General features: G+C 33.0%; 4 protein-coding genes and 1 long non-coding RNA gene across 9 annotated transcripts; 2 read left to right on the top strand and 3 right to left on the bottom strand.

The window, feature by feature from the left end:
* The first annotated feature begins 7487 nt into the window (after nt 1–7487).
* LOC120081140 (sec-independent protein translocase protein TATB, chloroplastic) lies at nt 7488–12415 on the top strand. 3 transcript variants are annotated; one of them, XM_039035834.1, is made up of 6 exons: nt 7488–7824; nt 7940–8064; nt 10886–10945; nt 11035–11194; nt 11524–11687; nt 11911–12415. In XM_039035834.1, the coding sequence occupies exons 1-5, from the start codon at nt 7506–7508 to the stop codon at nt 11670–11672; spliced, it is 813 nt and encodes a 270-aa protein (XP_038891762.1). In that variant the 5' UTR covers nt 7488–7505; the 3' UTR covers nt 11673–11687; nt 11911–12415. The 3 variants fall into 3 exon arrangements, with proteins under 3 accessions (XP_038891762.1, XP_038891753.1, XP_038891745.1); XM_039035825.1 differs by having other exon boundaries at nt 11527–11664; nt 11911–12346; XM_039035817.1 differs by having other exon boundaries at nt 11524–11664; nt 11911–12346.
* A 1171-nt stretch (nt 12416–13586) lies between these two features.
* On the bottom strand, nt 13587–16582 carry LOC120081130 (BAHD acyltransferase DCR). Its single transcript, XM_039035807.1, has 2 exons — nt 16029–16582; nt 13587–14791 (listed from the first exon to the last, which is right to left on the bottom strand). Exons 1-2 carry the CDS (start codon nt 16500–16502, stop codon nt 13907–13909), a joined length of 1359 nt encoding a protein of 452 aa, XP_038891735.1. The 5' UTR covers nt 16503–16582; the 3' UTR covers nt 13587–13906.
* Nucleotides 16583–41122: 24540 nt separating this feature from the next.
* On the bottom strand, nt 41123–44408 carry LOC120081343 (F-box/kelch-repeat protein At3g23880-like). 3 transcript variants are annotated; one of them, XM_039036130.1, is made up of 2 exons: nt 41753–44408; nt 41123–41665 (listed from the first exon to the last, which is right to left on the bottom strand). In XM_039036130.1, exons 1-2 carry the CDS (start codon nt 42441–42443, stop codon nt 41328–41330), a joined length of 1029 nt encoding a protein of 342 aa, XP_038892058.1. In that variant the 5' UTR covers nt 42444–44408; the 3' UTR covers nt 41123–41327. The 3 variants fall into 3 exon arrangements, with proteins under 3 accessions (XP_038892058.1, XP_038892039.1, XP_038892048.1); XM_039036111.1 differs by having other exon boundaries at nt 41123–42622; nt 42732–44408; XM_039036120.1 differs by having other exon boundaries at nt 41123–42568; nt 42732–44408.
* Nucleotides 44409–44583: 175 nt separating this feature from the next.
* LOC120081350 (protein SRC2 homolog) lies at nt 44584–45790 on the bottom strand. Its single transcript, XM_039036143.1, has one exon. The coding sequence runs from the start codon at nt 45698–45700 to the stop codon at nt 44822–44824; it is 879 nt and encodes a 292-aa protein (XP_038892071.1). The 5' UTR covers nt 45701–45790; the 3' UTR covers nt 44584–44821.
* Nucleotides 45791–46779: 989 nt separating this feature from the next.
* Nucleotides 46780–49536, top strand: LOC120069330. Its single transcript, XR_005479507.1, has 5 exons — nt 46780–47843; nt 47922–48071; nt 48180–48749; nt 48834–49108; nt 49190–49536. It is a non-coding gene; the product is annotated as an uncharacterized LOC120069330 (long non-coding RNA).
* Nucleotides 49537–68045: the final 18509 nt, after the last annotated feature.

Below are 68045 nucleotides of genomic sequence, written 5' to 3'. Positions count from 1 at the left end.
TATATCATAAACTCCATTTATATCACAATATAAATCATAAATTCTATGAAATCCCATAATTTTCAAATGAACAAAGGTATCAACCACAATATATAAATCACAAAAATATAAGCATGTATATCATAAAATGTGAAGTCTATTTTTTTTTTCTCACCTCATTATATCAAATAAACAAATACATATATCATAGTATATATCAAAATTCCTATATAAGCATCAAAAGAAATAAGAGAAGATGCTAATATACCACGGTATAAATCGAAAAAAAATAAAAGAGGAAAAATGTTCCTTTTGGTTTGCATGCACAATAACTCTTCTCATCTTCATCTCTTCTTTTTCTTTGTTAAGCTATTGCCATTGCGGCCCATCCCAATCTATTCTTTGTGAAGCCTGACACTCTTATCCACCATCGTCATGCCTTCCATCGCAGCCACCTTGCTCGTCGTCGTCACCCTACCTATCGCCATTGACGGTCGAGTCCGTGCACTTTCACAAAACAATTTTACCCAAACAATTTTCCTATAATTGTACGTAAATTACATGTTACACAATTTATCCTACCGCACAATTAATATTGTACAATAGTACATGATTGACATTTCATTGATATCATAAAGACTAAAAGTATAAATTCGTTATACCATAATACATATTAGTTATATCATATTCTATAGAATTTCTCATAACGCTAATGGTTTTCAATGATCTATTAAATTTCAGTATATACAATAAACGTAAATATCAAGTATTCTTAAATACATATATAAGTTATTCAGTTGAAATTGCGAAAATATATATCGAGTATTTCGTTGTACATAAATATCATCTTACACAATTTTTCCTCTCACATGATATATTCTATATTTGAATTGTAAAGAAAATATGCTTAGAGTATATTTCATACAACCTCCTTGAAATTTTTCAAAGCCTAAATTTGAATGCCTAAATCCCAACAATAATTTGGAATACTTAGTGGTTTGAATAAGATATTCTACAATATATTGCATAAAAACATCCCCTTCTAGTATATAGAGAAAACCATTATTTACATCAAAGTATATATAATAGTATATATGATAGCAACCCCATTGGTAATATGGTCGATAGTAGAAAGTAATCCCTAAACTTTAAACCCTAAATTGAATGCCAAAATCCCAATAGGAATTCGAGATTATATGTAGTTGGACATCGAATAATGCCTACAATATATATCACAAAACAGAACGAAGAGATGAAAGTGAGATTGAAACACGATAATAAGAATAAAATAACAGTTATGAAAGTAAACCCTTCATATACATCAATAAATCCACCAAGAATCAAGCTCGATTACACAATTTCTCCCATCACATAATTCAAATGATATAATCTAAATTTGAATTATAAAGAAAATATACTAGAGTATACATCATAAAACTATCTATAAAATATGCTAGAGTATCCATTATGTTGGGGTTAATGCCCTAAATCTCGTAAGGTCCTATAATTTGTAATTGTATTGTACAAACATTTTATTTATTTAATGAAATATGAGATGTTTTATTTAACATTTAGTAACATTGAACCCACAAACCAATAAACTAACATACAAAGTTATCATCTGTAGCTTAAACATATATGTAAAGACATATAGGTGGATCATGTTTAAATGATAACTAAATGGTCTGTACTAGATGGGTAAGGTTGGATACCTTATCCTGGTGACACTACGAATACGTCCCTCTTTGTAGATATTACAATTGTTGTAATGTGGAGACATGTGAGTGGGAGTATTCTATACAAAAGAGTTTGTATAAGTTTGGACCACGAAATAATTAGTCTCATTATATAACATCGTTCATAATAGAGACTTACATTTCACAAAGATGACCATAGGTAACATGACCTGAATCCTGAGTGAGTTGTGAACTCCTATATATGAAGGCAGTCTTTTGATTTGTATGGGTGAGAGTGGCCAGATCGCCGACTCAATAAACCTACCATTTTGGAGTTTTGTCTAATGGAGGAGCTGTGAACACAACTACACAAGAAGGAATTCACTCATTCCCCAACGACGGGGTAAGTTGATAAATTGCTCCCTTAAGGGTTGATTTTGAGGTTTGAGTAATGTAATGTCACACCCTTTCCTGACTCAAGTGGGGTTTAGGTATAGTTGGACTATGACTTATTGTTTACAACAGGGATCAATGGTATTTAAGGAGTTAGATGTAACTACAGGGGCAAAACGATAATTTTTGGCCTAGCTATACTTACGAGTAATTTGTGAAGGGTCATCGCATTATTGACTGGTTATATCCATTAGACACAAAAATATATCTGTAGTGCGAAAAGTGCAGCTGTCAGTCTTTAGTAAAGTACCCGACGGTTAATGGATATTGGATAATTTAATTAAAGAGTTCAATTGATTATTTGAGTACCATTAGAACTTCAAACTACAAGTCCATAAAGTCCTCTCGGTAGCTCAACCGGGGTTATTGAAAATCAAATTAATTTTAGATTAATTTGAATTGTTCAAATTAATTGAAGAAATTAATTATATGTGATATAATTAGTGTAATGTTTTTGATACATTATAACATAAAGTTTATTGAGAGGAAATAAATATTTGAATATGATTCAAATATAAATTTTATGGATTAGATTCATATAATTAATTTTAATATAAATTTGATTTATATTAAATACCACAAATTATTGAGAGAATAACAAACTATATATTATATTATATTTGATATAATATAAATTATAGGTTATGTATTATATTTGATATAACATATAGTTATATAATATATAATAAATTAGTTATTATATCATTAACATTTAAATTAAAATTGTTTTAACTTAAATTTAAATTAAAGGGAGGGAGTTGTTAAAATAACTTCACTCCCCTATTTTCTCTTGATGGATAGTGGAGTGTGGGTGATTTGACAAAGGAATTGTCTTCTTCCAAAACTCACCGAGGGTTTGAGAGAGATGGATGGTTGATTTGCTCTTCCCAAAAAGAAATCTTTCTGCCTAACAGTCTTCTCTCTAATTTGTTTTCTTCCTTTTCCAAAAAATTGACATAGAGCTCACAACTCTTGTGGTTTTTCAACTATGAGAAGAATACCTTGGTAATCTTGTGGTGGTGTCTGACGGATTGGATTTATTGATTGTTGTATTTCAGGTTTCATGATCCAAAGGAGTTTGGAATGTTTGTGTTTTTAGAGAAGAAATTCGTAAAGGTTGATTTCTTCAAAGGTTAGTAATCTGAAACCTATTTTCATCTCCGTTATTTTTTTACGCATGTTGTAAATTACTGAAATTGCATAATTTTGTATTATGTGAAAATAAGAATTGGGATCGATCCCCATGTTATCGCTCATGGCCTTGTTCCTTCACATTTGGTGAATATCATATATGTTCCCCTTCATATATATCAGAATATATTAAAAACCCATAATTTATTATAGTAAACCAGTATATATAAAAAAACCATAATTTATATATGAAAGCAAAACCATTGCCTAAATCCCAACAACAATCCAATATTTGATTTACTGAGGAATCCAAGAATCCCAACAATACATTTAATTGGTGATATGTTCCAAACAATAACACATATGAAATATGTCGAAATCACTAGGAAAATTGAAAACATACTAGAAGTCATCATTAGAATCGCTAAGGTTGATCACTGTTAGAATAGATTTCAATGTTGTAATTGAAGGGAAGTCACCGTCGGAATCAAAAGGAAATTGTTCGAATCATTCTTGCTTGGTCTTCTTGTCGTCAGAATCAAAAGGTTGTTGAGATCGGAGGGCTTCGTCTTCTTATTGTCGGAACTTCGTTTTCTTGCCGCCATATTCGGGATCGAGAGGGATGTGTTCTTTCTCTCAGACGATTTCCTCCAAGGGCCGACTTTGTTTGAAAATCTTTTTCATTAATTAAGAATGACTAGAGATGTACGGGACGGCACGGGGACGGGAAAGCCCTCCCTGTCCCCGTCCTCGCCCCCTATTCCATTCCCCGTCCCCACGAATTTTGCCACGGGGATTTTGTGTGGATTAAGTTCTCCGCGGAAAAATTTCTCCTCCATCATCTTTTTCTAACAATTTTTTTTTTATTTCAATTAAATATATACTTTTAACAATTCCTTAAACATGTCCAATACAACTTTCATTTAAATAAAATATTGTCAATTTTGGTAATAAAAAAAATACACATTCAATTTAAAAAGGATATAATTAAAATGCTAAATACTCATAAATTAAAATTCAAAATTAGAATATCCTATCTTAAATATTACGATATCTAAGGAATTAAAGTAATAAAGTCTTAAACTTAAATAATTAAAACCTCCATAATTATCCTAACCAAGTCTACAATATTAATATTAATATAAATATATATTATAAATTTATAATTTATATACAAAAGTCGGGAGGGGGCAGATTCGGGGTCGGGGTCAGGAATATATTCCCATCCCCGGCCCCAAATTGCAAATGAAAAAAAATAATTCCACACTCCTTCCCCTATTATCCGACCCCATTGGTTTTGTTGGACATCTCTAAGAATGACCCTTGAGTTTCCTTAAAAATCTTTTTTAAAATCTGTAAAATAATTATTTTTTCTTAAAAAAACTTGTGTGACTGTTGAGTTTCCAATTTTAAAAAATGTTATAATTAATTGTTGGTCGTGGACTAAATAGTAATTTTATCCTAATATTTTTTGTAATTTTTAAGGAAAGTTAGACATTGTTGTAAATAAGGAACAACTTAAACATTAATGAAATATAGATCCTTTATTAGGATTACCCTATTTACAAATAAAGAGAAATTACATAGGTTGGCTAAAACCAGATACCCAATTAGAAAAATGGTCGTTTTTTGAATAGTATGATTTATGGCTAAACTGTAATGTGTAGGCCTCAATGCACTTAATTTTCCAATTCCGCCCCACGAATCTAACATTTACATCAAATATGGTTGAGTATATTTTCCCACCAATCCATGACAATTTTTAAATTTGAGAGATTTTTGTTGGGGTTTGGTTTCCAAGTACCAAAAAAAATAAAATGTAGCAACTGAATTGTTTGTTATTTTAGTATAAATATTCTTGACTATTATGGAAGTAGTAACCTTAGGTCAGCAGTAATTAACATGCACCGTCTCTTTTGAAGTTGAGATTCAATCCTTCATTTTTATAATTATTTAATTAATAAAACACATTAAAGATTAAATAAATAAATAATATGTCGTCTTGATAGAATGATAGTTTATTTAATGTTGATTAAATTGCACTAATCACTTAATTGCATGTGTTTAATTTTATATTGTATTGAAATTAACTTTTGGTTTGTAACTTATACCACTTTTATTTTGTTATGTTTTGTAATCGATTAATGTTAGATGATATGATATTAAATTTATCTTTATCCATCAGTTTAAATTATTAGATCAATCGATAATTTAAGATTTTATCAAAGCTAGTTGTTTTGGAGCTAACTTTTTGGGTCAATCCACATTTAAGATTTTATGCATAATACAATACAAATCAAAATCTTTTTTATTCCACATTCAAGATCAATCATATTCTTTCCTATTCTATATGAAAGCTTACTAAAGTAAGGAAAAACACTATGCTTTGGGCCAAAGGGCAATCCAACTAGGGTTGGCAAAAATTCCTGTAGAATCGGATCTCCGTTCTGATCGAGGCAGAAAATTCTCAGTTTGATCGGGGATGGGGTCAGATCAGGGATTATAACCGGGTCCTTGGTCAGGGACAGGGTGAGGGAGTTCCAGACCCCGACCCCAACCCCGATTAGCTTTTTTTATTCGTTATATATATATATATATATATATATATTACAAATAAATATATAAAATATATAATTATATATATACCATATAAATATATATTAATTTTACAAATATCTATATAATTATATATATATTACCAAAAAAAAATTGGGATGGGGAAATATCCCGCGGAGACGGGGATGGAAAATCTCCGCCCCATTCCAACCTTATTGCCCACCTTTGATCCAACAATAGACTAGACAGAAAATGTCCTCATCATTATGAATTTGTGACTCTAAAAAGAAAAATAGAAACACGAAATATGGCTTAAAAATATCGATTTTTAACATCAAATTTTTAGTACATGAGATGAGAGTATTTTTTTTTTCCCTTTTCGTTTATAAACAGTATATATGGATAAATATACGTACTGTCATTTCCCCATGGAAAGTTGATTCTAAGAAGATCTTATGATAAACTTTTAATTAAATTTGAAAATTAATAAATATTAAATATAAATATAAATATATATATATAATTACAACATTCACTATCATTCCCTGGATTCAATAATTAACTATTCTTAATTGGATAAAATCTCTATCTTTAGGAATCGCAACTTATTTTTTAAGATTAAACATATCTGTATAAAGTATAGACCATAATATAATGGTTAAGCCTCCATTTGTTAACCATTTAATTTTGGTTTTTGTTTTTGAAAATTAAATCTATTTCATCCACATTTTTTATAATGATTTGCATCTTTAATGGTTGAATTATTAACTAAATTTTAAAAACAAAAATAACTTTTTGAAAACTATTTTTTAGTTTTCAAAATTTAGGTTGGTTTTTTAAAATCATTGGTAAAAAGTAAACACAAAAAGAAATTTGGAGGTGAAAATAGTGTCCATAGGCTTAAATTTAAAAAAGAAAAACAAAAAACAAAATTGTTATCAAATAGAGCCTAAATGAATGTATTTTGTTTTTCAGTAATTAGTTCATATATTCCAAATAGACAAAAGTGACATTTCTCTCAAAGAGAAAAATACTTTTTTGGTCCCTTAGGTTTGGATTCAAAATGTTACACATTTAATCCTTAAGTTGTCATTTTGGTTAATTTAATCAAGTTTCAAAATGCTACAATTAATATTTGAATTTTGCTTCAATTTGGTCCATATTTTTCAATATTTGTATTTTTAAACTCTATTTTTCACTAAATACTCATTTTTCGTATTTAGAGTTAATTTATGTTAATAAATTAAAAATCGTTAAAAGAATTATAATTAATTAAGTTTCACTATTGTTTATCACTTTTAAATTTAAAATTTCACTTCATAATTATTTTTAATTAATTAATAGAAATTGATGAAAACAAATATTAATGAAAAATTGAAGTTAAACAAAAAATCTTGAAATTCAATGATCAAATTGAAATAAAAAATTTAAATATCGAAGATAAAATTATAACATTTATAAATTTAATGATTAAATTGAAACAAAAAAATGAAAAAAATTTAAAGCCAAACCTAGGTAAAAAAAAAAAAAAAAGAAGGTATTATTCTTATCTCAAATTTAAACGAAAGCCATTTTGGATAGGGAATAAAAATTTCAAGAAAGTCGCGATTGATAATTTGTTAATAAATTTCGAAACGAATATATATTTATAGTAAAATTTACAAGTTGAAAAAATAAAATTACAATTTACAATTAAAAAAAATAAAAAAAATGCAAGGCTATGGCGAATCAGAAGGGACTGAAGCAGTGTCCAAATTAGCGACTATCTGTTTGCTGGGTCTCCCCCAGTTCATGGTTGTTCTCATAATCATGGCTTCCAAATTTTCAGTTTCCACATTCCCATTTTCCCCATCTTCCTCTTCTGCTTGCTCAAGACCTGCACCTTCCACTTCACCTTCCTCTTCCATCTTATACCCCAGAACCCCCAAATTTCGTCTCTCCTTGTGTAATTTCCCACTGGGTCTCGGCCTTTTCTCTCCATGGAATGGTTTAAAGCATTTGGGTATCTCTAACGGAGGAAAGTTTCCCGGTATGGATATTCGTTTTGATGATCAAAGGTTCAAATACTTTATCATATTTGTTTGAATTATGTGTTTATTGATCTTTTTCCTTTTTTCATTTGCTCTAAAATGGTGTTGTCGCAGAGAGAAGGAAAAGAATTCCTAAGGGGAAAGCAGTTTTTGCATCTTTGTTTGGGGTTGGAGCTCCCGAGGCACTGGTTATTGGGGTAGTGGCTCTGTTAGTCTTTGGTCCCAAGGGTCTTGCTGAGGTTAGTTATATAAATCATGTAGATGACTGAAATTTTGGAGATATTTGGCTGCTTCAGATGTGTTTCTTTTGTTTAAACGTTTTAACTCGGTGCTGAATCTGAACATTGGTTGAAGTATTCTGCCAACGTTTTACTGGATGAATAATCGTCAAGAACCTTGTCTATTTTCTTGTTGGATGTTTTCTTGACGGCGGCAAAAGGTGCGCCGTTGTCAGAATGATAGAATTATGTTCAGAAATTAGATGTCATCTCGTTTAAGGTATTCTGTTAGGTTTTGGAATTGGTGGCTGTTGATCAAAGTTTGAAATAGCAACATGAAACTTCACTTACCTTAATACTCTAGTCTTTATTGTCTTGAGCCACTGTGGAGGAATAAGTAGTGTTGATGCCAAAATTAACATTTTCTTTCTTGGTCGAAGTCAACTCTTCTGTTCAGGTCCACTCCGGCCTTGGGTACCGATGCTAGCCCTGATTCTATTATTTTCTTAGTTTTGTTTTCTCCGTTCTTGTGACGATTATACCTTTTAGTCTAAAATCACCCATAACAAGTATGTTGTATTCTTGTTGATGACAAGAAGGGTAGTTTCCTAATTTTTTTAATAGGCTTTCAATCATTGGTGTGTATATGTTAAAGTGTTTTAGGGGAAATCCCATGTATTGGATGCACTCTTATCACTTGGTTTGTTGGTAACTTAAGGAGGCTTAACGCGTAATCAACATGGGTTAGCCTAGTGACACAAGAGCTATCGTAAATAGTAAATGGCTTAGAGGTAATGAGTTCTCATCTGCCTTTTAGATACAGAGGTCGTTTTTTGTGGTTTGTCTGGGTGTGTGCTTTTTTGTGGGATCTTCGCGGGAGAGAAAATCAAGGGAGTGTTTAGAGGTGTGGAAAGGGTCCCTAATGAGATTTGGTCCTTAGTGAGATTTCATGCTTCTCTTTTGGATTCAGTTTCAAATATTTTTTGTAATTACTCTCTAGGCAAACTTCTACTCAGCTAGACCCCCTTTCTTTAGTGGGGTTTCATAGGGATTTTTTTAAAATGCCCCTGTATTCTTTCATTTTTTCCTCAATGAAGTCATAGTGATCACTTATACCTAAGATTTAATATCCTATGAGTTATCTTGACAACCAAATGCAGCAAAGTTAAACAATTGTCTTGTGAGAATAATTGAGGTGTATCTCTTGTCTGAACACTCGTAGATATTTAAAAAAGAAAGAAAGAAAGAAAGAAAGAGTAACTTAAGGGGGCATGTACCTAAGTATATAGAAACTCCTTGGGAAGAAAAGACTTGAGCTCATGTTTTAGTAACTTCAAAATCAGGGAGTGATAAGGAACTCTTCTCTGAAAGGATTCTATCAGTTATTACTTATATCACGATGTCATATTTGAAGTGCTGAGAAATGAGATAACTGTCTTTGTCTTTTATGTGGTAAAAGTTTTATAAAGAATTTTGTGCGACGCTGATATATAAAAAGGTCAGAGTAACTTTAAATTTTGAGACTGAAACCATTTGAAATGTGGAGATTAATATTTTAACGATATTAAAAAATTTGTTGTTATAAATATAAATGTGCAGTCTTAAAAGAATGCATGTTAGTGAGGATTAAGGGTACCCTTGGGCCCTTAACCCCGTCTCATTGTAAAAAGATTATAATCCAGTTATATATCCATGGTATTGGGTCCATCCTACTACTAGCCCTGTGCACCCAATGTAACCTTCAGGAGATTGAGCTTTCCACTTGGATGCTGGAACTCAAGAACTTAAGAAACTTCCCCAAAACATCCCATAGCTTCAGCAGGGCTGCTCCTTGGCGGCTAAGGTAATGATTTGAGAATGCAATTATATAAGACAATACTTTTGGAACTTCCCCTGATTCCTCTATCTCCAAGTCTAAGATGAAGCTGCACAGATTATGGGTGAAAGGCTGATGGAAAATCCTTTTTCTTTGGTGTTTCATACTTCTTGATTTTAATATTCTGAGCTTTGACCTCTGTGGCAATCAAATATGTTTATGGCAGGTTCATGTTACAAAAAAACCTCGCTGTCGGTTTCCTAGGTCGCCTACAATATTCTTAACTTTGGATGGAGAATGCTTGCGGTTTCATAGTTTAGGTTTGTTAGACTGGAATGATTTTGATTTGCTCTTCTGACTGTTAAGATCAAAGGAATGTTGTTGCTCATCTGGAAGTCGGCAGCATTATGTACTTGAAGATCTATGGACTATGGATGGTGAATGATCAAATTTAACGAATCTTATTTGCTGGCTTTGTAGTCCAAACAGGTTGTCTGTCACTTTCTTTTCTCATTTTCAACCCATTAGGATCTCTTTTTGTAAACTTCCAAGGTATTGGCTGGGGAAGACGACAAGTCCTGGAAATCTTGCCATTTAATCCAAACATGTATTGCGTTCTGCCTGAGTGGAAATTCTAAAAATCTTCTTTTTAATCAAAACATGTATAGCGTTAGGCCTCCAGGAACTTGAAGCTTTAGGAAGAAAAAATCTTGTTCAAGTAAGGTTATCCATTGAACTTGGAACTGGATTCCAAAATAGATCAACCTCAAGTTTTGTTTTGAAAATTTAACTATCCTAACCATCAAACAAAAGGGAATTTGTTTTTTATTGAGAGCATCTAGGACTTCGCATCATTAAAAAAAAAAATAAAAAATCTTGAAATGATAGTGATTACCAAGTCTAACAAAAGACCGGAAACCATTTGGACAGGTTTTTGTTAAATTTTTTAGAAGATTTAACGTAAAAGATATTAGCAAGTATTTTCATTGGACTTGAATTTAGTTGACTTAACTTATTTATATGCAGGTTGCTCGAAATTTGGGGAAGACCTTACGTGCATTTCAACCCACTATAAGAGAACTTCAGGTAGTTATACTTCAGTTTTTGAGATTTTCCAGTATAACTTCTTAGAAACCTTCTTATTGTAATTTTTTGTTCTTGATTTATGTCTATAGGACGTTTCTAGAGAATTCAAGACCTCGCTTGAGCGAGAAATTGGTCTCGATGAAATCTCGAGTTCAGTCAACAGCTCATACAACTCAAGCAAATTGAATACCTACTCAGACCCACCACCTGTTCCTAAAGCCGAAGAGTCTGTTGCAGTAGCTGAACCAAGTGAGTGATTAATTTGTTTATCATCCATATTCTTATCTGTTACCGGTACTTGTATTATAGAAAATATTTTAAAGCTACATAGAAAAGTAGAATGACAAATGGGGAAAAATATTCGTAAGCAGCCTTATCTTTTGAAAACAGAAAACAAAAACAACGTTATTGTCAAACCAAGCCAGATCGAGAGCGTGAAATAGAATTGGTTACCTGTTGGGCATCGTGTCTACAAATGTTATGAACGAGACAATCAGTTGGGTTATAGAATCATCATTCTGTCAGCCTGAATTATGATACGATTATGAAAGAGATTGTTTTCTTATGTATTTAAACAGCAGATGATTCTTCATCGGCAAGCAAAGCTTATACCTCTGAAGAGTACCTAAAGGTTACAGAAGAGCAGCTGAACGCTCAAGATCAGCTCCAAACCAATTTTGCAGCAGAAAGCCAGAGTGGATCCCAAGTACAGCCTGAAGGTTGCTAAAATCAAATCTCTAAGGTTCCATTTGATAACCATTTGGTTTTTGGTCTTAATCATAATTTTCATTTTTCCTAACTAAACATTTGAATTCATAGTCAAATTCTAAAAACAAACATAAAAACCAATAGGTAAAAGTAGTTTTTATAAACTTAATTTTTAAAAAATAAAAAACCAAATGGTTCTAGCGTGATCTTCATTTTCTCTCCCGCCCATCACTTTGACATATATGAACTTGTAACAGGAACCATCGAAGAACCTACCACGGCAGCTCCTGAACTCCAAAATCTTGGAACTGGTAAGGCTGAGGAATCACCTGCCTCAGTTCCCCGACCCCCTGGTACTGAGTCATAAAGTTATTAGAGATTTTGGATGAAGGGGCATTTGTTGTTTCATCAATTGATTGGATGGTGATACAACATGTTCTTTAGGTGGCCAATTTAGAAAATATGTGTTTAGTGTTTGAACCTCATGTGAGAGAAGTGATTTTATTGGAACTTAACTAGTTTCTAGGCATTGGGTAAGATGATTTTTGTTGGATTACTAATTAGAATTCCTTCCTCTTTTCATATAGTTTCTTCCATGGATTTTAATTCCTTTATATCCAAGGTGGTTATCAATCTAAACATAATTCGATGATTGAAACATTTTACCTTGTCTAATAGATCATGAGTTGGACTTCTACTTGTATTCGCCCTCTTCAAAAGGAGGGGGGAATTTTTTATTAGAATTATAATACAATTTCTTTATACTATTTTGAGAAAGCACTCAAAATACTGTATATTGAATCTTTAGAGGATGAGCCTAATGAATTAACTAAGATGGTGATTACATTCAAATTCCTACATTCCTATTACACTCAATCCTCAATCTCTCTACCCCAGAAAAAAAATACAAAAACTTAAACAACAAAATCTTCATCGTTCGATGCAATTTTGTATACAGGCATACATAACTCATCAATTAAGAATTCTTGCAAATAGGAAGGTCTATATTTGGGATTTGAAGTGAAATTAGTTATCTTACATGACAGTTAACTAGTGTTTTTAAAAATTAAAAATAAACTAAGAAAATGAAGAAAATGAAGAAGAAGCTATATGAAAATAACTTTTAAAACAAAACTAATTCAACAACTCTTTAAAATAAATTTCCAAAGTTTTAAATTTGCAAATAGGAAGGTCTATGTTTGTCCTTTTTGGTTTTTCAGTTTTTATTCATAGTTACTTTTAATCTTTTTTTTTTAATAAAAAAAAGTAATATAACAAAAAAAAAAAAAACTTAAATTATAAAAATTAAAAATCACTTTTAGTCCCTACAGTTTCATATAAGAAACAATTTAGTCTTTGAACTTTGGATTGTAACGATTTAGTCCTCGTACTATCAATTTTGTAACAATTAAGTCCCTAAACTTTACTATATAAGAATCTAATTCTTGAACTTTAAAACTTGTATTTTGAAAGTAAAAATCTAGCCCTTAAACTTTGAACTTTAAAGTTTAATCCCTAAATTTTACTATGTAAGAACTTAATCCTTGAATTTTGAAAGTATAAAGATTAAATATCGTTATAAACTATAATCCAAGGACTAAATTAGTACTTTTATGAAAGTTCAAGCAACAAAAGTGTTTTTAACCAATTATAAATTTGGTTCTTATGATTTGAAGAATGTCAGATTTTGGTCTCTATAATATAATAAAAACCTTCACAAATTGTTCTTACATTAGGACTATTTATGAGAACTTTTATCAAATTATAGGAACTATTTATGAGAACTTTTATCAAATTATAGGAACTATTTATGAGAACTTTTATCAAATTATAGGAACTATTTATGAGAACTTTTATCAAAGGATAGATACTAAAGTTTAAATTATAGGGACTATTGATGAAGTTTTAAAATCATAAGGACTAAATTATACAATTTTTCTAAATTATAGAGATTAAATTTATAATTAAAAAAAAGGAAAAAGAAAAAAGATAATTAGTTTCATTTCATCCCGGCGATATATCTATCCACCACTTGCTTCGGCTTGGCTGTCTTGTAACTTATAAAGTTCCAATTTCATTCTTAAAATAAAAATGGAATGCCTTTCCCCAATTTAAAAAAGTGACATAAATATTATAATAACAATATATATATATATATAAAAAAAAAGCAATTTCCCCGAGAAATTCAAAATCCCATCATCATCATCATTTCCAACTCCCTCCTCTTCCACTTTATTCAACCACTGCGAAACCCTAAATCTCTGTAACAAACTCCTTATCCTTCTCCAGCCTCGCCATTGCTTCTTCCTCCAAGCTTATCTCCACATCAATGCTCCTCCCTCCGCTCTTCCCTTGATACAGATACATCATCCCATCGAATCTGTTATTACATCCACTCCTCACGCTCTCCGGTTTTCCCCATCCGAAATCCACCTCGTACACTTTAAATCTCGGCGAACTCCCCACTGCCACGCAGTTCATTCCGGCGTCCTTGAACTCGAAGATCTTCGGCGCGCTCTCCCATTCTTTGTTCCTTTGATCGATCGCCGCTGCGTCGTGTGAAACGATTGCCTTTTGGATCACTCCAGCGCCGAATTCCGGCGGATTCATCAGTAGTAGTCCTGCGGCGGTGCCGGTGAATATAGCTTGGATTAGGTTTCCGAAGTAGCTCTCTGGCATTGGCGGATCGACGCGTTTGCGGCAGTCTGCGAAGACGGTGAAGACGGTGATGTCCTCTGGTTTTAGGTTTCGAGCTTGGGTGACGTGGCGCCATATGTGGACGGACAGTGATTGGAAAGTGGAGAATGGATTTGAGCCGTTCGATGGTGGATTTGCTGAGTTCACTTTTGATTTGATCTTTTCAATGGCCGCTTCTGTAAATTTGAAGACCTTCTCCTTTAGCGGTTTCGCCGCCGCTGCATTGCCATTAGCGGCGGCGGGTTCCGGTGGAAGGGATATGTCGAGTTTCACTCGTGTGTTACGCGCTTTGGTACGCTCGAGAAATGGAGGGACGGATATGTCCTGGGCCCCGCGGCAGATCTCAGCCCATGAACTCATAAAATGCCACGTGGCGGTTCCATCAAGTACGGCGTGATTGAACGCGCACCCCATCGCGACTCCGTCTTTAAGCTTGGTTATCTAGACGGAAAAAAGAAACAGCATATGGTGTTAGTGGGCCGTCTAAGGCTGATCCATGGGTCAATTACAACTATTTTGTTATGAGCTTGGACCGTTGAACGAGTGGGCCCAGGCCCACTTTCGTGATGATACTATATTGCCTCAGGGATCAGCAACTCTTGGAAGCCAGAATAACAAAGGTATTCAAAATTCAGTTTATTAATAAAAGAAAAGATAAAACACATGTCAATTTATATGGTATCTTAAAAAGAGCTTAGTAAAAATAAAAGGAAAAAAAAAAAAGAATTTATTATCTGCATGGAAGTGATTTTCTTTCCTTCTTTTTTTTTTTTGGTAAAATATGTTTTTTTAGTTCAATTTTAGTCTTTTACTTTCATTTATCCCATTTTAGTCCCTATACTTAAATATAGTGTTAGTTGCTAATTTATTGTTGATTTTTGAAAAAAAAAAACTTTCTGTTATATTTTAACATTTTTATTATAACTTTTGAAAACATATTCACATATTGTATTTATCAGTATGAAAATTATTATTATTATTTAATCAATTTCAGTAAGAATTAACTTTGAAAACTAAATTTAAGATTTATTGAAGTACAACAATTACGAGTGATAGTGTCAATATGGTTTTTTCCGTTTTAAGGCCAATTAAAAACCAAACTAAACCCATTAGTTATAAGAAGAGATACAAACTTATGTCCAATAAAGAACAAAATCAATGGTTTGGTTTAGTTTATTATTAGTTTAGTTCTCAATTTTTTGCATTTTCATTTTTGTCTTCCATTTTTTTTTTATTTCCACCTTTCTTTTGAATGTGTCATTTTCACCACTTTCAAATTAAAATTGGGTTTATTTTTTTTTCTTCTATAAACTGAAATTGGACATTTTGTTTTCTTGGTACGTTTCTAAATAACAAACATATATGGTTCATAATAATTGATCTTTTTTCTAAACAACAAATTTACATGCTTCTTAATAATTAAAATATTAAAAGATACCAAAATGATAAACATATATGCTCCATTATATATATTATATACCTTCAGTTTGGTTTTGATTGATTTTTCTAATAAAAAATCGATCCAAATCATTTTTTATTTTTCAAATACAAATCAATATGTCTAATTTTATACTAAAAATCCAAACCAAACCAGTAAATCGGTTTGATTTTTCAGATTTTCAATTTTTTTTTTTGCACTCCAAATATCAACCAAAATAGTATTTAATTTCTATTTTACCTGAACAGCCAGCAATGGCCTCTGTAGTCCTTCCAAGTTCAGGATCCCATTGTAAGGAATCAACTCCTTAAGGGTGGCTGTACCTTCCTCTGCCACCAAATCAGCTATGGCAACATCATGGGCGACAGCTTCGGCCACCTCGACGCCTTCCATATCATCGTCATACTGAACTGTAAAAATGCCATCCTCATCCTTGCCCAACCTCCCAGCAAGTTGATGAAACGGCTCGAGAACCGTCTCGAGACCATCCTTCAGCTTCTCTACGGTCTCAGGGAACTTCACCTCGCCGCCATTGTCACCATAGAGGAGGAGCTTTTGGTTGTAGTAGAAGGCAAGATAGGGGAGGTCAAATGTGACCAATTGACAGTGTTTTTTACCAAGTTTCTTGTTGGGTTTGACATGGCTTTTGCCTATGATTTTCACCTTCAAACCTGCCTCCTCTTTCTTCACAGCTTCATTGAGATCACCTGCCATGGAAATTATGTTGAACAAAAACAAAAATGCAGCAAAATGAGTTAGAGATTACTTGAGGGTGTGAAGAGAAGACCAAAGATCTAAAGAGTTTATAAAGAAAACAAAGTAAGTAATATGGTTGGCAGTGCATTTATGGGATTCATAGGGGCAGTTGTGACATATTAATGTGTGCCTTGAAAGTTGAGAACCCCACTGGCTTTAGCTAGATGGAAGTTGAGAAATTACATGGCCTCTCTCTTGGTGGCAGAAAAAAACTTAATAATTAGCCATTGGGATCCATTTTTTCATTTAGATAGAAGCTTGAATTTGACAAATAATTTGATTCTCATCTTGTTTGATAACCATCTTATTCTCAATTTTTAGTTTTTGAAATTAAGCTTACTACTTCTTTATTTTTACCTATAATTTTCTTATTTTACTGCAAAGCTAAATTTAGAAAACTAAAAAAAATGTAGACCCGTTTGATTAACATTTAGTTTTTAGAAATTTAAATTTATAAACTCTATTTTCACTTTTAAATTTTTATGTTATGTTGTCTATTTTTTACTTATTTTTTTAAAAAAATAAATCAAAATTTGAAAACTAACAACTACGTTGTTTTTGCTTTTAGATTTTTACTAAGAATTTAAATGTTATTTAATACAAACGAAAATCATGATAAGAAAATTAGGAAAAAAGCAAACATAAATTTCAAAAATTAAAAATGAAATAATAATCAAATGAGACTTTAGCTTTTGAAAATTTTCTTAGAATTTAAATATGTTTGTTAGAAAACTGAAAAAATTACCAAAAAATTATGTGAAAGCAAGTAAAATTTTCAAAAAGATAAAATTAAAAACAAAATGGTTAGAGTAGAGGCTAAATTTTAATAATTGACTTGTGTTAAAGCCACACCTCTGCATTTGAAGGGCAAAGATGGAAAAGGGAGGTCTAAAATTGCAAATACTTGTGAAAAAATTTAACCAAACAAGTGGTTGGAGGGTGTATGCCTGGTTTTAGTTGAGATGAATTTATTTTGGTTTTAGCAAAAGGCAATGCCTTCTTTAATAAGCCACAAGCTCTTCCTAATTTGGCATACATATAAAATGGAAGCCACCCATTTATTTGAATTTCTTAGGTTTAATATAGGGTTATTTTTATAATTTGTATATTTAATCTATTTTCCTTTGAATTTAATTTCTCAATTTAGCTATGTGCTAGTTTATTTAATTAAGAGTATCAAAGGAAGCCATTGAGACTTCTGTCAAATGATTTTGTTTGTTTGTATTCAAATATATATTTATATATTTTAAAAAATCAAATAGTTGGACTAGTCCCTTTCTTTAATTTAAGATTTAAGAATATAATTATATAAATATAAGATATGGTCCCAAATGTTGAGTGGCATATATATATATATATATGCATATAGTACCAATATTTCTTTAATATTTTATTTTAGGTCTTATGGAGCTGACCTTGTATTATTGGGATAGCAGTTAGAATAATTTTTCATCCTTTATTAATATAATAATTACATAATGGAGGATTAAACCTTCAACTTTTAGAAAAGAAAATCATGTCAATTTGTTCCATTTTAACATAATATTTGCTCAATTTTGACATAATATTTTCATCTTTTCTTTTTTGAAAAACCAAAAGATTAATGTTAGGGTAAGGATGTTAAAGATTTTCAATTTTCAATTTTAAGGATAAAGGTAAGAGAACACATTGGGAAAAAATATCTTCATCAATCTTTTCTAATACATTTTAAATTTTTAGAAAATAAGACTGCCTCTCACTTAAAAGTTTGTAAATAAACATAATATTAGTTATTTGGTTACTCAAAATTTCGACTTAGTGATACTGTTACTCAATAAATAGGATAAATATCAATTTATACTTCTAAATTTTGGAGTTCATATCTATTTAAATTCAAAACTAATAATTGTATCAATTTAGATACTGAATTTTTATGATTGTGTCAACTTATACCTTCTTCAAACTTAATAAAAAAAAGTATCGTACGGAACAGATAATTGTACAACTAAACGTCTAAATTGTTATAAGTGAATCAATTGAGATCTTTTAATAAGATTAGGATTGAAAATCGTGCATACATTCAATTCTTAGACGTGTATAAACTTTTTCAAATGTCGGACAAATAAAGTGAACGATTATAATTGATGCATGGATAATTTTCAAAAGGAAACCTTAATTGAGAGTCTAAATTAGCTTATAAAAGTTTAGAGGTTTAATTGATAAAAATTATTAGTCTCACATGATGTTTATCCTAACAAAAAATGTAATAGAAAATGTAATTTGATACACTCATAAAACTTAAAGATTTAAATTGATACAATCTAAAAGTTAAGGAGGGTAAATGAGTATCTTTTTAATTAATATAGGGTGTTTTTCTTAAATGGCTCATTTTAGCAAAGATGTGAAAAAGATTTTAGATGTAATAAACAGAATTAATTGAAAAGTGGGTGTTGATGTTTTCTTCAAAGAAGATGGTGAAATTATTTATAAAATAATTACATAATTTGCCAAGTCACCAAGCTATAATTATCCTAACTGACCATTAAATTAATTTAAGAAATATTTTGAACATTTTTTTAAATTCAAGGAATTAAAAGTGTCTATTTTAAAAGTTTAAAGACCAAAATAGACATTTAAATTCAAATTTAAAGGATTAAAAATATATTTTACCTTGTCATTATTATTAATTAAAAAAAAAAAAAATGTCCCACATGTGTATTTTTCCAACATTAATGTGCAAAGCCCACAAAGAGGTTGGCATTAATATAAGCAATAAGTGAGGCTCCTTGTTTTAGTTCCTAACTTCCTATAGCCACAAAAGTAGTTATAGGCTCTTAGTTAAATCAATGTGAGTCAAAATCTATTTTGATAAATAAGCCAATCAATATTTGGTATTTTGACCCTTTCATACCAATTCTAAATCTTGCAATTTCAAACTTGGATTAAACTAATTGTTAATTAAATACCCACTTTTATGTTTTGTTGTTAAAGCTAAAATATGAGTGATATAACCTCCTTTAAGGTTCTATTTTGAAACTTTTATTATGTAACCTTGGAAGTGAGAAAGTTTGTGTGAGATTAATTTAGATTTCGTTTTGATAATCATTTCATTTTTTAAAAAATATTTCTCAATTTCTTATAATGTTTTGCATATTTTTTAAGTACAAGAGTTGAATTTTTAACCAAATTACAAAAACAACAATAGTTTTTAAATATTACTTTAATTAGTTTTCAAAACTTGGCTTGATTTTTTAAAATATTGTAAAAATTAGATAACAAAGGCCCGATAATGATTTGGTTTTTGAATTTATGTTTTTGAAAATTAAGCTTAAAGACATTTTTCCATCTCTAATTTCTTTCTTTGTTATATACTTTTTACCAATGGTTTAAAAAAGAAGTCAAATTTTGAAAATTAAAAAAATTGATTTTTAAAAAATTATTTTTGTTTTTGGAATTTTGTTAAGAATTTAACCATTATACTTATGAAAGATGCAAATCATGATAAGAAATGAATAAAATAGATTTAATTTTAAAAAATGAATAATGAAAAACGAAATAGTCACCAAAAGAGATCAAATTAAACCAAAATAATTCGATTTGGATACTTAATAAAGCACTTTTTTTTCTTTTCGAACTTCGGTAATAAAATGGATAATGATGAAATGGGTTTTGTAAATCCCCATAATAAGTTGTGGGAAATTCCTATCTTTTATTTTTTATTTTTTATTTTTGTTTTTATGAGGGTTTTCTCTAGAGAGGTCCAATTTCTCTAGGCGGAGTGGATCCTACCTCGAATGGGGTAGGTTCCTCGATTAGGCAAGGAATGAGGGAAAAAATTTCCCGTTAGCTAAACGGGGACGGCTCCCCGCCCCTACCCCGCCCCACCCCGCCCCGATTAGCTTTTACTTATTTATTTAGTATAGTTATCTAATATTATGTTATTATTATTATTATTATATAAATATTACATTTAATTTTTAAATTTGATTATTTATTGGGAAAGATAATGAACATATTTAAATTGAATGTTTAAATTTAGATTATATATGTGAATAATTTGATTTATATTTTTTTCTTTCTACTAAAAAATTAATTAGTTTTTTTAGGCCAAAATTTGAGTAATTTATTTTTAAGTTTAAATTGTCATATAAAACTAACCATAATAAACAATTTAGTGATAAAGTTAATTATTTAATTAAAATTTGCTTATCTTAATGATTTAAATTAATTGTCATTTTACAAAAAAAAAGGTAACGGAAAAAATTCCTTGCGGGGAATCCTCGTCCCGATCCCCGTGGGGAATTTCACGGGGATGGAGAATAAAATGGGGAGCGGGGACGGAAATGGGGAATGGCATCCCGGTCTCGTCCCGTAGACATCTCTATTTTTCTCTTGATGGTCATCAAAGTGAGGAAGAAACCTCAAGCTTAAAACATTGGGGTAAATGTCAGGCCGTTTGAATTGACTAGAGAAAAAATATATGCTTTTCAAAGAAATTATTTTTATTTAAACCATTTTTTAATAAAAAAATGTTTACAATATACTTTAAAAATGTCTAAAAAAATATTTTGATTGATTATCAAACATTTTAATCTTTTTAGAATAATTTATTTTTAAAATTAAACGAAACACGCCTCCTTAGAATTGGCAACGTGACTCAACTCTTATTCTTGTTTTTGTTTCTTCTATGCACTTTTTCTGTTTGAGAATTACTTGTTTTAAATTTGAACTTGTCAATAGAAATCTTGTTTTCATTACTTTAAATTCTTTAAATGTTTGTTCCTTTTTTTTTCTTCCTTCGAAGAAAGTATTTTATAGTAACCCTTAGGTATCTAAAAAACTTCCAAAACTTTTGATTTCCATATCAATGAACTCAAGTATTTAATTTCGGGGGAATTTTGTGTTTTGTGAGTAGATTGGAACAAAGGTTGAGTGAAGTATTTAAATTTACAACGATTTGAAAAAGCCTAAAGAACACAACAAAAATGAAACAAATGTAGGGTGAGATTGTCGTTTGAAAGTTTATAAGTTTAGGTGTTGTTATCTTTGTCTTAAACGTGGATTGAGATGTTTTCTTTATCTTAAATGTAGGGTGAGATGGTTTTATTGTTTCAATTGTGGAGATTTTTGATATACATATATGTCAATTTCATATAGTTTTTTAAGTGCAGCTTGTTCTTGTGTCAATAGTAGAAAAAAGTAGAATGATAAAGTTTATAAGTATAGATGTTTTTGTGTTTATATATATAAGTCAAGTAGTTCTTGTTCTACATGTTATACTTAATATCAGTTTATCAATTGTGTTTTATAATTTTTTGTTATCAAAGTTATTGATATAAGTTTTCATTTTGTTTTTTTATTTTTTAGGATCAATGTTAGATGAAGATTCCACGACAAGAAACTTTATAATGGGTCTATTTTGAGGACTAAAGTATCTGTTTTGTAATTTTATTTCTGTGTCAAATTTTTCAAAGATGTTATTTAACTTTATTTTTGAATTAGGTGTTATATATAAAAGATATGTAAGACATGAAAATATTTAATGAATTTTGGTCTTTATTTGAGATATTTTGTTTGTTATTCGGTACAAATCAATTTGATCTAGTGATATTCTAGTAATTTTTATTAAATTATCTGGAAGTAATCGACCATTATTTTATTAATTTGATGTTAAAATATAATTTGGGAGGTAAGATAATTAATTTAAGTGGTATTGGTAAATTTGGAGATTTGAATTTAATTTAAAGAAAGTTGGATAAATAAAATTGGATATTGGACTTTGTTTGAAGGAAATTTAGACTAAATTGTTGTGATGAGATAACTTGATTTAAATTTTAAAGTAATAGTGAATTTTGGGGAAAATTAAACGGATATTGTCCTTTTAGAAACTATTTAGGAAAATATTGTTGTTTTCAAACTATTTGTAAATATATATATATATATATATATTGTAATAACTCGAGGGTTCAAAATTCGACCAAGGTAGGTCGAATACCTTGGTCGAATTTTGAATCCTTGACCTTGCTGATGTCATTGCCCAAAATGAAATTTTGTATTGGGAGAGAGTAAGAAAGAGGAAGAGTAAGAGAGAGAGAGCGAGATAGCGAGATTTTTATAGAGAGCGAGAGTACACTTCAATTTTTGGGTCATCCGTACAAATTTTCTTTTTTTTTTTTTTTTTCCTTTTCTAATTATTACACATTCCACCTTCTCTTCCTTTCTTCCTTCCTTTTTTTTTTTTTAAAAAAATTTCCATTTTATAAAAATAATTTATTATTTTATTTAAACTCTAAAAAGAATAAATTAAAAAAATAATATCTCATAAAAATTTAAAAAAATGTAAATTAAATATCTCATTTATATAAAAATAATTACAAAAATCAATATGTCCCACAAGGCGGACGTCATTGATTTCGAGCTGATTGTCGTCGTCGACTTCGAAATTAAGGTTGCTCGGGTTCTTCTTGATGTTGCTCTGGTACCTCTACAGGCGCATCATAATATAAATATTCATTATGCTCTCCACGACCCCGATCATGTCCATGCACGTATGAAGACGAAGGACCAGCCTCTGAGTCATAATGTCCTGAACCAAATGTTGGCATCATCATCATCAGATTAACATAATCAGTTTGACTCTGCGTCTGCATCATAGGGGGCAACTCTTCCACATTATGTGCAACCTCATCAAACTCAGCCTCTTCCCGAACAGTCCTCTACGTCTAAGAGCTGGTAGAAGAACAATAGGGATATCGTACATATAATGAATTTTCTCCATATAGCTTTGGTTGTCACTACATATAGCAAGAACCTGGTTCGGATCATTCGCAACCTCACGGAGTCTACTGTTGTTAGATCTCTGTGAATTATAAAACAATTAGACAATATTTAAAATAAATTTAAATAAAAAATAATTAGATAATATTCATTCATTTACCAGATGACCCACAGCTGCTCCCGGATAAGTGACGTAGCACCTTGTGATATTATTATACCAATAAATATATTTTGGAGTGACATCTGTGTCAAACTGTTCAAGAGAAACCCTCACTGCAATAAACCTTGCACGATAGTGCCATCGCACTACCAAATATGCAACTTTTTCGGACCAATCTCTAGTCCTTAGGTCAATATCACGCAGTACGGGTTCAGTATTACAAGGCGATGAGACATCCTGTTGAAAACCGAATTGTCTCATCACCTTGTCAGGAAGATGCCACTCACCAATGTGAAAACATATGAGAGAACTCATCGTCCACCATATGTTTTGGCCATTCGTATAAAGATTAGGCAAAGTATGCATAATAATTTTGTACGGCTCCCAAATAACCTGAAACACAAAATATTATATTAGAGAATATTAAAGACAAATAGAATAAAAATGTGTATAAAATAATCAATTAGGTTCAGTGTAATGTAACTGTTCAGATTGAAGCAAATCAAACATATATCTATACTGGCTGACTACATGTGTGGCTGTCCTAGTCACACAAAATTTGCCTCTCCACCTAAATTTTCAAATTGATAATTTAGAATTTAAATCAACTAGATCAGTGATATAAAAATTAAATTGAATTAAAACAACATACCAAGAACCGTAGGCTCGTCCAACTAATTAAGCATCATTAACATGTTGTAGTTGTGGAGCCATTGTTAGAAATCGCTCCTAAGCCCATAGTTGCAAAAGTATGAGAGGCCCAGCTATCTCTCGAATCTGAGGTTTTGTTGCTTTGTATAGTTGTCTATACAACCATGCCAAACATGCTCCACCCCATGAATACCGTCCCGCATCATGGAGGTTAGCTAACAGTGGCAGGAACATCAGGTGAACAAAATGACTTGATTTATCTGAAAACAGACTTCCACCCATCATTTGTAGTATATATGCTCGTGCATATCTTATGACGGTTTCCTCGTCTACATCATCTGCGAGCTCACGAAATTGTGTCCCTAACCATATGAAACTTAACCTCGATCCTTTAATCTTGTCGGCAGGTGGGGTCGCACCGAGGTACAATTGACAAACTTCTAACCAGTCATCGTACATCACTCCGGTGACCGGCTCACCGTCAACAGGTAACCCCAACAACACTTCTATGTCTTGTAGAGTGATAGTGCACTCTCCAACAGACATATGAAATGTATGCATCTCGGGCCTCCATCTCTCAACCAAGGCTATGATCAGATGCTAGTCCAATTGAATATATCCTAATCTGGCAATCTCATAGAATCCAGATGTGCGCAGTAGCGGTAGTATTCGAGGGTGGAGCGGGATAGTGCACTGGAGAACTGTCTCTCGATGCCTCCAAGATATTTCTCCAGTAGTACGATCTCGCCATACAACAGATGATCGATGAATGGACTGGTCGTACAAAACATCGGAATCAACAGATCCTCGGTTTAAAGCCATGATCTGAAAATATATATATATATTTATTTCTCAATTAAAAAATATTTGTTTCTCAATTAGAAGAATAATGTACAACTTAATTAAAAGAATAATGTACAACTTTATAATGAAAAAAATTGAATATACAATAAAAGATAAGTGGGTGAAGGAAATCTCGCTAATTTTGTGATGAGGATCTCGCTTTAAAAGGAAATCTCCCGGGCATATATAACCACCTGGGCAACAATTTGTAAGACTCATCCCAATCACCGAACACTTTAGCCAACGCTTTTCTTTTTCCCTCCCATACCCTATGGTAAGGAACATGATATCCAAACTTTGATTTGATGTCGGACTGCAGTTATGCCACATTGATAGATGGTTTTTCTCTTACGACGTCACAGAACTCCAATGCAATCATTGATGAATCCAATTGCACATGACTTTGACTTAGTTTTGAATAAAAACATGTATGTTGCTCATCATACTTAGTGATCTCGAACAAGCCATGCGATTTTTTCTTTATTACACGAAGTCTCCACTTGCAACCTTCCTCCCACTTCTTACACCGAATTTTCCAAATCGTCAGTGTAGATTCAACAACCTCATATGGTGCGTGACACTTTATTGCAAAACATTTGACCGCGTGTTGTAGTATTTCCTTGTCATGAAAAATCATCCATTTATATAATTGAGTATTGTCAATGTCCACAGGAGCTACAATTGGGTCATGTTCCCGAATATTATCCAGAACATTCATATCCAAATCATTGAATGTATCTGAAAGCATCTCATGTTCACGACCATCGAAATCTAACTCTTCAAATTCGTCATTCGTTTCTGTTCTAAGTCTATATATAGGTTGTTAGCCGCCATATCTTCATTATCACATGGCGATGCAACTGACTCCGGATCAGGGTCGATACATTGAGTTGGATCTTCAAACTGGTTAAATGATGTATCAGGATCCACCCCTATCCTATTTACATTTACATACAAATGCACTAGATTTGGCACTGGCATTGCCATTGAGAACATCAAGTTCATAGCTTGTGCATTCGAAATAGAGAATGACATAAACCTTATTGATCCTGATGGTTCTAGATTAGGATGTCTATATATTATTTCTATTGATTTGCTCCCATATCTACACTAAGTAACATTCCAACCATTTCAATGAATTGTTCAAATACAATTTCACTATCCAACATTTATGGTAAAACTCCCACTGGTGGTTGGTCATACTCAACTCCATCAATATCATCAATCATATTACCATTTGTAAACAACAAAAATCCTAAGCATTTGCCTGCCATTTTCTAAAAATAATAAAAAAAAAAAAAAAAAAAAAAGATAAATATCAATTTTTGTAGTATACTTTTTATAAGAAGTATATTAAAAAATATTTAAATTTTTTGTTATAAAACATAAACTTTTAAAATTTTATGAACATCAACTTTTAACATAACAACAAATTAAACTTTTTATAACTATTTTTAAACATAACAATAAATTAAACTTTTATAACTATTTTTAACATAACAATAAATTAAACTTTTTATAACTATTTTTAAAAATAACAACAACAATTAAACTTTTCAAATTAAAATGAGGTAAACTTTTTAAAACTATTTTTTCAAATTTAATACAAAATAAAAAATTAAATTAAATTAAACTTTTTTCAAAGTATTTTAAACTATATTTTCAAAGTTATACTAGAAAATACAACTTAATCACATACATAACAACAATAATTTTCATATGAATAAACTAAAATTTTCAAACTATATTAAAATTTTGAAACTATACTAAACTTGTTAACTATCACAATAATTTTGTATTAAACTATAAATATCAACTTCTTAAACATAACAATAAACTAAACATTCTAACACTATAAACATCAAAGTTAATACTAAATAAATCAAATATCATAAGAATAAACTAAAATTTTCAAATATCATAAGTTCAACTCACAGATTTGACGGTAGTTCTCTTTTTTCCTTCAAAGTGACAACGTTCACCATTTTTGCCTATTATTTTTTATCTAACAACAACTACAAAAAAATTTAAAAAAAAATTAGAATCTATAAAAAAAATAATTTAAGAACAAAAATAAAATTTATAATTATTCTTAAAAAATAAAAATTTGGTAGAGTAACGAGCGAGTATAATTGTGTGAGAATAATTTGTATTAAACGAAATACAAGAAGAGAAATGGAAATGGAAATGGGAGGAGAGGAAGATGATTTCGAAGGCTTATTTTCGAAGACAATGAGGGGGCAGTGAGCTATGAAGGGGCAGTGAGCAAATCAAGGAGAGAGGAGTGAGCAAAATCAAGGGCAGTGAGCTATCAAGGGAGTGGTGAGCAAAAATGAAGAGGATTGTGGTTTCAAAGGATGTAGGTTGAGTGTTGAACACTCGACCCACAGGTTTGGGGTGGTTGAAGAGGCATTAAGGCTATGGCAGAGGGGCATGAATGCATCAATGCATGCAGGAAATCAAAGCAGGGGAATCAGATCAATCGATCAATGCATGTAGGGAATCGCACAGGTGAATCGGAGCAAGGGCAGCATGGTGATAGGACCTCATACCTTTTTTTAATTTACTTGATAATAAAATCAAGGTTGACCATAATTTTTCAGACTTATTCAATTATAGTCAATTTTAATATATGCACTTTCATTAAACTTACTCAATTATAGTTCTTAGTTGTAACAAAATTATGTTATTGTTGTTATTTTTTCATTAATGATTATTAGCTTTTTTTCTCATTGATCATGTGTGTGTATATATATATATATCTATGGAAAGTAAATAAAGTGAAGACAATCATGAGCGAGATCCTGCTTATGAGCGAGATCCTCCTCATGAACGAGATCCTCAAGTATTTCTTTAACAAACTGTCTTTCTAGCGATGCTCACCTTACCAGCGAGATTCAGCCCACATTTCTAGCGAGATTCCCTTCTAGAGAGCAAGCTATGTTATCCTCAATCAACAAAATTAGCGAGATTTCCTTCTAGAGTGAGATCTTTATCACAAAATTAGTGAGATTTTCTTCACCCACTTATCTTCCTTGTCGAGGGTTGAAGTTTCGACTTATGTATGTCGAAACTTCAACCTTTGACAACCCTATCATCACAAAATTGCGAGATCCTTCACCCACTTATCATGTATGTCGAAACTTCAACTTCGACGGCCTAAATTAGCAAGATTTCTTTCTAGAGCGAGTCCTCATCACAAAAATTAGCGAGATTTCCTTCACCCCTTATCTTCCTTGTCGAGGGTTGAAGTTTCGACTTATGTATGCCTAATATCATATTGTTTCCAAGTTTTTCTTTGTTTATCGAGTTCTCAACGTTCGCCTCTACATTAATCGAATCCTCAATCCTCGATTTTCTAGCCTCAAACTCCCAAAACAACAATATTTCCCTAATAAGTTTCAAAACAACCATATTTCTCTGATAAGTTTTGAAAAAAAACCATATTAATATAAAGGTCCATGAAAACTTTGATATATTGGAAAAGATTTGAAGAATCGAGTTAATTAATAGAAGAATTGGGAATATGAGAAATTGGTTTTGGAGAGAAATGTGGAACATAGGGATATTTGAAATCCAAATAAGATATGGAGTTGGAGATTTATTTGTGTTTTATTAGGAAAAGGAATTAGGGTTTTATATATATATATATTATATATATATATATATATATATATATATATATATATATATATATATATATTATATATATACCCCGTGTAGTGTGCCAAAGAGAGGGGGAAAATTGAACTTCTTCTCCTTCACGTGAGTTCGGTCACCAATCAGGGTCTCAGCTGCAATTGTTGGGTGAAATTTTACAAAAGAGAATCAATCTTGGTTGAGAATCCCACATTGATAAATTTTGAGAAGGGAGACACCTTTTTATACTTTAACCTTGAGTTATGGATCGAGGCCCTAACGGATACCCATGTTTTGTAGAGAGTGAGAAGATAGATTCAGAGGCGTAGTTCAGCGCTACAGTTGGACTTCCAGGCCTATAAGAGGCGTAACTCTCATCAGTTTTCCACATATCATTTTTCCATTCTTCCAAACACTTCCTCCATCACTCCCTTCTATTTTTCTCGTTTTCAAGCAATTCAGTCTAAAGGTGTGAGTTACTGGTCGGCTATAGTGCATTTCCAATCGAGGTTTTTTTGGGTTGTTTTATCTTGAGGACGGCGTGGCAGCATTCCTAACCTGCTTACACATTTGGAGAGAGTCGCGAAATATCTTAAAGAGAGCGAGATCCGCGACTCAGCCTATTATGAGCTTCTATTTTGCAGGTTTCATTCCTTGCTCGACTGTCATTTCCTGATTGTTTGCTTGTTCGATGTTGTCCAGTTCATCGTCTAAGGGTTTCCTTTTCCAACAATTTAATATGGTTCCATCTGCCAAATTTGTAATGGCCCTCACAAGCAACGATGATATCATGGCATCAAACCTCGATCGTCCATTCCGATCCGAAGGAGCGAACTTCAAACGGTGGAAGTAGAAGATGTTGTTCTTTCTTACTGTCAAGAAAGTTGCCGACACTTATACCACGGATAAGCCAACCGTTCCGATAGAAGATCAAACTAAACAATAGATAAAAAAAAGCTGGAGGAAAAAAAATTTATGTAAGAATTTTATATTAAATAGTTTGACTGATGATCTGTATGACTACTACAGCACAATGAAGACATCAAAGGAAGTCTGGGATACGCTGCAAAAGAAGTACGAAACCGAAGAGACTGAGTCGAAGAAATATGCTGTCAGTCGTTACCTTAAGTTCTAGATGACGAATGACAAATCTATGGAGGCCCAATCCCATGAACTGCAGAAGATAGCTCATGAGATAATTACTGAAGGTATGTCATAAGACAAACAGTTCTAAATTGTTGTTATTATTGATAAACTACCCCCTTTGTGGAAGAATTTTAAGAATACGTTGAGGCATAAGACCAAGGAGTTTTCCTTGGAGAGTATTATCACCCGAATAAGGATTGAGGAGGAAGCCTGGAAGCAGGACCAGAGGGAGGAGGTGAACGCCGTGTTGGGTTTTATATCATAGAACTCGCAGTTTGTAAAAAATTAAACACTATTATCGATAAAAGATGTTATTCAACATTTTTTCAATAAAGATATTGAATCTATTAATTGCATTCATAAAGTCTAAATCCAATAAATTATGATCCATGGCTATTATATGAATACTTGAACTTTATGTAGAGAGATAAAGATGCATCAAAGTTCAAGTAAATAGCCAAAATGGTCTATAGTACATGATTAAGGTTTAGTATCTTATTCTGGTAACACTATTGAATGCGGCCTACTCTATAGTTGTTACAAGTTATTGTAACGATACTACAAACGAAGTGATCCAAATTCGTTCATGTATTGATATGAGGAATGGGGGCGTCTTATGCAATGAGTTTGTATAAGATCAGACCAAGAAATAAGTCACTCTTACTTTATAATGTTGTTTACTATTTAAGACTGATTGTTTCGCTTAGATGACCTAGGTAACTCGATCTTAATCCGGAGCTAACATGAACTCCTGTCTATTTAGGATTATCCTTATATTTGCATGGGTGAGGGTTGGCTTAACAGCGCCAGCTCAATAAGCCTCCCATTTCAAGGGTAAGACCGAGTAGATAGCTGGAGACATAGGGTGTAAGATGGAATTCACGCCTACCCGATTTAGGGATAGGAGAAAGTTGTTCTTTTAAGTACTAAATCCAGGTCTTGAACAAAGGGCCTCACCCTCTCACTGGACCAAGAGGGATCCGATTTTCTAATATATGAAGCATGCGTTAGTAGTGATGTTTAAAGCCTTAATGATGCTTTAATCTACTATGTTTTAAACACCTAAGTTTAGTAAGTATATGTGTTGGTATTCTTAAAGTATATTGAGAAGGATACTAAAGGTAAGGAAGGTATTCTAAAGGCATTTCAATATTATTTTTGAAAACTATATTTACAAATGTTATTTGTGAGCTTGATAATATGATGAGTCGGATACTGAAGGTAGGGAAGTTATCCGAGCAAATGTACCCAAGGTATGACGGTACTTAGTATATACCACGTGCACGTAGGACGTTGAGGGATCAAGCAAAAGGGTTCTCTCTCGACTAAGGCTTGACGTTGAGGGTTTGAACAAAAGGATTCTCTCTCAACTAAGGATCAATTCAACTATGTTTCCAGACTTGTTATGTTTTAAAAGTTTTGCATGTACATTTGCTTGGAAAGATTCTATATTTCAGTATTTAGTTTTCTAGTTTCATTTTTAAGCATGAGAACTATATTTTATTAAGTCAAACACTAGGCTAGTAGCTCACCCCATTTAACATTTTTTTCCCCGAGTAGCGGTCAACTCCCCAAAAGATAACTTTTTTTGCTACTCCACCACTCAAGGATTCTAGTTTCAAATAAATTTAGGTGGTTGTCTATAAGTATTTGTACACATTCTTTGTGCATATAGGGACTAGGTTAGCAAAATAGGGCCTTCAGGATCTTGTGTTATGTATGTTCTGTATATATGTGAAACCCTGTTGGTTTGTGACTATTGGTGGTTTTTTATTAAAAATATATGCTTGTTGGTTGTAGCAGGATTTTAAGACAGGTTAAGCAGGTTAGTAGGCAGTAAGTGCCAGCAAAAGGGTTGGTAACTGCTGCATTCATATTCCCTTTCAGGTTAAAAGAGTAATCTAGGAGGGGGTAGCTCTAACTTATACAAAGGGCCTTGGCAATTGATTTCCATACCCTGATGCACCGCTTGTTTCGTGTCAGAAGTTCATTTGCTCTGCCATGGAGCTTTCTAGTCAGGCACCAGCTCTGATTTGATCTCTACAACCCTATGCGTCATGTCACCTTCTATCGCATGAAACTATGCGTGCCCACCATGTGAATCCAATTTTGGCTTTAGGAATTTTCTTTTGCGGTGACATCTTATGATCGTATGAATAGATTTTTGCATTCATAAAATACGATATTTTATAACTTTTGGATTATGAGATTGTGTTCATATGCGATCACATAATATAATTAATTCCATGATCTTCTTATCAAGTTGTCGCATTTTCCATGATTTTTCCTAATTGTTTTAGGGAAAAAGGATACAATAACTTGTATTTCTACAAGTATCACTGCACATGAGTGATCAGGATTAGATTATTTGTAGCACTTTATAACAATTGTAACAACTACAAAGCAGGTTGTATTCGTAGTGTTAACAGGATAAGATACCCAGCCTTATCCATCTATTATAGACCGTTTAGATTATCACTTAAACTTGATTTATTTGTATGTCTCTACATACATGTTTATGTTACAAAAGATAACTCTGGATCTTAGTTTAATGGATTGTTGCATAAGTTTCATAAAACTAATCAACCATTGATTCAATTAACATATAACTACGAGGCTTTAGGGCATAGATCCCAACAAATCTTTCATTCGGGTATTGAAGATGTACTTGAGAGCTTCATGTCTGAGCTGTGTGGACAGTTGTCCAAACATTCCCCTCTGGGACTCCATGATCTCACGGGTCATAAGCATGGGCTAATGCTTCTTGACTAAAACTTCAGACAAGCTGGTCAAGATATATGCTCGAGCTTTATTATTTGCCTTGACTCATCGCTCATATGCCTCCCGGACATTTTAGGTTGCATTGGCAGCTAGGACTTTAGGACACTTCTCAATCAAAACGAATCGCAGGTCATCGATAATGAGTATAATATTAATAGTATTTTTTCAGCTTGTGTAATTATCTTTGTGAAGTTTATCAACAAAAAATAGGTTAAGAGTAGCGCTCGTCATAATGACATTGTTGAAACCATACAATTTATTTATATTAGTTATTAAACGTATTACCCAATTAAACAACCAATCAATTTAGCAAAAAGTTGATGTAGCCTATGTAACATCTATTTTGTAATATGCTGCAGTGGGCAAGGTAAAAGCCATGATAGGATGATCAGTTACCCCTTCACAGAATTGAAATAATCTCAACTAATAATTACACTAAAATAACTTTTATTCCAATAATTATTAGTCACCATTGTTTGGTCGAGAAATTGTTAACTTACTTAACATTTTTTTTGTAAGTATAATCCCTCATTTTAGATTTTAGAATATTGCCCCAGTGAGCTAACCATAGGGAAAAATCGATTGGGGCAAAAACTAAAACAATTCTATCTGTTTCTGAAGTCTGAGTAAAGATTCATGCAAACACCATCCATAGGAGGACATAAGCAAAGGTGTCTCGAGGTCGAGCATGAAAATTTACTACAAACTAATGAAGAAAACCATGGGATTGTTGACACATATCCATCTTCCACTTACTATGAACACTCTCTTCATTCGTCTTATATAATTAACTCCCTCTATTGATTTGAACAATTCAAATTAATCCTAAATTAATTCGATTCTCATTAATTCCAATTGAGCTAACGACGGAACCTTATGAACCTATAGACTAAATCTCCAATGGTACTTGATTAACTAATTAAATTCTTTAATTAAATTAACCAACTTCCATTAATTGCTGGTCACTCCACTAAAGACTGACAGCTGCACTATTTGCACTATAGATATTGTTGAGATTGGTGTCCTAATTCTCCCAGAGTCTCGTAGTTTATAAACTTTATACACATTGTTATCAATAAAATAACAGTTATTTTATTTTGCATTTACTCATACCCAATAAAAAAAGATTCGTGGTTATTGTATGTAAACTTAAGCATGTATATGAGATATACAAGTGGATCATGCCTTAAGTGATAACCTAAAAGGTCTGTAGTATACGGATTAAGGAGGGATACCTTATCCTGGTGACACTACGATATGGCCCGCTTTGTAGAGGTTTACAAGTGTTGTGAACTACTACAGATGGTCTGATCCTGACCATTCATGTGGAGACATGCGAGCGGGAGTGTCTTATATAAAGAGTTTGTATAAGACCGGACCACAAGCTGATTAGTCTCTTTATATAACACCGTTGATACTTGAGACTTACATCTCACTTAAACGACCATAGGTGACTGATGTGTTGATTTATCATGCGATGAAAGGATGTGTGGATGTGATGATCATGCAAGTTTTCCTAACAAAGCCCAAGTATAAGCCTTCTTAGGGTCCTGGTAAGTCCAGGGTCGAACGCAGGGATTACTAAATAAATATGCGACGGACTCTCTGATCCTATTATGACAGTGATTAAGAAGTAGATGGTGATTTAACTTAGATTTTCTAATGCGATGGAATTAAATGCGCAATGATGAAAGGGTGGTGTTGTAACAAGTATGCGATAAAGGGGTTGAGAAGTAGTTTAGCTAGCATTTCTTAAGATTTTGTACAAGCCATGCGATCATGCTATACACAAATATCAAGCACTATATTTCTCAATGCATGATGCCACATTTCTATTTCTAGGATGCATGTAATGTGTATGGAATGTAGCAGATAGAACTTATTTCTAAGTCTCTACTCTTGCTTATGAGATCTAATCCGACTTTCTCAAGCCTAGATTCTGTCTTTAGACTACTCTCTCAAGTACTCCAAATGATGAATGAAGCATAAGATGATCGCATAAAGTGCATAGCTTAAGTCATGTCAGCTAAGTACTTCTCAACCCATTCATAAATTTAGTTACTCATGCATGGTGTGAAGAGACTGAACGTGAATTGAAATGAAGTTTCCATTTTTGCGAATAAAGTGTTTAAGTACAAAATAATAAATGGTGTAAGAAGTATCAAGTCAGGTAAGCAATGTTTTGCTTTCTCTGACTTTTTACACTGCTCTTATCACTTCAACTCTTTCTCGAATTGTAGAATCTTGCTCTCGCAAGGGTTGGGTGTCTCTCCTCTGTGCTATCTCTGGCAGTCTGTCGACCTCTCCGAAAATTAATTTCTTCTCAAGAATTCCCTTCCTTCGGTTTCGTCTCGCACACTCTCTTTCTGGGTTGGTAGCATTGGGTATTTATAGACTTCTAGACAAAGCAATTCTTCTCACTAATGATTGCGTGGATGGGCAGCATTAATTTCCATACCCTGTTGCACCGTCTAATAGTCACCAGAAATTCAATGTATTTGCAACGGTATGGTCTTCAACAGTTGTCAACTGTATTTTCGATTCGACCATTATCAGCTTTACGTCCCATCATGTTTCATTACATTAGGCTACTGCCTTTATGTAAAGTCATCATGCGATCATCTGAGATACCCTTGGATCGCAAACTTAAACACGCTATCGCATTGTGCCCTTAGATCGCCACTCAAGCACGCTATCGCATTGTACCTACACAGAATAACGCAATTTAACTACTTTTATGCGATGAGCATTAGCGATCGCAATTTTCTTTTAGTTTGGCGTATTCCATCGCAATATTGCCTATTTTACCATCGCTTTCTCCCATTGTTTTAATAAATTGAGCTTTAATAACTTGTATTTTTACCAGTTATCAGTGACATGACCTTAATTCTGAGTGTTTTAGGAACTTCTGCCTTTGAGAGCGGTCCTTTGATTAGCATGGGTGAGAGTGGCTAGATTGCCAACTCAACAAGCCTACTTTTTTAGAGATTTTTCTGATTGGGAAGCTGGGAACTCAGTTACACAAGACGGACTTCACTCCTTCCCCAAAGCAGGGGTAAGTAGATAAATTGCTCCCTCAAAGGCTGATTCTGGATCTTGAACATAGTGGCCACATTCTCTCTTTGAAAGAGAGGACTCAGGCATAGTACGACTATGACTTATGTTCATTAGAGAAATCAGTGGTACCTAAGAAGTTAGATGTAACTATAGGGGCAAAACGGAAAATTGGTCCAGCTATACTTACGAGCGATCTATGAAGGGTTATCGCACTGTTGATTGGTTGATATGGACACAGAAATATATATGTAGTGAGGAGAGTGTAACTGTCGGTCTGTAGTGGAGTACCCAACAGTTTACGGATTTTTGATCCCGTGACTAAAGAGTTTAGTCAGTTATTCACTTACCGTTGGAGCTTCAAGCTATAAGGTCCCCTTGGTAGTTCAATGGATTCAAGTTGGGAATCAGTTCTTGGAGTTAGTTTGAAGTGTTCAAATTAACATGAGGAAATTCAATCATATATGATATAATTGGTGTGATGTATGAGAAACATCAAGTGGAGGATTAATGTAAATATGATTTACATTAAGTGCCATAAAATAGAAAAAGAACTATGGTTTGTATGTTTAATGAAATAAAATATTAAAACTATAGGTTATAAATACAATATGGTAAGTTGGTTATCATATTTATTTATAATATATTAATTATTTGATAATTAAATCTTTTTCTCGAATAACCAATTGAGTGAGAGGTTATTGGTGCTTTTATGGTAACCGTGAGATAAAAGGAAAAATATTTTCCTAAAATTAGAGGTTACTTGATTCGGAAAGAAACTCACAATGAAAGCTATCAAGTGAAAGTGTTTCACTCAGCGATAGATATACAAAGACTAAACGATCGTGGAGCATTGACTATACTATAGTCGTTCAATTGATCGTAGCTAAATGATCATGTGACTTTGTCTATACGATAAGCTGCTATTTACTACACGATCGAGCATATCGTCTATACGATAGACAACTTCCTATCTCCCACTTTCTCGATCGTCTACACGATTGTTGTCCTTCAATCTCTTCCTCAAACCAAGATCATGCAGAGCCCACAACTCCTGGATTTTCACATCAAGAATACCAAGGTAACCATTATGGTGGTGTCCTCACTCAACTCGATTGGTTTTGAGGAGCCATTGGTTGTTCGTTGTGTTCGTGCTGTGCACCGGTCGTTGCATTCGAGGTCTGTGTTGCTATGGACGCTTCTAGATTGATCGAGGGAGTTTGAAGAATGGTTCTTCAAAGGTACGCATACTTTATCTCTTGATACTCTTGTTAGCATGATGTAATTTCTTGTTGTGCATGACCTGTTAGTTTCCGTTCTTGTACTGTAATTGTATATGTTAAATTTCGAATGGAATTTGGAACGATCCTTCCGCTGCTCATGGAAATCCTCATGTCTAATTTCCTTCAGATATATTTCTATGTTTATTGGATATAACCAATCAACAGTACGTTGACCCTTTACAAATTACTCGTAAGTATAGTTAGGCCAAAATTACCGTTTTGCCCCTATAGTTACATCTAACTCCTTAAGTACCACTGATCCCTCTAATGAACAATAAGTTATAATCCAACTATAATCGAACCCCTCTCAGACCAAGAGATGGTGTGACACCACATTTTTCAAGCCCCGGAATCAGCCCTTATGGGTGAAATTTCTCTACTTACCCTGACAGTAGGGAATAAGTGAATTTTTTCTTGTGTAGTTGCATTCCCAACTCCTCAATCTGACGAATATCCAAAATGGTAGTCATATTGAGTTGATGAAATTGGCCCCTCTCACCCATACAAATCAAAAGACCGTCTTCATAGACAGAAGTTCACAACTCACTCAGGATTTAGGTCAAGTCACCTATGGTCATCTTAATGAAATGTAAGTTTCTTATAACAACGGTGTTATATAAAGAGACTATTCATTTCGTGGTCTGATCTTATACAAACTCTCTGTATAGAATACCCCCGCTCACATGTCTTTATATGAATGATTAGGATCAGATAATTTGTAGCACTTTACATTAATAAAAACTACAAAATGGACCGTATTAGTAGTGTCATCATGATGAGATACTCATCCTTATCCATCTACTATCAACTGTTTAAGTTATCACTTGAACACGATCCACCTGTATGTCTCCACATACATGTTTAAGTTACAGAAGATAACCTTGGATTTTAGTTTATTAGTTTTTGTAGGTCAATGCAACTAAATGTTGAATAAACTACCTCTTATTTTATTAGATAAATAAATTATTTGTACAAATACAATTACAAACTACAAGACCATGAGATCTATGGCATCAAATCGAACAAAGAGAGGTTAATTTTCATACAAAAGTGCATATCATTTAGGAGTCTCTTTTAGAATTGTGGCTAACCCTTCATCGTCATGCTCGATGAAGGTTTCTAAGTGCTAGAAGGCCCTTTAGCGTGCAAGGGTCAAAACAAAAATTAACATTACTTGTTGCCGTATTTTCCTGATTTGATTCCCACTTCTCAAAATCTTAATGTTAAAGGGATTTATACTAATTTTTTGTGTTATCTATGTAGGTCACAGGTTGAGACTACAAGTCATATGTTTTGGGAATGTAAGTTTTCTAAGAAGATTTAGAGTAGGTTCCTTCCCTCTTATGCTTCTTTGTTTGTCTTTGGAAGAGGCTAGTGGACGCCTTTGGATTACCGGAGTATCTACGGTCTTCGTGCCCACCTAATGAAAGGAATATCGTGTTGCATGTCATCTGGAGCTTATGAAACATTTGGAATGAAATTTGGTGCAATAGTGATCTCCCTGATTTGGACTCATTTACTTCAAGGGTTTAGTCCTCCCTTTTGGATTTGGATGTGGAGGACATTACATTAAGGATGGCTATGGCACTGTCAGCGTCTGTCTCCTCTGTTGGTTCCTCTTCATCTCGTTGGTCCCCGCCTATTACTGAAAATTAGAAGTTGAGTGTGAATGTGACGTGGTATCCTACGAGCAGTAAAGGGGGGTGGTTTGGGTGGATTATACGGAATCACACTGGTCGCATTATAATGGGAGGTTGTAAATTTAAAGCTCATGGTGGGAACATGAATATGCTTGAAGTTGAGGCCATGCTTAAAGGTGTCAAAGCTTTGGACTTGGAGTGGGCCGGTGGAAATCTCCCAATTGAGGTTGATTCAGATGCATTGGAGATCGTAAAGCTTCTCACGAAGGAGGAGCTCTCTTATTCTTGAGATTGGTATTATCATTCAGGATGTTTTGTATTTAAAATACTGTATTTAGATTGTGCATTTTTGTCACATTCCTCGAGAGGAGAACAAAGTCGCTCATGCTCTTGCGACTTTAATTTCCTCTCAAGGTCACTCTTTGGTCCGGAAAGATATCTTTCTAGCTTATCTCCTCCCTCTCCTTCAAAATGATAAGGTAGGTGCCTTGGGGTTGTCAGCTTTATTCTAGTTTGTCTAAAAAATAAATAAATAAATAAATGTTTAGTTGTACCATTTCTTCAAGTTTCAAAGTAGTTTATTTCTTTATTTTATTATTATTATTATTGAAAATTAAGGAGTTGAATTGAGGTGGATAGATATGAGTTATTAATTTAATGAAATGATGTCATATCAGATTTACTCAGGGGAAAATTATAATGCCAATTCACCTAACAAACAGAGGCTCGAAAAGTTAAGGTAATCATTTAAAACTATATATATATAATTTAAGACGGAAAAAAGAAAAATACAGTCGGGCAAATGGTGAATGTCAGACTATTAAGGGCATGGCTATGGCTTTGTTACCCTATATTAAATGTTACCATAAATATTGGCCATAATGCTTAATTTCTTGACGTACAAAATTAGAGGAATTATTTTATATTTATCATACAAGATTATATTTGAGAAATTTAAGCTAAAACATCATCCAATAGTTCAATTAGCAATAATTACCATAATTAACAAAACATATACTTCGAGTTCGAGTGGTTACAACTATATCAACTTCATCTAGCTCCTTGTTCTTCTTTTGTATTACTCAAGGAAAAAAAAAAAAAAAAAAAAAGAAGATAGATTCTCATACGTTTAGAGTTAGATAACTGATAAATTATCTCATGAGATTAATTAAAATGTGCACAAGCTTACTTGAACCCTCACAGATAAAAAAAATATTTAAATACTACTTTAGTTCTTATATATATATATATATTGTTCATTTTTGTCTCTATACTTTTAAAATGTTCATTTGGGTCTTTATATTTTTAACTTTTGTTCATTTTGATCATTGTACTTTTAAAATGTTCGTTTTGGTTCTTATACTTTCAACTTTGATTCATTTTGGTCCTTAAATTTTCTAGACCAAGATTGTCACTTTTTCAAAGTACGAGGATCAAAATGAACAAAAGTTGAAAGTTTCGAGACCAAAATGAACAATTTCAAAACATAAGGACCAAAATAAATCAAAACCTGAAGTATATGAACCAAAGTAGTATCCAAATTTTAAAGAAAAATAATGATAAAAATAAATATAAAAAAACAAAAACATCCACATAATTTTGCAATAATGTTATAGCTTCCCTCTACCATTCAATTTTTCAAGAATGTCATAACTTTTTAGTGTCATTTAATGTTATCATTATTTTGTAGTTCATTACTTCCAGTTCAAGGTTTTTGAAGTTCATATCAACATTTATGGAGGGGGGAAGTGGATAATGAAGAAGAAAATGCAGAGGGATCAATTTGATCTTCATTTTCTTTTCCATAAAAGCTATTTTGTGTACATTTTTTTATAGAAAAGTTATGAAAATTTTGAAGTACGCATTTATGTGCCTAATCTTATTTCATTAAATTGTAACAACATATCAATAGAGTAAATTAAAAGTCAATAACATCAGATAAGATATAAAACTTCTCCAATTATGTTAACGTTATTCAATTGGTCGAAGCATATACATTTGACTAAAAGGTTTAAAGTTTGAATTTTTACTTTCACACGTTGTTTGATTAATAACAAATCCTCTTGATTTATAAATTTTCATCTCAAAGTAATTTTAGGTGAAAAGAGATGCATGCTATAATATTTTCCAGAAATTTCTCAACCATTGGTTTAACTTTGAAGAACAAGGTGCAGTAACATAACAGAAGGTATAATTCATCTCTAATTATGACAGATCATATACTTCAAATTTTCCAACCTTCACATGATGTTTGACTCAAAAAGAAATCGTTTGAAATATAAACTTTCATCTCAAAGTAATTTAAGGTTGAAGAGACGCTTGCTATAATATTCTTCATAGATTTCTCAATCATTGGTTGAACTTTGAAGAATAAGGTACAATTACATAACAAAAGGTACAATTCATCTCTAATAATGATGGAACATATACTCCGAATTCTCCAACCTTCACATGTTGTTCGACCCAAAAAGAAATCGTTTGAATTGTAAATTTTCATCTCAAAGTAATTTATGATGAAGAGAAACGCATGCTTGTAACATTCTCCAGAGATTTCTCAACCATTGGTTGAACTTTGAAGAAAAAAGTACAATAACACAACAGAAAGTATAATTCATAGATGGGACATCTCGAAGTAACTCAGAGAGGATTCTCCAACGGTTCATCAACAAGACACATGAATTCATTACACAAAAAGATTCTCACTGTATTGAACAATAAACATCCATGATGTGATCATTAAATAGTTTTCTCTCAGTAAAGAAGCTGATTTTAAAAATAAATAAAAATAAATAGAAGACTACAAATTGAATTGTTATCGAACAGTACCTTATCAGAGTAGAAGAAGACTCTCCTTATAAGAATCTGCATAAACCCAATGAGATCCCAATTCAATTCCAATATCTTCGATGCGATCCAGTTCAGGGTCAACCAGTGCCAGACTATAATTTTCCAGCCCTTCAATCTGCCTTGCAATGAGAAATTTATAGTCTAAGAGGCTCCCTGGTCTTGTTATTTTCCCATGCAGTGTCAGAACAATAGTGTTTAATCTCACCCAAGAGCCCATTTTCAAAGCCCATGTGTCACAGAGTTGCTTACCACCATCAGGGCTGCAATGGAAAATAGAAAGAGATTCTTTGACCACTCCCAAGCATAATGGTGATGGAGTATCTGTGTAAACCAAACAATCAGGCAACATTAGCCTATGAAACTCCTCAGTAGCCATGTCAAAAGAGAGAATGGAATTGGGAATTCCACCATTTTTGTGCTTCACAATCCAATAGAAAAATCCATTGAAGCAGATGGATTTGGGCAACAATCTGCAGTCAAGTGCAGTAGGAATTGCAGGAACAGAAGAAACTCTTCTCCAACAATCAGCTTTGAGACTGTAAATTTCCACTTGATAACAGCAGCTCCATTGCTCAATCCTCACAATTCTCAATACTATGTGATCATTCACTACTTGATGGAAGCCAAATGCAAGGTAGTTTAATGACCAACAATGGTCCCATTTGGGAATCAAACCACTGGGAAGTAACCTACTTTTTCTAACAGATGGGTTCCATACATAAATTGGATCAACATCCAACAGACTTGCAGATGAAATGCAGACTAACCCATTATATGATCCACATACAGAGAGTTTATAACCTATATTGGCCTTCATAGGAAGCTCTGATCGAAGAGTTTCATTGAATGTTTCAGCATTGACAATTGAGAAACATGCTTTCTGGTCTGTGGTGGAGCTATTGATTATGAGCAGAGAATTGGGGATTCTTTTTTCCAAATGAGAACGAACAAACAATGGTTTCTGAACTAATTTGTTCCATTCTTTGCACACACATCTGAATCGCAGAAGCGATTTCACAGGTAAATATGAAAGAATCTCAATCAAAATTTCAGTGGGACAATTCACACACACATAGTGGGCATCCCGTGCTACTCGCATAGTCGGGCAGGAAATCGAAACGACAAGAATTAAGTAGAGAATATTACCGAAAATAGCTTGATATTCAAGAGCAAAACTCAAGAAAATAAGCAAAATCTGCAGATTTCACCTGTGAATTCCAAATGCTGAAGCAGAAGCGAAATGAAGATTCTAATCAAGCAATTTTCTCGAGATGTATGCTAATATTTGCACAATCAAAATCGAAAAAGGGGAGAAACGGTTGGTTGATCAATTTGAACTGAAAGAAAAAAAGGTAAGATTCTCAGAGAACTTGGAAAAGAAATTCACCTTCGATCTTTGAACTGATTTGTTTGATTCCAAAAGTGTTTGGGCAGAGAGAAGGTGAGATTACAGTTACATGTAAGAGGCTTTTTGTTTACGATTGGCATTGTGGTATGGAAGCTGAGTCGCTGCCATATGCAGAATCTTATCTATTACCGCGCCCACTACGCTCATTGAATATCGCAACAAGCGCCATAATATCTTTGCTAAGCTTGCAAATCTCTCCCACTTCTCCCGCCTAAATATCCCCATAGCATTCCAACAATAATAATAATAATGATTTTAAAAAAAAAAAAAAAAAAAAAAAAAAAAAAAGGTCTATAGACATAAAATCCTACCAATATGTCCGATACCATTTTAATAATTAAATGGTCTTGTTTTATACTAATATAAAAATGCATTGAAGTTGAAAGATTTAAGGTCTCTTTAAATTGATTGGAGAAAAAAAAAATCAGAAAAATCATTTATTTGTAGTATCATACTTAGTTAGTTCTTGTAATTTCAAATATTTTAGTTGTGAAAGATAATTTTTGTTAAATCTGGATAAATAATATTTATAAAAGACAATATAATATCTAAATATGTTTTTCAAGTATATAGCGAAAATTCTAATAGATAATACAATTAAAAAACAACGATAAATTAACAATATAAAATAAATTTAAAATTTATTAAAAGTGCTAGTACTACAATCAAAATCCTCCTTTCAAAGTACAATAAATAAAATGATATTTTCACCCCACCCAATATAAAAACTCCAAGTTGGAAAGTCCTTATGGTGGGAAGATTTCAATAGTCTTAACTTTTGGCCTGAGAAATTTCAATTTTCACCCAATTTTTCTAGTAGTCCTCTCTTAAGCTCTATTTATTTGTATAAAAAAAATTCACTCCCTTTTTCATTATGTTTTGTTTTTTTTTAATATTATGCTTTTTATATCCTTTTATGATTAATGTTGTGATTTTTTTTAACTTTATTATGTTATATTAATTTAATGTTATAATTTTTTTATTTTTATATCTACTTCAATAACAACTTAATATTTCATGTCATTTAATTTTATAATTTTTTTCTTTTTTTGATTTTTTTCTCTCTCACATCTAGATCTATACATATCTTTTATAATATATGTCTAAATATTATCTAAAATTATATTAAAAATAATTAACTATAATATAACTGGATCACCATCAAAGTTCCACTTACTAATTAAATATTTTTCAATCAATTTTAATTAATTTCTAAAAATCTTCCCCTGACATTTTTATCAATATCGATTTTTCAATGATATTTCTATAAATCGAGATTTCAATATTTTTATCGTGTCCTCAAAATCAAAAAGAAAGAGGAATAAAAGAAAAAGTAAAAGAGTAAAAGAAAGAAAGAAAGAGGGGGAGAAAAGCATACTCAACGTGGAATTATTGTTATAGAATTATATCCTTATATGATTTTGACTACAGTTTCCAATCATATTTTTACTATCAAGTTGCGACTTCAATTTACATTTTATCTTATAGATTTCAAAAGGTTATATTTGACTCGAAATGAGCACAAAATAACACAATTATTTTAAATTAATCCATATAAGTTAGCTAAACGAATATCAGTGAAAATTCAATGATAAGAGAAGTGTAAAACTTGAAAGAAACAAATATTAACTAAATATAAAAATTGTGTATTTGAGATATATATTCAAGGATTTAATTTAAAGAACAAGTTTGACACTCACTTTTTTAAGTATATTTTAATCCCGTTTTTATCAAAAATATTTAAATAAAAATATACATTTTAAAAAAATATATTTTCCTCACCTCAACCCAAATCAGCCGAACTAAATAGACAACCGAGTTTTTTTTCCAGTTTTTCATGTAAAGTTAATAGTTGTTATTATTGAAAATAAATACATATTTTTGTGATTTTGAAAATTATTATTCTAGACCAAAATTACGTGGGCCTAAATACACATCCCACACTGAGCCAAACAAACAATAGCCTACTACGAATATGAGCCCATGGTCCATTGGGCCCAAACGAACAACCCGAAATCCTGAAAGCAAATAAGCCTGAACTGACCGGCATCCGCACCGAATTTCTTCTTCTAAAAATCATCATCGCCGTAGCCCAGGTCATCCTCAACCCTCTCCGCTACGTCGTCGGCAATCTTGTCCTCCAAGTATTCGACGCCCTCTCCGATGGCCAATCCACCCAAAATTCCAGCAGCCGCACCCACCGCCAGTCCCGTTCCCATCCCGTACTTGCTCTTCTTCTTCTCCTCTGGCTGTCCGTAGTACGCCTGATCGCCATACGCCGGCTGTCCATAACTCGCCTGACCGTACGAAGGTTGTCCGTAATTCGATTGGCCGTACTGAGCCGCCGTAGGTGGCGGCGCCGGTGCATTATACCCGCCGTAAGGGTATCCAGATGGCGGAGCCGTTGAATAGTAAGGATTTGGCGGAGCAGGGTACGGAGCGACATAGGGAGGCGGCGGCGAAGCAGAGAAATCCCTAGCGGTACCTGGCGGTGGGACTCCATACGGCGGCGCGTAATAAGAATCGGATGATCGGTAACGTGGTTCTCGGACTGTTACATTAACTTCGACTTTTCCTTGTGGCCTGCCAGAGGGCCGTTTCAATTGGAGCGTTCGCTGAGAGCTTTCGCCAAGGCCAACATCGTCGACGACCTCCGAGAGGCGGAGTCGAGCGGAGCCAATCAACGGCTTGGTGTCTTCATCGGCACCGACAACGTGGACGACGTCGATGTGCAGCGTAGCATCTTCGATCGGCGAGGAGAACGGAATGACAAGTGTTTCGTCCCAGTACGGCGATGTATCTCCTTCGGCGTCGACTTTTGTCGACGATTTCATCTTCGGATCGATCCAAACGACGGCGTACGGCTTCAGACTGCCGTGTTTCCAGTTGATGTTCTTGAGATCTCTCGCGGACTGAATTTTCACTTCCAATTCGTAGCGAGAAGCCATCGCCGGTGCCGGAAAATGCAGTTCGACGGTGAATCGAATTGAGAGGTGAGAATCGGATACCTAATGATGCGTTGTTTCTGGAAAAAAGACGTTGGTTATAATATTTATAGGAGACACGTAGCTACTGGACCATGGTGGCTTGGAAACTAGCCGTGGTTTTGTAACTTAATTACATAACTGCCATTTGACACGTGTTATTTGGTTAATACGAAATGACAATATTCTCCTTGTGTGCATGTTGGCAATTGGCATGGATTCGGGGAAGGTAAAAGGTGGGGGAGCGATTAACTGGACGGGTGCAGTAAAAAAAAAAAAAAAAAAAAGGTCCAAGGATATGGTTTAATGCACCGCACGAAGCTAAGATGTTCGCTTAATTGCTAAGCAATCCAAGCTGACGTCGTGGGGGTCCCGCGTTTGATTCTAAACTTATAGTCAATTACTCTCCATCTGTCTAATTTAAATTTATTCAAAATTATTTTATTAACCACAATTTAGATTTTTTTGTATTTTTTGTTCTTAAACTTGAGGAATTTGTATGAATGATCCAATTTTTTGGATCTAAAATGTCAGATGACCAATTTTTAAAAAATGATGTCAATTGACCATCTGTTGACATCATCATCATACTAAATTACGTAAATTGTCCTTACTCCTTCGCCTTCCTACCTTTTTACTTAAAACCCACCAAAACGAAAAATTCTTCATTCAAATTTCCCACGACTCGCTCATAAACTAAAAACTCTTTAGAATCCATCATTTCGGCTTGCAAACGATTCTACTGTCGCCGACAAATCGAATCTGATCGGTAAATCTTTCAATCTGTGCCTGACAATGTCTTACGCTGATCGGTAATGGGGTTTTGTGGGTCGTTCTGGCTTTATAAATACTGTGAACATATGGGTTTTGTTTTTTTTGGTTTTTTATGTGTTTAGTGGTTGAAGACGAGTAGGAAGAGTTTGTGAGCGAGATAAACGAGAGTGAAATCGGTAGAGCGATACTAGAGAGAGCGACACTATAAAGGGTGGGTCGTTCTGGGGTTTAGAAATACTGTGAACCTATGATTTTTTTTTTCTGGTTTTCGATGTGTTATGTGGTTGAAGACAAGTAAAAATAAAGAATGTGAGTGAGATAAGTGAGAATTACTAGAGAGAGCGACACCGAATAAAGCGACACCGGATAGAGCGATACTGGAAAGAGCGACACTGGAGATAGCAATACCGGAGAAAGCGACACCGGAGAAAGCGATACCAGAGAAAGCGATACCGGAGAGAGCGACACTGGAGAGAGCGATACCTTAAAGAGCGATACCGATGAGAGCGAATCCAGCGAGATTTAAACATAATGTTGTTTTACAATTTTTTTTTTCTGAAGAAGTTTACTGATTGAATCTTTATTTCATGCAGGAATGATTTAAGATGGCAACACGTTTTAGAATACCCGTAGCCGACCGATTTCCCGATCAAGTAACAAGCTTGGCTCATATTGCTAATGCAAACAAGATTGTGAAGGAGAAGCTTACGCCAAGGCAGTTAGACATGTTCAAGAGAACAGTTTTTGGGCGATTTGTAGACGTTGACATGGTGTTTAACAACCCAATTATCCATCACATATTGCTGAGAGAAGTGAAGAGGACGAGGTCAGACTAGATGTCATTCTCTATTTGTGGAAAGGTTGTCACTATTTCGAATGATGTTTTTTTGTCGATGACTGGTTTGTGGCAACTGGCAATACCCAACACGAGTTGATCAGAATCAACATTCCTCGTATGAACTTACAATCAAGTATTTTGGTAATCGAGTGACAAAGGACACCTTACATCTCCATCAACTTGAAGAAAAATACAAGGAGTTGGAGTTTGAAAATGATGAGGATGCTGTGAATATTACAGTAGTCTACTATACTGAGGTTGCAATGATGGGGAAAAAACAAACAAAAAAATGCAGTGGACCTCAGACATTTTAAGGATGTTCAAAACTTGGAATATTACAACAGTCTTGATTGGGATACCATTATTTAGGAGAGTACACTGGATACCCTAAAGACTGCATTGAATGATAAGAGCAGTCTGTACAAGATGAATGTCAAAGGAAATAAAAATTATGTTGTGAAGTACTCTTTACGTGGACTTCCACAAGCGTTCCAGGTAAATTTACTTAACATAATAATCGTGTTGTTTGATTTAACATTACTATTGTTCTAATATATGTTAAATTTTATTTAGGTATGGACGTACGAGATCCTAGCTGCATCAATAGCTGGGAACATTGCAGAGCGAAGGAGCAAGGTGGCTTTGTCCTGCATATTCCGATGGTCATGCTCCCACTCAGTGTCCTTCAAAGTACTCGAGAGAGAGATATTTGAGTCTAACAATGTACGTTTACTTTATGCATAATATGTTTATCTGGTTGTTAAATTGACACTAACCAGTTTACTGGGTTGTTAATGCATATAAAGATTAAAGAATGTACTGTCATGACAGATTCTAAAAGGGAGTTTCGGGATACCCCAGTAGACAGACGACCTATATTTCATCTAGGTGCGGATGATGATAGTTCTGAAAGTGGCAATAGGTCGACTAGTGATGAGGGTAGTTCTGAAAGTGAAAGTGACGGTGATAATCATCGTGTAGATGACAATTATGAAGTTGTCAGGGTGAAGGGAGAGAATGAACCTGAGCATTCTGAGCACGAGGATGCTGAATATGGAAGGGTGGAAGGAGGGACATACACACCTAGTGATGATATGTTCTATGATGTGATGGGGGACGTACGCGATGAGAACGAGTTGAACCAACTTGATGTCTATCTTGCAGGCTCCTGCAGAGAGCGATCTGTGGATGAGAAGTGTCCTGAATGTGTTGTCCGCCGCAGGGAGGGAGCCAATCCCGACGATTCTATTTATTCGTTCCTACGGACCATTGACAGCTCATTATCGAGGTTGGATGGCCATATATCGGATTTAAATAGTCGTTATTCAATATGGAGGAAAACATGACGGACTGAAAGAGCAATTGTCGATCGTCCTGTCACTGTTGCAGTCTATGTGCAAGGTTTGCATTTACTATAATTTTATGTTTTTATGTGTTTAGTTTTTACGTGTTCGTGAACTCATCATTTTACTTTACTAATTGAAGGGTTCCACGGTGAATGAGGAGATGACAAGGTCACCCATCCCATCTCGGGATCCCGATACCAATAATGTGACTGCCTCCGACACTCTCATCCCCCTCTACAGTCCGATATCACCACAACATCACCAACTAACATCGAACCTATAGAGACCGACATCCCACAAACAGAGCTCGACATGTCTGCCTTACTCACCATGCCATATATAGAGGCTGACATGTCTGGCATCCCATAGGCCGACACTTCTGGGATTGTTACGACCACATAAGGAGTTACACTAGTAAGTAATTTACTTATCAGTAATATTTGTTTATATTTTTATATTTCTTGATGAGTAATGTTTTGTTATCTGTTTATGTAGGAATCTCAAAGAATTAGTCGTAAGAGGAAACCTATTGATAAATATACACCTCTGGCTCAAGTAAAGAAGAAAAGTTTGGTTAAGCATCCTCTCCCAAGTGTAGCTACGTCACTATCCAGAGCGATCGTCACATGCAAAGTAGCACATGATGTTCCACACAATATCCTTACAGAAATGATGGGCTGGCTCTCGGACGAGAATATCGACAACGAGGTTCGAGAGAACTTCTTTAAACCACTCGTCAAGCAATTCTTCAAGGAATTGATTTCCCCGAGTTCGTGGGTCGAGTGCGATGTAAGTTTCCTAGTCTTAACTTCTTTACATGTTAGCTATCTTGTATTTTTACTGACATAGTAATTTTTTGTGTATACCATAAATATTTTATTTTATTTTATGAAAGAAAAATTTTATATCTGGCTCGACATGTGCATGCACAAGTTCACCATCTTTCCAATCGGTGTAACGATAAATTTTGATATTTCGTTTCCTAACTTCTCATTATATTTCGTTACTTAACGGGGAAAATGCACGAATAGCATTGCTGATAGATACCATTCGATCAGACACAAACACTAGATTATCGGATTTTCCGATACTGCATTTCAAGTTTGACATAAAGCATTTCTATGATCGATCGGTTTCATTGTCCACTATTGCATATGCTAGTAGGTATAATTGATTGTTCCCGTCCATAGAAACCGCAACCAACATGGTGCCATTGTATTTTCCTTTCAAATGCGACCCATCAACAATAATACAAGGTCGACAGCTTTCGAAATCTCTAATACGAGGCCCTAATGCCATAAACATATACTTGAAATGCACCTCATCTTCAAGTTCGATCTCAAATACTGTACCCGGATTCTCTATTTTTAATGCTTCTCCATAAGCATGTAATATAGTATTCTGGAGTACCTCTAGTGAGATCATACGTGGCTTCCCTTGCACGCCACGCTTTATCATAACATATGTTCATGCAATAATCTCTCCTCATATCCTCGACAATATGACAAAGTTTATAAATACGTCTTATTCCCATGAACTTATCTTTAATGAGCTGAATAACAACCATAGCAGTTGCTTGTCTATGGTCGTGATTCAGAATTCCAATGGAACATGTGTGTGAACTGCAATACTTTGTGATTTTGAATATATCAAACCTTTTTATTTTAACTGCATAAAGGCCCCACTTACATGTCTCCTGGTTGACTTTCTGATCTTGAATTCTAAATTTTTATTGATGGACATAATAGATAATCTCATTTTCACATCATTTTTGCTAAAAAATAGTTGACCAACTTCAACGTCCTTTGTCCCAGATGAAAAGGTGCTAGGCATGATCAACTCTGTCCTATGACTTGAAGACACAGATGGTGGAACCACTGAAGCTGCTGTAGAACGACACACATCTCCATGATCACGATCCATTTCGTTCAATCTTGTTGGTTGCTCATTCACATTCACTGAAGACCACGATCCATATAATTGAATCTAGGTGGTCTCTCATTAACAACAACTGAAGTACTGCCCAATTCTGAATTCAAACTTGTTGGATTAGTGTGGTCGTCTATGAAGCACAGATACTTCATGTGAGGCGAAGAACCAGTATTAGACACGTATCATATACTGATATTTCTAGATATTTCCCAGATACGTATCTGACACGCGATTTGACGTATCTATTTCTATGCATACTTTTTTTTAAGAAAAAAGACGAGTAACTTATGTAATATTTCCCAATCTAAAATTAGGCAACTTATTTAAAAAGTTCACTACTTGAGTCCAAAACGAGAAAAAAAAAATAGAGGATCAAACCCTAGACTATAAATATCTAATCTTCATCTTCACATTTGAGTCCCCATAAAGTCCATCAAAATATAAACCATTTGGATATCTTCAACAATAAGTTATTCGTTTATATTCATACTTCTCCCTCTAATCTTTTTCTTATTATTTGCAATATGAGTCACTTTTCTATTGCATTTTAGTAGCTATTGTACTTCAACATCTTAGATGTTGTTTTTTTTTTTTTTTTTTTTTTTTTTTTTTTTTTTTTTTTTTTTTTTTTTTTTTTTTTTTTTTTTTTTTTTTTTTAAAAAAAAATTTTTTTTTTTTTTTTTTTTTTTTTTTTTTTTTTTTTTTTTTTTTTTTTTTTTTTTTATAAATATATATATAAAAAATGACGCATCCTTAAATATACCCGTATCTTAGTTTTTAAAAAATTGATGAATCGCCGTATCCAATCGTATCCGTATCGTGTAGCCGTATCTGTGTTTGTGCTTCATAGGCGGTCATTGTCTAGTGATAATGTTGATGGTACAGTGTTGGTAGACAATGGAATATCATCCTCTTCCTGACGAAACTGATATGATTTCTCGTATTGTTTGTCCATAATCGTATCATAATAACTCACATTTCCAAACCTCATTCTAATATTTTCGTCCTGATTAGATTTCAATGTTATAGTTATCTGAAGTCTACGAAGCTCTTCTCACAAAAGAAGGAAGCGAACATCATCATCATTCTTTATGCATTGTGGAGGGGCTTCAAATTCAAGCTTATATTTAACTTTCAGTATAAGATCAAACTCCGAAGAACTGACATTTGTAACCCTGTAAATGCGAGATTTAAGTTCTTTATACTTCAATGTATGAGGCACAATGATTCCTGTCAACTGTCCCCCAATATACGAACTTTCATTCTCATCCCAATCACCTCCATATCGAATAAGTAGACACTTTTCTGTCATCCTAAAAGCAAGAGAACATTTGTCATAGTTGTACAAGCAATTGAAGTGTACTCTCACTCTCAATCTCGCTTTCTCTCTTAATCTCACTCTCTCTCAATCTCGTTTTCTCTCTTCCTCTTCCTCTTCCTCTTTCTTACTCCATTCCAATACAAAAATGCGTAATGCTACTTTTCCAGAAATAACATAGCAAAAATAATTAAACTGATTCAACATAACGAAACACCTTTCTGAAACCTGTTCCGTTCTGAAAAAGCCTCGTTTTGGAAATCCCCATTCGAAAAATCTCCGTTCAACAAAACACCGTCGAAAACCAAGGAAGTAATCACCTTTGAAATGGAATTTAGAGTTTAAATAAATCACCACTGTATTGTGTTAGGTATCATTAATTTGATTTGAGGCTTCCATCATGAAAATTGTCAAATCATTCGTACACTGATGAGCAATCACATCAAACCAGGGAATTTCAAGCGAGAGTGAGAACGAGAGCGTTTAATCAGACGAGAGCAAGATTTGTAAGGCTGGTGTAAGAGCAATTTACATAATTTGGTATGGTGATGATGTCAGCAGGGGTCAATTGACATTTTTTTTAAAAAAAAAAATGGGTCATTTAACATTTTGGACCCAAAAATTGGGTCATCCGTACTCGTTAAACTTTTACATATGTAAATAAATTTGATTTGTTTTATTAAAAGCTAGTTGTCCTAACATGTTTGTTTAATTCGATATTATCAATTTTGAAACAAATTCATGTTCTTGATTGTTAGAGGATTAGTTGAAAATTAATGGTATAAAATGAAATTGTTTTTATACAAATTATTTTTGTATACTAAAATATAATATGATTGAGAAGAGAGGAAAGAATTTGATATATACATAGTAATATATTGTCGTCAATATGTTGATATTTTGATATGGCATACATTAAACGTCGACATAAAAAGTGAAGCAGATTTCTATCATGCCGTTAAAAAAATCATAATATATATTAAAAAGAGTAACAAAATATTTACTATACTAATATGATATAAAACATAAATATCTTAACTTATTTAAAAAGTAAAAAAAAAAAAAAAAAAAAAATCTAAACAAGTAAAAAGAAAATAAAAAGTCGTTTATTAATTGAAACAATATTTTAAAATTTTTTATTTCTACCATTTTCATAAACACTTATTGGTATCGACATTTTGTCCATATTTTTCATCCATCTTTTTATAAATTTGAGACTTTGATAGTTTAAAAGTCGATATGTTCATGTTGTCGTACATCGCGATTGTTTCATTATTTGCACAGACAATAAAAGAAATAGTCATAAATAATATATAATACTAATTATTTGTGTATATTTAATGATTCAATCAGTCTTTTTATTTATTGTTATTATTGTTATTATTTTGAAAATGACTCAATAGTTTTTCTTTTCTTTTTCCTTTTTCTTTTCTTTTCAATAAAACGCAACACCATAATTTCTTTCTTTTTAAAGAACGAATTCATCAAATAAAAAGATATGACTTTTTCTGTATACAGAAATAAATAAATAAAATGGGTCAATTTACATATGTCACGTCAATTTAATTACGAAACACTTTTTCACATAAAATAGTGCTATTTAAATTAAAGAAAAACGTTAATTAATTTAAATTAATTAACAGAAATTAATGTGAGATACTAAATGAAATATTGTGAAAATTTGAGGTTACAAAGTACCAATTTACCTATGAACCAAATTGAGAAAAAAAAAAAAAAAACTCAAATATCAAAGTTAAAATTGTAAAATCTTAAAATATAAGGACTAAATTGAAGACAAATTCAAAACTTAACAATTAAATGTGTAAGATTTTGAAATCTATATACCAAATGAATTACTAGACCTAAACTTTATGAACCAAAAATATATTTTTTATTAATATTAAACATTTTATATTTAAAAGAAAAAATTATCTAATGAGCTCATCATTATATTTATTGGTATATTATTTGTAATACAAGATATACCGATGATTGAAATTTTATTTTATCGTTAACAATAATTCAATTAATATGAGAAGTACGTATCTAAAAGAAGTCAAGGTTCAAATTTATCCCAGTTCATGGCATTGAACTAAAAAATATAGTTTGTTATTAGAATAGTATTTTTGAATCATTTCTTATAAATTATTTATTGTTTTTAGTACATATACATATATAAACCCTATACATCGAAAAGTGGTTATAAAAACAATATCCAAAAAATAGCTTCATCCTCTAGAATGGAAGAAGAAAGTTGACCAAAAAAGAAGCACTAAAAGCAACTCCATCAAGAATGTGTACTACATTAATTATTAAATACGACCCAAAATGACATCAATATTGAGTGTAATTATTTTTCGGTATTTTAAATTACTTTTACATTAGTTCATCTACTTATGTATATTAATCTCAAAGACTTTCGAATCTAAGATCACGTTTACTCAATTAAAAATGTAATAAATCGGTGATAGTATAAAAATCAGTCTCATTTGATTATCTTTAGTTTTGTTTACTTGTGTTATTCACTTGCATTAATATCTAGGGTCCACTTCCAAATTTGTAATAACAAATGCAAATTGATTGACGAACAATTGCGTCTAAAAACAATATCGTATCGTTATGGTTACCGTTACAACATGAAAATTATGAATATTGACACATTTATTGTTACCATTACCGTTTAACTATCAGAGATAGTGGTAATCGTAACAATACAGTAAAATGTGACATAATTTATAATTTCAAGTAAACATGATCAAACGTAATCCAATTAAAATTGCGATTACGATCTATTATGATTGATTTATCAATAAAATTTCATTACAATTACACTAATTCTAATCATGAATCAGACAACGTGGCCTAATTTTACCTTTTCAAAATGTTCAATTTCACCATTCGAACAATTTCATAAAACATAATGATGAATGTATGATATAGTAGACTTGCCTATATAAAGTTAGAAGGTTAAAACCTATCTCTATTTCATGAAAATGTTTCTCTTTATTATGCCTATGACGTGTTTAACCATAGTATTTGAAGTTTCAATATTTAGTTATAGTCTTTGAATCTGTTTACTGAAGAAAAAATGATACATATGCTTTATTTTTTCTAAAATTGAAAATCTCGTTTTGATTCATCTCGAATTTCATCCTTATCAAATCAAATTATCTAGATTTAATTCGATCTTTGTATAAAAGTAATGTTGATTTTTCGGAGCCACCAAATACTATTAAAAAAATTATTGGTTTAATGTCTCGAATTGGTCATGTTTCATTTGCAAAGTTCTTCATATCAAATAACATGGGTTGTCTATATTCTCACACGTACATATGTACCATCTTTCTAATAGGAAGAGGTTATGCTTTTTTGGATTCCTTTTCATATGATTGGATTTTCTATATTTAAAATCTGGAAATAAACGTTGATAAACATGGATAAACTTCTAAAATTTTATCATATTTTAGTTTATTTTTCTATATTTAAAAATAACCTAATTTTAAATGATATTTTAAATTATCTTTGTCAAAAGAATTTAAATAAAATTAAAATTTTAAAAATACTATTTTTCTTAAATCAATTAAAACGGTGTTTGAATTATACTCAGATTGGCTAGTAAGAAAAACAAGAATGTATTTTAAAAGATTAAATCAAATTTAAATGTTTTCTTTTCTTTTTTTTTTTTAAGGATGGGGACCAAATAGTAATGAAAGGGCTAAGATGGTAATTTAGATACAAAGAAAAATCAAACTGTAGAAACAAGAAAGGGAATAATGTTGAGCTGACTGGAAAATGCGAGCATGGGGCCCACACGGAGTAGACGCGAACACGAATTTGGAAAATGGGGCACTTTTTTATCTAAATTTTGAATTGACAATCATAGCCTTGACTTAATTGTAGAATTTCAAATATGTCCTTCTCAAAGCATGTGTGCTATTGCTTTTACTTTTACTCCACTAGAATATGAAGATAGAATGAGAGTCCAAGCAAATTACGTGTTGTGATGGGACAGCCAAGAATTTGGAATTGAATTAATTTAGGGTCGGTTAGGATTTTTTTTTTTTAATTTAAAAAAAAGTGTTTTTTTAAAATTAGTTTGATTTAAATATTTTAAATAAAAATAGATTAATGTTATATTTATAATACATTTTTAGATGTTTAATATAAAAAACAAGTATTTTTTTATATAAAAAAAATAGTATTTGACAACCACTCAAAATAATTTTAAAATGTGTTTTGAACTGTTTTTATTAAATGTATTTAAATAAAAATGATTTCTTTAAAAAAAAATCACTTTTTTTTAAGTCAATCGAAACGAGTTTTAAAATAGTATTTTGAATGGTCGTTAAACATTCTATTTTTTTAAAAGGTTTAATTTTTTAAATTAAACACTTGAAAATTTAAGTGGAATCGTGACGGATAGCAAGTTTTTGAGGTTGCATTTTGGAGATCAAGCACTTTCATAAATAATAATAATAATTGTTCGCACGAGATTCCAAGAGAAATTTATTTTGTGAAACTTGAACTTTGTATTTGTATTGATTTTGTGGAAAGTGAGTACAATCTCTAATACACATATTTTGATGTTTTCAAAATAAACTATAAACTCTAGTTGATGGTGATCGGCCTTTGGGCTTGTTAATCTTCTTGTTGATCTTATTGGGTGATCGGCCTTTCTTAGATGATTGGCCTTTGGCTTGTTGATCTTCTTGGATGATCGGCCTTTGGGCTTGATGATCTTCTTGGATGATCGGCCTTTGGGCTTGGCACCTTTGGGCTTCATGATCATCGACCTTTGGGCTTGATGATCTTCTGGGATGATCAGCTTTTGGGCTTGATGATCTTCTTGGATGATCAATCTTTAGGCTTGTTGATCTTATTGAAGAATTAGTGTTCACACGAGGCTTCCAGAGAAACTTGTTTGTGAAGTTGAACTTAAGTTGGTGTTGATGTTGAAGTTGATTTGATGCGATGTGGTTCGATCTCTAATACTTGATCCTCTGATTCTCTCTTAGTTGGGTAAATGTGCTTGACAAGCACCGAACGTTGAAGTAGAACGGGTCAGTAGAATGGGGGTCTTTAAGGATCTTTTGTATTCTGCCTGGGCTCTAGAAAATATTTGTATCTTCAAAGGACTTCAGTCTTTAGAAGACTTACTTATAAGCTCTCTAGAGTATAGAATTGTTGCCTCACAAGAGAACTCCTCTATTTATAGAGTTCTCTGCTGGAATCCATGGGTTTGGGCTTGGTCGGTCCATGAGCCTGACTAATTGGATTTGGATCTTATTTGATATTTTGGTCCAATTAAGACCAAATTGGACCTTTAGCCTAAATAATAATATCAAATTGGACCGAAGTAATTTTATTCAATCCAATGGTTACAAATGAAACATGTGGCATCATTGGACTTCGCCAATTTATGTCTGCAACTTCAATTTGGGACAAATGTCAACTTATAATTAGTCTCAAATTCAATTATTTGGAATTTTGTCATTAATTTAGTAAATGACGTGACAATTTGCGATCGGTCCAAAAATTTTCATTAACAATAATAAAAGACATTCTTACCACATCTAAAATTTGATTGATCTCAAGATGGCCTTATTAGTTTTTACACTGTGATTCTGTTTCGTTTTGGCAAATTTAAATATGAAAATCAAGATTTTTGCTTTTTTGGACCATCTGAATTCAATTTTGAATTTTCATGATTTTCTCGACTTTCAGTATATATATATATTGTTTATTTTATGAAGTTTTGGTTTCTGTTTTCTTATTTAGATATTATTTTCCTTTAAAAAAAAATAATCTTATTTGTTTGTTTTTTTAGATTCTAGTAATAATGGAAGATAATTAGACTTTTTTAAATAGATAAATCCAAAGAATGGAAAATAATTAGATTTTTAAATAGATAAAATCCTCCATTAGTTTATGTATGTAGCATATACACAAATATATAAAAGGAACAAATAGATTTTCAAATAAGCCATGATTATTGTTTATATTTATATAGAAAACTAGGGGTTGGATTGCAACCGTATAGTTTGATTGGTGACTCTTGATTTTGATATTTTACAATTCTCTCTGTCGTGAAGTCACCCTCAAAATCTCAATCGTCTGACCCAAAAACTACTTCAAAACTACATCTTTAATTGGATCTTTAAATTCCCCTTTCAGAGATGATGGCTGTTGAAGCAACCATGCGAATCAATACCCTATTTGCTTTAAAACACTTGCAATCTCCTTTTAACTTGTTCCCCATTGAAACTCCCTTGGTTCCTAAGCCAAATGAAAACCCCATTGATTCAAATGGTTGTTTGTTTGGCCATTTAAGAATCTCTAATCTCTCACTCACTTTGCCGACTCGTTGTTGTTTGAGTCCAAATTCAAAATAGACCCCACGTATACAAACGAAAGATTGGAAAGAGAAAAACAAGTACATGAGGTCTAATTAGGGGTGTTATCTGAAGAGTTAAATTGTTTGTGTTTGTTGTACAGAGTTTAGTTGAGTTGTGGGTATCTGATGCAGATTTCGTAAATGAGATTGGTTATTTTATTTTATTTTTGTCTTGTCTTGTTTTACTATTGTTGATTAGTTTTCAATTATGCACATATTTTCTCAAATCTTTTATGACATAAACTGGACAATCTCAATTTGTAAAACATAACATATTATTTTTAATGAATTCTTTTCAAAAACTATAATAATTCTAATTCTCTTCAATCTGTAAAACATGCCACTGAACTACATGTCATATTGCTGCTCAATAACTAATGAATTGGTATATTGTATGTATGTATATTGAATTTTGCTAACTGAACATTATTATTTCACATATTGTACACATGAACTTGAATAACTGGATAACTTAACAGTTTATGTTTATACAATATGGATGTATATCTGGAACTGAAGTCGTACATAGAATAATTACCTTCCATTTCATAATAATGGTAAGAATATGATAGTGTAGCACAGTAACATAGTTCTGAATATCATAAAAATAATATCAGCGGACCGAACATGTGGCCGTTTCAACAAAAAAAAAAATCACAAAATATATGTTTTCGGATTGAGATATTAGGTGGTCGGTCTAGTTGGTCCGAGCAAGTAGGCGTGTGCATTACCGTAGTCGTTTATCTTATGGTATGACTAGGAAGAGGTTCGTTTTTTGTATTTTCGTGCCAATTATAACAATTAAGTCACATCTATCATCCTCGTTGAGCCATTCAATACCAAATATGGCATGAACTACCTCATTTCGACGTCCAAATTCTATCTCATATTTCCCTACTTGTCACGCAACGAGTCTGCCCATGTGCGCTGACTACATATCAACGGTTGACCGCATAATGTCGATCATTTCATTTTGGAATGTGAGTTGTTTCCTCTTACTCCCTCTGGATGGTTCCGCTGGTACGCCTGTTCTGCGGTGGAAATATTTGGTGCACTTGCTCTCCCTGTGGACATATATACTTGATCTTTTTCTATTGCATCCTCAGGCAGTTGAGTTTGTTCATTATCAGGGGTAGGGTATTCTTCTGATTCTAGCTGAATCTCGTCTTCCATTTTCCGAAATAGTGCCCAGTTGCCGTGTCCTTCCCAAATACACTTGATAGTTCATCATAATGGGGGAATGACTTGTTCCACAATCCCCTCATACTAGGATGACTCTACATTCATATATGGAAACAATATTAGAAATTATACAAAAGCAGGCATGGTATACATTGTTTAATATTTTAAAAAACTTACTCGAACCCAGTCGTCGAAGATTTTCCTGTCCACCTAAACGCACTTAAACTCCTCGTTCCATCCAAATCCTGATTGATTTAACATCTTCGTTACTGTCTAATATTGTTTCTTCAAACTTCTAATCTTGCATTTGATGGTATTTTGGTTTAGGCCACACTCGGAAACCTTTTCCTCTATTATTCGCTCCAAGTGTTGTAGATATCCCGGCCAGAAGGTCCCATTGTCAGACTTCTCCACCATTAGGGCATTCACCAACCTAGTTTCCTCGTTTTTTGCCCATGTGTAATTCGATCTTGTTCCATCATCTGCCATTCTAATTCATGCATGTATACGTCATGAAGACATTGTTGAAAATAAACAGCTTCATGCAACATGTAAAAAATAAAAATAAAAATAGAACCATGATGTTAAATAGTCAAATTAAAAATGTTCATGACAGAAACACATGATAGAAACATGATCATGATCTTTGCCATTGGAAAGAATATTTCGGCAGCCAAATCATCTCTAAATTGGGTTCATTTGTATGAGGTCTCAATAAATTTAATATTTTCTCCCTCCGTAACAGCAGAAGCAGAATTCTAGTCCAGCAAATCATCAAGTGAAGTACCGATCTCCATCTCCCTTGTGATTAAGTTGTGAATCAGGCAACAAGCGATTATGTTCGACATTAGACCTGTATCGGGTAAAATGATTTGCCCCTACTAATTTCCCATCGACCCTTCAACAGTATGAATGCTCACTCGATAACATTTCTTGCCGACAAATGCTTCATGTTGAAAAATTCTCTCAGTGTTTTCGGTGCGTTGTCCATGCCACGCCAGTCTGAAATATGGTAGCGTTCCCCTTTATATAGAGCCAAAAATCCTTCAACATTAAGGTAATCAGCATCGCATAGGTAGTAGTACCTTGTACCATTTACTTGATTGTAATACATGTTTATTAATGGAATAATTGAAGGTTGCTTATGTTCATGAGTGATTTCTTTGGAACTCCCAGTCCCTGTGGTTGCGCAACTGCATGCCTCAGGACCCTAGGCCGAGCCATCCTAACCTGGCATAACGAAGATGAATTCTCCATTCTGGTCACATACCGAAAGAACATTTGTGGCGATTTCCCTCTTCCTCGTCCTATGTCTGTTGGGGTTTGCCCTAAAGTCTCTTGTCCTGTAGTTTGTAAACAATTTTGTATGAACGCTTGTGATGTATAATATATATGATATTTACTTCACTTCTTGACTTTGCACATTTAGATGTTTTTATTTTACCACAAACCAATAAACTTAATATCGCTGGTTGTCTTTATGTAACTTAAGCATGTATGTAGTGACATATAAGTGGATCATGTCTTAAGTGAAAACCACATATAGTCTAATCTTGATCATTCGTATAGTGGACATGCGAGCGGGGCGTCCTATACAAAGAGTTTGTATAAATAAGACCTGACCTTAAAGTGTTAATGTCTAGTCATATAACTCTGTTCATGACAGAGACTTCACTTCACTAGGATGACCATAAGTAACATGACCTCAATCTTGAGTGAGTTGGGAACTCCTGCCATTGAGGGCAGTTCTTTGATTTGTATGGGTGCGAGTTGCCAGAGCGTCAACTCAAACCTACCACTTTGGGGATTCGTCTGATTTGGGAGCTGGGAATTCAACTTCACAAGATGGAGTTCACTCTTTCCCCGAAGCAGGGGTAAGTAGATAGATTACTCTCTTAAGGGCTGATCCCGAGGCTTGAACGATGTGGCGTCACACACCTTCTTATGACCCAAGAGGTGTTCACACATAGTAGGACTATATTGTATTGTTCATTAGAGGGATCAGTGGTACTTAAGGAATGAGATGTAACTAGAGGGGCAAACGGTAAATTGGCCCAGTTGTACTTACGAGCATCTGTGAAGGATCATCGTACTGATGATTGGTTATATCCAATGGACATAGAAATATATCTATGGTAAGAAGAGTTCAACTGTCGGTCTTTAGTAGAATGCCTGGCAGTTAATGAATGGTGGATATCGTGGCTAAAGAGTTTAGTCAGTTATTCATGTATCGTTGAAGCTTCGAGCCATAGATCCACAAGGTCCCGTTGGTAGCTTAGATACAAGTTGAGAATCAGTTTTTGGGTCAGTTTGAAATGTTCAAATTGACAAGAGGGAGTTCGATTATATATGATATAATTGAACTAGTTAATTATATATGATATAATTGAACTAGTTAATTATATATGATATAATTGAACTAGTTAATTATATAATTATATATGATATAATTAACTTATGTATGAGATACATTAATTTGAAGGAAGTTGGATATAAATATGATTTATATCTAGTGGAGGAAAAATACTACGGTTAATATATGATATTAATCCATAAGTTATGAATATAATGTGATTATATTCATTGTCTATTAATTGGACGGTTAAGGGATAATAAGTCGGCATATTTTCTGTTTTCATAACGGATGAGTAAGTTGAAGAATCTCTTTGAGACGCTTAAATAGCTCACGGTGTGTTAAGCATTGGATGCGGAACATAGTGTTGAAATGTGTCATCACTTAGTAAAATCAGTGCCTATAAGATAGTGTTGAATGATCGCTTAACTATACGATAGTGATGAGCAATCGCTTATCGCTTTCACCCGCACGCGCTATTTACTAAACGATCATTTAGCACCCGATATTTACTAAACGATCACATAGATGATCGCTTAACTTTTCTTACACGATCGTTTAGACGATCGCTTGCCTTTTCCTACATGGTCGTATACTTCACCTAAACGATCAAGCATTTTGTCTATACGATAGACGAGCCTTTCTCCCACTTGCTTGATCGTTGTATACGATCTCCCTTCATCCTCCCCTCTACCAAATTCGAACAAAGCCCACCCTTTGGATTCTCACTCCAAGAATACTGAGGGCTCTGAGTAGTGGTGTCGTCCTCATTTCCTTCTGTTTGTGTGGAGACTGTTCGAGGTAGACGATTGGGATTTGCTAAATAATAGCTTGTCGTTCCAGTGATAGCGAGATTTGCTGTGAAGGAAAAGTCTTCAACTGGTATGATCTTTCATTCTCTTATTTATTATTCCTTTGATCATGCCAGTGATTTAGCGTTATGAGTGCATATTAGTATGTTTAAATGTATATGTGGAAATTCTGTCACATCAAATTGGAAAGATCCATTTCCGCTCGTAGGTACTTTTGAATAAGAATTCCTTCAATATTGTGGTTGATCTACGACACTGACATTCACTTTCGCATACATGTCGTCCAATGCACCCAAACAATTTTATTAAAAATGTTTAATCATGATAATTCGAGAAGATATCAACACAATTTGTTTCGGATGCATTAATAGAATGGTAACTGGTTCGAGGATTTTCAACAATACTGTGTGTAGCTGTATTGTTGTTCTAAGAACTGCATTGAAATATTTCGAAACCATCTCGCCAAATCTCAAAAAATGTGTGTGTACTACTCTATTTTTCACAACGAGCAATAATGTATAGGAACATTGCCACCATCTCTTCAATACCAATACATCTACCTAGCTCTAAGCATCCCGTCGTTCAAATCATGTTGCACAAAATCATAAACGTCCTTCTATCAATCCAAGTACTCTCACAACACGCCAAGTCACTCTCGTAAATAAGGTGGAAGAACGTCAATTGCCGAATGTAGTGTTTAACATTCGCTGGTTGTTTTTCTATCTTTCTATTATTGTTAAGCAGTGTTGCCAAAGTGAAGAATAATTATCTTTGAAACTCAGTAATGCTCATTATGATTTTAAACAACTCCTGAACAGTCTCCATATTATGAGGGTAATGTGGGAAGTGTGTAGATCCTAAAAGGATCAACTACGCTTAGAATCAATGAACTTGGGTTTAATAACAAAATCACAAGTCGTGACAATCGAGTACATCACTCATATCCGACTATCCCGAGCCAAGTATACATTACGATCATCCCCAAAAAGAAGTATATTGCAGTTGCAAGAATCGTACTACATTGTCTTACACCCTGGTTGCTAACTTGTCCAATGTGCGTTGTACCATAAGACCTATACGCGTGCTCCACTTCATCGAATGTTTCATATGACTTGTATAATGCCCCATTGTACTTATTCACTTGTTCATGACATTTGTGCTAGGATAGGTAGATCCCTGGGTTACGACCAATGAAAACGACATAGAATTTGTGTTTTTTCATCTACCTATATGTTCAGAACAGAGGTAGTCAATACCAATACTGAACGTTAAAAAGTGAATGGTTTTTTGGGTAGTTAGGATGCAGAGGTTATGGTATAAAGGTCCCTTCATACAACCCTTTACTTCTTGTAAAAAACTAACGTGACAGAATGTCTCCATGTTATAGTGACAAGAGTCCATGTAAGTATTATAATACTTGACATATTTGGATTTGTATAAAATTTGATATTATAGTCTAAAATTTATGGGATTATCTAGAATTTATTATAATATTATACAATTTAAGCATAATTTAAAGTTGGTTTGTAACAATCGGGACTTACTTAATCTTACCTACAACAACTCTGTGTAATTAATATAATAAATATCAACTTAAAATGTAATATATGTACATTAAAACAAAACACTACTTTCATATCATAAAACAATTCAATTTGGTTTTAGTCAATATTTGATGATTAAAATTATTGAAGAGTTATATAATGGACAAAAAATGTATAGGAAAATACCAAAGTACCTAAAATTATTTCTAGGAAGGCCCTTGTCATCTCACAGCCAAAAAATTAAGAAATTTGGTTGAATACTTTCATGTGTAGTTAATTTTCAAAGTTTATTTGAAGACTTTTTTCATTTTATTGCTATGTCTTATTTATTTTCAAACTTTCAATCTATATTGTTTGAATTATTTCATGTGTGTAGTTTTAAAATTTTATTTGAAACTTAAAAATGAGAAATAAAAACATCAATACAAACCTATTAACTTTGAATATGGCATCAGTAAAAACATCAAACTAAAAATCAATTTATTCTAAATTTAGTTATCATTCTTCTTCTATTAACATGTTTTTAAAGTAAATACAGGGGGTTAATAATAAATAACTTGGAAAAATTTTTAGTTTATACATTTTAGTATTTGTATTGTATAAATTTAAACCGTAAAATAATAATTGTATCAACTGAAACTTTGAACTTCGCATAAGTGTATTAATTAATACTCCCTAGACTTATTTTAAAAATATCATGCAAAACATATAATTATTTTCAATTTATACATTTTAATATTTGTATTGTATAAATTTAAACCGTAAAATAATAATTGTATCAACTGAAACTGTGAACTTCTCATAAGTGTATTAATTAATACTCTTTAGACTTATTTTAAGAATATCATGCAAAATAGGTCATTATTTCTAGATTAATAAAATGGACAATTAGAATTGATGCATAAACGATTTTCAAAGTAAGTTCAAATTGGTTTGTTTGTGAAAATGTGGGATTTAATTAAAAAAAATTATAAGTTTAACATCATGTTTGTCCAAACCAAACATAACGGAAGATGTAAATTAATATACTTTTGAGAAAACTTTGGATTTAAATTGATTCATTTGATAATTCAAGATTTAAATTGATACAGTTCATAATTTAACAATACAAAATAATATTTTTCCTAATAACTTTTTGTTATGATAGTCTTATTGAAGAAATAGAGGAGAAAAAAGAAATTCAATATTCTCACAAGGGAGAAAATGTGGGAAAATGTTGAACATACAAGTAAAAAAATACATAATCATAATACATTACAACTAAACAGTCCCAGCAAGTACAACAAAGAATAGATGATAACGAAGATCATTCCGTACGTAAATCTTACATACCTCAGACTAGTTACGAAAGGTGTATTCGATTAGTTTGAGCTCTACGCGGAAGAAAAAGAAATGTAGTTAAACCATAGTGTATATAAATACGATTGAAGTAACAATAAAATATACGAGATATGGAGGAACCTTGTTAGGGTTCTTGAGTGGAAGATATGGATAATCCCAATTTTCCAAAATTAGAACTTAAAATTTATAGAGAACATAACAAAATATGCATTCAAAAAAATTAATATAGCACGCTCTTAATTAATAATACAGGAACATAATATTTATCGTTTTGCCCCTGTAATTACGTCTTCCTCCTTAAGTACCACTGATCCCTCTAATGAACAATACAATATATTTCTACTATGTGTGAACACCTTTTGGACTATGAGAATGTGTGTGGTGCCACATCGTTCAAGCCCCGGGATCAGCTCTTAAAAGAGCAATCTATCTACATACCCCTGCTATAGGAAAGAAGTAAACTCCATTTTGTGAAGCTGAGTTCCCAGCTCCCAAATCAGACGAATTCCCAAAGTGGTAGGTTTGAGTTGGCACTCTGGTCACTCGTACCCATGTAAATCAAAGAACCGCCCTCAATGGCAAGAGTTCCCAACTCACTCGGGATTGAGGTCGTGTTACCTATTGTCATCCCAGTGAAGTGAAGTCTCAATCATAAACGGAGTTATATGACTAGACATTAACACTTCAAGGTCAGGTCTTATACAAACTCTTTGTATAGGATGCCCCGTTCGCATGTCCACTACGCGAATAATCAGGATTAGACCATCTGTGATAAGTCACAACACTTGTAATAACGGGCCGCATCCATAGTATTACCAGGATAAGGTTTGCCTCCTATATCCATATACTACAAACTATTTTGGTTATCACTTAAGACATGATCCACTTGTATGTCACTACATGCATGCTTAAGTTACATAAAGACAAACAAGGATATTAAGTTTATTGGTTTGTGGTAAAATAAAAAACATCTAAATATGCAAAGTCAAGAAGTGAAGTAAATATCATATATATTATACATCGCAAATGTTGTAAATATCATATATATTATACATCGCAAATGTTCTTACAAAGTTATTTACAAACTACAGGACACGAGACTTTAGGTCACAAATCCCAACACTAACTCCTTAAGTACCACTAATCCCTCCAACGAACAATAAGTCATAGTCAAGCTATGAATAAACCCCTCTCAGGTTAGAAAATAGTGTGGCTTCCTTTTTGTGTAGTTGTATTCTTAGCTCCCCAAATAGTCGAATTTGCAAAATGGTAGGCTTGTTGAGTCGGCGATCTAACCACTCTCACCCATACAAATCAAAGAACCACCTTCATAAGCAGGAGTTCACAACTCACTCAGGATTCAGTTCATGTTACCTATAATGCAAGTCTCTATTATAAACGACGTTATATAATGAGACTAAACATTTCGTGGTCTGGTCTTATACAAACTCTTTTATATAGAATATCCATGCTCACATGTCTCCACATGAATTATCAGGATCAGATCATTCATAGCGCTTTACAACAATTGTGACATCTATAAAGCGGGTCATACTCGTAGGCATTCGCGAGCACTTCTTTTCCTAAACTCTTGATTGCGTTGATGGGGCGCATTAAATTCCATATCTTGTCGCGTCATTTACAACGTGTCAGCGGTTCATTGAATCTTCAACAAAGTTTTCTTGTCGGCCACCAACGCAACTTGTGATGTGACACCCACCGCTCATGTCACATCATGCCTCGTTGCTTGCAGATTATGCGATCGTCTTTCTTTTTCTTCTCAAGAAACTTCTTGCTTTGAACGCATCAGTGGGTACGCGATCGCACGATCATCAAACTGCTGATGGATATTCTGCACATAAGTAGTAAAATTGGTCTGGAATTTAAATTTGTTATGCGTTAAAAGTATGTGATTGCATGTTTCTTTTTTTTATAGAGTTATTGGCAAAAATTATCTAAATTTCATGCTTTTGCTTTATTATTTTAAATGAAAGATATACAATAACTTGTATTTTTACAGGTTATCATACCCCCAAAATTAAAATAATGCTTGTCCTCAAGCATATACTTAAGACTTCTTATAATTTCGATTGCCTTCAAGAATTGCCTAGACCTCTCAAAGGGTCCCACTCAGTTTGTTAGAATAGAGAAGTTACAAGCTTATTCTTAAAAAAAATCCTTTACTCATTTCTAAGACTATCTCTTATTTTTTAAAATGAAGATTTTGAGCGAGATAAAAAAGATTTTCTCCTCGCTACTTCTTATTGTGATTTTGCGGTGATCCAAGCGTCTAACCTTCGTTTTGGCTTGCCCCCACGGGTGTCATGTGGACATCCAACTACGAGTTAATCACTTTTTTTAGACTAAACTCGAGTCGTCTTTTTGAGGCAGTGGAGTTACGATCACTTATCCTCTGCGTTGATCACGATTCTTGATTTCATTTTGGCTTGCACGCACGAGTGTCATGCGAACATC

This window comes from Benincasa hispida, chromosome 1, assembly GCF_009727055.1.
Source record: "Benincasa hispida cultivar B227 chromosome 1, ASM972705v1, whole genome shotgun sequence".
In the NCBI taxonomy this organism is placed as follows: domain Eukaryota; kingdom Viridiplantae; phylum Streptophyta; class Magnoliopsida; order Cucurbitales; family Cucurbitaceae; genus Benincasa; species Benincasa hispida.
The sequence above is the reverse complement of the archived record's forward strand: the minus strand, read 5'-3'. Positions and strand labels throughout refer to the sequence as shown.

Excerpts from the sequence above, each read along its gene's own strand:
- LOC120081140 (XM_039035817.1), top strand. The coding sequence starts at position 7,506 with ATGCAAGGCTATGGCGAATCAGAAGGGACTGAAGCAGTGTCCAAATTA. Across the intron at positions 10,946-11,034 it reads CCACTATAAGAGAACTTCAG|GACGTTTCTAGAGAATTCAA; the intron begins GTAGTTATACTT and ends TTATGTCTATAG. Across the intron at positions 11,195-11,523 it reads TGTTGCAGTAGCTGAACCAA|CAGATGATTCTTCATCGGCA; the intron begins GTGAGTGATTAA and ends GTATTTAAACAG.
- LOC120081130 (XM_039035807.1), bottom strand. The coding sequence starts at position 16,502 with ATGGCAGGTGATCTCAATGAAGCTGTGAAGAAAGAGGAGGCAGGTTTG. Across the intron at positions 14,792-16,028 it reads GGCCATTGCTGGCTGTTCAG|ATAACCAAGCTTAAAGACGG; the intron begins GTAAAATAGAAA and ends TTTTCCGTCTAG.
- LOC120081343 (XM_039036111.1), bottom strand. The coding sequence starts at position 42,443 with ATGCGAGTAGCACGGGATGCCCACTATGTGTGTGTGAATTGTCCCACT.
- LOC120081350 (XM_039036143.1), bottom strand. The coding sequence starts at position 45,700 with ATGGCTTCTCGCTACGAATTGGAAGTGAAAATTCAGTCCGCGAGAGAT.